This window comes from Urocampus carinirostris, chromosome 7, assembly GCF_059441175.1.
Source record: "Urocampus carinirostris isolate Australia breed hairy pipefish chromosome 7, RoL_Ucar_1.0, whole genome shotgun sequence".
In the NCBI taxonomy this organism is placed as follows: Eukaryota; Metazoa; Chordata; class Actinopteri; order Syngnathiformes; family Syngnathidae; genus Urocampus; species Urocampus carinirostris.
In genome coordinates, this window is record NC_142355.1 from 34,199,191 (window position 1) to 34,260,138 (window position 60,948).

Sequence of the window (60,948 nt, forward strand, 5' to 3'; positions counted from 1 at the left end):
AATAGCGGCCTTGTATTGCAGCCATGTAAGACGCCAACCTGCTTATTGGGGGTATTAGGGGTTCAGTGTCTTACCCAAGGACACTTCGACATGTAACAAGGAGGAGCCGGGATTCAAACTGCGATCTCTTGATCCCAAGACGAGCGCTCTACCTCCTGAGCCACTGCAGAGAAAATTTACTTACATTTGGTTGGACGTGCCTTGAGCTGGTACGGTGGAGTTGCTAGAGAGGAGAAATTAAAACTGAATTTAAAAGTTCTACTTTTAAGAATTATCAAGCCCTTAGAAGAGATTATTGCTTTGACCGCCTCCTTTTTTCTTAAGAATTGAGCTATCATCGATTGTTTACAACCATGCACTTTCGCGAGGGTATCGAGTTGTGTGAATTCTTCAGAATTTCGATATTTTACATATTACCTGTTTTAATCTTGTATTGATGTTCACTATATTTTGTGTATTTTTACCCAATGTAAAATCGATTGTACTCTGGATTACCACTTGTGAGGCCCCTTATCAATGTTTCTTATTTCCCTCATGTTGAGGTTTTGAGTTTTTCCTTGCCCGAAAGAAAGCAAAAGAAAGAAAGAAAAAAAATGAAACACAAAAACAAAGATAAAAAGATAGAAACACAGAGAGAGAGAGATCGAGAGAGAAAAAAGAAAGAAAGAAAGACAGGAAAAATGAAAGACAGAAAGAAAGAAACAAAAATAGAAACATAGAAACACAGAGAGAGAGAAAAAAAAGAAAGAAAGAAAGAAAGAACGAAAGAAAGAAAGAAGAAAGAAAGAAAGAAAGAAACAAAGAAAGAAACAAAGAAACAAAGAAGAGCGTGAAACAGAAGGATGATTTAAGAAACATAGAAAGATGAGAGAGAGATAAAATGAAAAGTAATGAAGAAAGAAAGAGAAAAAAGAAATATAAACGGGAGAGTAAATACTTTAAATGTACCGCTAAGGATCAACCATTTGGAAAATCAATCAAATAAGATGTACATTTATTTGTATACAAATTTTCAAATAGCAATTTCAGCTCAAAGTACTGTGAAAATATATGGCATATATAAGTAGAATGAGTATTCTTACAAAGCAGTTGGCAATAATTATCCAGGATTATTCAAAAATGCAAGCATAAGTAGTTAAATAGAAAGCGAGTGCTTGTTTTGGCCCTTAATGTCCCCTGGGGGTCCCCGGAGCCCCTCGACAGATTATTTTCCGACAGGCTCAGCTGTACTCATCCGTCCGAGAGGTCCCCCGACACTGTAAACCCCCACGGCGCACCCTCGGCACGAAAGGTGAGCCTCCTTGTCCCTGTCACTCCCCTTCACCTGCTGCCATCTTCACACGTCTCCATATCGGTGACTAGAGAAGGAAAACAAGAAGAAAAAACAAGCAGTTGTCTGTACAGTTGGTTATCATGAAACCCAGCCAGTAAAACCAAATGTACCTGAAACGTCAGAAGCTGTTCGGGCTCCTCTAACATGACCAATAGATTGTGTAGCATCCCTGCTACATAATGTTGAAATACTTGTATTAGATATAAATAAACAAAACAAGAAAAGGAGATAATGCGGGATACTGTATTTAGGAATACCAACTGGTTCTAACTGAACAAAACGCTGAAGGGAAGGGAGACGGGAACATACACAAGCGTGGATAGCGCAACTACGTCATTTCCGACACCAACCTGCTCTAACAGAACAAAACATGAAAAGTAAAATGTAATAATTTAGTATCAGCAAGTGTATGGAAGCAGAATTCATTAGAATCTTTGCAATTTAAAGACAGACTCAACTACGCATCTCTGCTGCATTACGTTGCAACTCTCACTCTGTACAAAACATTAAAAGATAAGACACAGGACACGGTGGAATCCCAACTGAACAAAACACAAAGGGAAGAGGAGGCTGGGATAGGACGATTACACAATGTTCCAACCAGCTCTAGCAGAACAGAACATGAAAGGAAGACAAAACAGGAAACCTACCCTCAGATAGACAAAATAATAAATAAATATGCAAACTGATGAGACCATGAAATATAACGCAGGTACGCTGACTAGCTGTAGCTGTACAAAATATGAAAGGAACACATGTTGACTCTAAATCAGGGGTCTCAAACATGCAGCCCTAGGACCAAATGCAGCCCGCAGATTGATAGCTTGAGCCCCCCGCCTTAATATTAAAGTTAAAGGGACAGTGTTTGTTATTTTCCCACTAGATGTCACTGTATCATGTCGTGCCACCGGAAAAGAGTGCTAAAAGAACAATGGAAGATGACAAAATATGGAGACTCAAAGTGACCAAATGCTAGTACTTTTGAAAAGAGGACGAATAAGGAAAGAAAAAAAAGAAAAAAGACATAAAAAAGGACAAAAAAAGAAAAAAAGAAAAGAGAAATGAAAAATAATAGGACAAAAAGTAAAACTTAAGAAAAGGAAAAGAAAAAAAAATAAGAAAGGGAAAAATAAAAAGATAAATAGAAAAATGGGAGAAAATTGCATATTTTTGTGTCTTTTTTTTATTCATTTTCTTTCTTTTTTTCCTTTTCTTCCTTTTTTCCTTTCTTTTCCCCTAACTTTTCCTTTTAGTCCCGTTTTGTTTTTGTTTTACACTTATTTTTTGTACTCCTCTTTCGCCCTCCTTTTGTCTTTTTTAGGTAAAAATGTGAAGAAAAATATTTTAGTCCCCGTACGTTGTAATCTTCTTCGACTCATTTTGGGTTGCACCACACATGACAGCGACATCTAGTGGATAAATATAAAGCACTGACCCTTTCAGAACAGCGGTACTTTTGAACGTCAGCGCTGTTGTGGTGGAAAACCCCAATTGGTCCAACCTCACCCGGACGTAGCAGTTTGAGACCCCTGTTCTAGAGTAACAAAAACATAAAGTAAGAATATACCCAATCATTGATAGAACAATAACAGGAGTTGACCTGACCATGAGACCATAAAATGTCCCTCTTTCTCAGAAGTCCCGCCCACTACTGTGCTAAACAACCCAATCGATTTCAACGCATCGCGTGGGATCAGTAGCTCTTCCTGCACTGCGATTTTCACGCCACCGGTTCGATGTCGGGTGAGGGGAAACGAGAAATGGATTTCCGATTTGTTGAGCAGCTGCCATCATGGCCGGTTCCGCTCCGAGGCTTTCTTTGAATCAATGATGTCGATACTCAACTTGGGGATGAAATCAATACCAAAAACAAACGAAAGAGGGGCTCATCGATTTCCATGCTTGCGGGATTAAAAGGGTGACTACCAAATCTACAGCTGGTTATTGTTTTAGACGTTTGAAAAATACACAAACATAAAAACAGGAAAATAAAAAAACATATATAAGGGGGAAAAGGAGCAAAAAACTCACACAAAACTTTTTGGACCATGGCCAACCCAAAAGCCCAAACACCCAGACAAGTAAAGCACCTCGGTACCCAAGTTGGTCATGCTTTCTTCCCTCCAGAAGAAACGGGACACAAGGCAGCGGCCGTGTCACTCGGGTCAGGGTGACAACACACTTCTGTTCAACAGCAGGGCCCGACAGCTTTCGCTGGTTTACCCCTGCCGCATCATACGGGTGCTCTGCCCATCCCTTAGAACATCCCGCTATCCTTTTACAACACCCCTACCACTCATTCCTATCACCAACAAATATATATATATATATATATATATATATATATATATATATATATATATATATATATATATATATATATATATATATATATATATATATATATATATATATATATATATATATATTTATATATATTGTGCGAAATGATGTCGATAAATATGGTTTTGTTTTGTGCATGAATTACATGCAATGGTCATTGTTTGGCTTAGTTTGACAGTAAACTTGAAGTCTGAAATCCATTCCAGTAGCGTGTGCACAAGGTCACCCCGAGGGATGTTCTTCGCCGTTGGTGGAGCAGCTGTGAACATTTTGTTAGGACCTCACAAGCTGAGCGACACCTCCTATGTCTGGCCTACACTTTGGTGAGAAGGCGCAAAAATCGACAGCTACTTTCATTTTGGCGGTCTGGCCAAAGTGGCGTTCACGGAGCGCCTAAATCAGAGAAGCGCAGAGGAAAAATTGAAGGAGAGTTTGACCGATTGAATTGAATGCTGTTCTTCAATCTTTTAGACGGTTTGGTCTCTTTAGAGAGGGAACACTCTAAAGTAGGGGTGTCAAATAGGCCCGCCAAGCGATTGAATCCGGTCCGCGAGCCAACGCTGAGGGAAGCGCAAGATAAAAACGAGTTGCAGGTTGAAATATGTCCACTAGATGTTGCCAAAGCCAGGTGCCCTTCACAAACGCTGTACTTGTATTTCTTTCTCTCGCTCTCTCTTTCACTCTCTCTGTCTCTCTTTTTCTCTTTCTTTGTTCCATTTTGGCTCTTTCTCTCTCTGTGCTTTTACCTTCTTTTGCCCGCTCCTCCATTTTTACCTTTTCTCTCTCTTTTCTCTTTCTCACTTTCTGCTCCTTTGAGTTATAGCATATTTGAAGGTGTTATCTGTAACTTCGAAATCATTATTTTTTTTTAAATCTTTTTGGGGTTTCAGTTGGCATTTGTAATGTATTTGAAACAGTCCTTTTCTTACTCGCACCATTTTCATCCTGGAATAAAAGAAAGCGTGTGAGACCACCCTCCAATCAATAATCAGGTTTAAACTTTAAAACTATTGAGTGAAAGCAGGTTTAAAGCGTAAACTCAGAGATAAAGCTTTAATCTGGAAGCTTTATTCCAAAACCTACCACAAGAAAATCCAAAAGCATTTGGTGATAGGTAGGAAAGGATTAAAGCTGCTCTAAATCTTGAATTAAGGCTCCTTTAACTCTGGAGTCATTTTTTTTTCATCTTGACTCATTTGACGACTTTTGTATAAATATGTGAAAAATAAGCACATGTTTTTAATATACCTATGGTTACATTTTATGTTACACATTTTTCTTTCACAAAAGTTAAGTACAATAAACATTGTCAAAAAGAGACAAGGCCAAAAATGGTCAGCTTTGTGTAAGTGGAAGTACAGCTGGGGGGCACCAAACAGGATATTGGTCCATATCATTAAAGACCCAGCAGGGGGCTGGAACCCCCCACCAACATCAACACAAAGCCCTTCTCAAATGTTACTCTCTCAGAAATGTCATTTTACTCGCTAACGCTCAACTTGAACTCATTCAGTGCCGTTGACAGCTATGGACAACAACAAACCTTTACTCATTGACTGCCACCGACATCCAGGAACCTCAGCTCTTTCAGTGCCATTGACAACTATAAATGTCGATAAATCTCAACTCGTTCACCGCCATTGACAGCGATGAACGACAAATCTCGACTTGTTCACTACTATTGACGGCAACAGACGTCAATGTACCGTAACTCTTTCAGTGCCATTGACGACTATGGATGTCAATGGACCTTGATTCATTCACTGCAGTTGATGGCCAAAGACATCAATGAATCTTGACTCGTTCACTATAATTGGTGGCTATAAAAGAAAATAAACCCTGACTTGACCTTGGCAGCGATAGCAACAGACATCAAGGTCACCCAACTCGTTCACTGCCATCAAAAGCTCCAGACATCAACGAATCTTGACTTGTTGACTGCCATTGACAGCAACAGTCTTCAAAGAACATTTACTCATTCAGTATCATTGACAGCTACCAAACACAACAAACCTCAAGTCATCACTGCCATTTACGGGTACAAATGTAAACCCTTTCTCTGCCATTGACAGCTGCGGGAGTCAATTAACTTTATATCATTCACTGCCATTGACGGCTATGAACAACAAATCTTGACCTGTTCACTCCTATTGACGGCAACAGACGTCAATAAACCTTAAGTCTTTCAGTGGCATTGACGGCTAAGGATGTCAACAGACCTTAATTCATTCAATAAAATTGATGGCAAGAGACATCAATGAAATGACTATAAAAGAAAATAAACCCTAACGACAGCTTGCCAGTGATGGCAACAGACGTCAAGGACACCTAACTCATTCACTGCCATCAAAGGCTCCAGACAACAACGAATCTTGACTCGTTGACTGCCATTGACAGCAACAGTCTTCACTGAAATTAAATAAAATGATCTGCATTTATATAGTGCTTTAAATTTGCTTCACATTTACCAATAGCGGCCGTGCAGCCATGTAAGGTGCAAACCTGCTTATTGGGGGCATTAAGGGTTCAGTGTCTTACCCAAGGGCACTTCGACATGTAACACGGAGGAGCCGGGATTTGAACTGCGATCTCTTGATCCCAAGACGAGCACTCTACCTCCTGAGCTACTGCCGCCCAAACCTTAATCAAAGAACCTTAACTCACTCAGTGCCATTGACAGCTACCAAGAACAACAAACCTAAACTCATTCATTGCCATTTACAGGTACAAGTGTAAATCCTTTCTCTGCCATTGACAGCTGCGAAGGTCAATGAATCTTAAATCATTCACAGCCATTGACGGCTATGATCGTCAACGAACCATAACTCTTTCAGTGTCATTGAAAAATATACAGGGAGTGCAGAATTATTAGGCAAGTTGTATTTTTGAGGATTAATTTTATTATTGAACAACAACCATGTTCTTAATGAACCCAAAAGTCTCATTAATATCAAAGCTGAATATTTTGGAAGTTGGAGTGGGGCTTTTTTAGTTTTAGCTATTTTAGGAGGATATCTGTGTGTGCAGGTGACTATTACTGTGCATAATTATTAGGCAACTTAACAAAAAACAAATGTATACCCATTTCAATTATTTATTTTCATCAGGGAAACCAATATAACAGCTCAACATTCACAAATATACATTTCTGACATTCAAAAACAAAACAAAAACAAATCAGTGACCAATATAGCCACCTTTCTTTGCAAGGACACTCAAAAGCCTGCCATCCATGGATACCAGCTCAGTAGCCTAGATGGTAAGGCGCCCGCTTTGAGACTGGGAGGTCGGTGGTTCGCGCCCCGGCCGAGTCATTCCTAAGACTTAAAAAGTGGTCGGCGGCGCCCTCTGTTGGCTGCGGCTACATCGGCTCGCTACAACGGGTCAGGTGCAATCGACATTTCGTTCTGTGTACATTGTTACACAGAATGACAATACAAGGAAATTATTATTATTATTATTATTATTATTATTCTGTCAGTGCTTTGATCTGTTCACGATCAACATTGCGTGCAGCAGCAACCACAGCCTCCCAGACACTGTTCAGAGAGGTGTACTGTTTTCCCTCCTTGTAAATCTCACATTTGATGAGGGACCACAGGTTCTCTATGGGGTTCAGATCAGGTGAACAAGGAGGCCATGTCATTAGTTTTTCTTCTTTTAGACCCTTTCTTGCCAGCCACGCTGTGGAGTACTTGGATGCGTGTGATGGAGCGTTGTCCTGCATGAAAATCATGTTTTTCTTGAAGGATGCGGACTTCTTCCTGTACCACTGCTTGAAGAAGGTGTCTTCCAGAAACTGGCAGTAGGACTGGGAGTTGAGCTTGAGTCCATCCTCAACCCGAAAAGGCCCCACAAGCTCATCTTTGATGATACCAGCCCATACCAGTACCCCACCTCCACCTTGCTGGCGTCTGAGGCGGACTGGAGCTCTCTGCCCTTTACCGATCCAGCCACGGGCCCATCCATCTGGCCCATCAAGACTCACTCTCATTTCATCAGTCCATAAAACCTTAGAAAAATCCGTCTTGAGATTTTTCTTGGCCCAGTCTTGACGTTTCAGCTTGTGTGTCTTGTTCAGTGGTGGTCGTTTTTCAGCCTTTCTTACCTTGGCCATGTCTCTGAGTATTGCACACCTTGTGCTTTTGGGCACTCCAGTGATGTTGCAGCTCTGAAATATGGCAAAACTGGTGGCAAGTGGCATCTTGGCAGCTGTACGCTTGACTTTTCTCAGTTCATGGGCAGTTATTTTGCGCCTTGGTTTTTCTACACGCTTCTTGCGAACCTGTTGACTATATTGAATGTAACGCTTCATTGTTCGATGATCACGCTTCAGAAGCTTGGCAATTTTAAGAGTGCTGCATCCCTCTGCAAGATATCTCACTATTTTTGACTTTTCAGAGCCTGTCAAGTCCCTCTTCTGACCCATTTTGCCAAAGGAAAGGAAGTTGCCTAATAATTATGCACACCTGATATAGGGTGTCGATGTCATTAGACCACACCCCTTCTCATTACAGAGATGCACATCACCTGATATGCTTAATTGGTAGTAGGCTTTCGAGCCTATACAGCTTGGAGTAAGACAACATGCATAAAGAGGATGATGTGGTCAAAATACTCATTTGCCTAATAATTCTGCACTCCCTGTAAACGCCAAGGAACCATAACCCGTTCACTTCCACTGAAGACTATGAACAACAAATTTTGACCTGTTCATTACTATTGACGACAACAGACGTCAATGAACCGTAACTCTTTCAGTGCCATTGACAGCTACGAAAGTTCAATTAACTTAAATCATTCACTGCTATTGGCGACTATGAACGCCAATAAACCATAACTCTTTCAGTATAAACCCGAAGGAACCTTAACGCCTTCACTGCCATTGACGGCTATGAACAACTAATCTTGACTTGTTCACTACTACTGTCAGCAACAGACGTCAACAAACCATAAGTCCTATTGGTTCACAATTAACGAATCCCTTAACTGCTAGGATGTAGGGGACCACTTCCTGTGGTGTGTCTTGGGCAAGTACTGCCTGGTGGCCAGATTTTTGGGTAGGAGTGTGCTCCCCTACCTGAAATAGATAGTAGTGGTTTCCATTGTTACCATTAGCAGGAGAAGCCTCCGGATCTGACTCAGCACCTTCACCATTTGGTCGCCGTAGAATTTTAGTGTAAAGTATCATCCCGCTTGTTGAGAGATGAGCTGGACCTCAGCATTGACGGGCATGGGCGTGTGATAATACTGATACCTGGTAAAGTAAAAAACTGCTACACTGTACAAGTGAACTGTAATTGGAATTGATCCACATCAAATATCAGAGTGATATTTACATGTGAAATATGTAAATAAATTATTAGACGGGAAAGATAGTAAGGCCGCTTAAAGCCACGCTTTAATATTCTAAACATACACTACTTCCGGGTATAAAGTGAAGACAAACATTATATTTATGAATCATTTCAATAACAAAGGCAGCATACAAACATATGCAAACATTATATGCTCTCAGTAATATGCAGGGGAACCCATTTATCCTGAATACCTCTTTATTGTAAAATTTCAACGGAATCATTTTCATGAAATAATAAAAAACCTTTTAAATGGAATTTGGGATGTTACTCCAAGCACTGTACTTGCACTTAAAAAAAATCAAAATCTAATCATAATCTTACCCCATTGGTAGAATATTTTGCTTATTTTAAGGGTAATGTTTGCCTTTTAAAGATATTTTTTCAGTCACGATTGCCCATTGCCCCCAATTGGCCCCGCCGGTTTTGCGCCAGCTATGGCTCGTTGACTGATTGGTTTCCCTCCTATTGAAGCTCAGTGCTCTCACTCACCCTTTGTCAGTCCGTCAACGAACCTCTGCATCCGCAAGACGTGTGTTTTGACTCTGTCCGGTACCCTGCTTGTGTATGCTGTCCGGTATCGTTCCCGTCTATCTTGTCCTGTTTGATATGGGACTCCAGTCTCCAGTGTCTGGTATCGATCCCGTCTGTCTCTTCCTGTCCAATACCTTGCTACAATCTCCAGTATTGGGTATCGTCCCCGTCTGTCTCGTCCTCTTTGATATCAATCTCCAGCGTTTGGTTTCGATCCCATCTGTCTCGTCCTGTCTGATATCTGTCTCCAGTCTCCCTTATCTGATATCAATCCTGTCTGTCTGTCCTGTCCTGTCCTGTCCAGTATCGACCCCATCTGTCCAGTATCTGTTCGTGTAACTGGTATCGATCTCGTCGGCCTCTGGCTTTCTGTTGTTCCACGCCTGACTCCTGACTTACTTCTTCTCCCCAACGATCGCCGAATCACTGGCGTTTGTGTTAACGTGCATGACTGCCCCATTCCCGTAAAATAAAGCTTGTGTGAGAAATGTTACGCATCTGGGTACTCCTGCTCTGGTTCTGACATATTGACTTGTTTTCCTCACTAAACAAGACAATTAAAGGTTAAATTTAGCAACTATTTTGTCAACTAGTAGATGATAGATTGTTGTGATCATTTTAGAAATGTTCTTCTCATCTTGTTGGAACATATTTATTTTATACTATTTGCTCAATCTTTTGCTTATTTTAAGGATCCAATTCATCCTAGAAGGGGTAATGCCCTCATGTGCAGTCACGGGACTCAAGGTTTCTTCATTTTCCTCACGTTGAGGTTTTTGAGTTTTTCCTTGCCCTCATGTAGGTTTTAGATCAGTGGGTAGTGTAATGATAGTCCTTGGTTTGCAATAATCTGTGGTCTGTGCAGCCCTTTGAGACTCCTTGTGATTAAGGGCCAAACAAATAAACATGACTCGACCTGACTTGAGGTTTTTGAGTTTTTCCTTGCCCTCATGTAGGTTTTAGATCAGGGGATAATGTAATCATAGTCTCTAGTTTGGAATAACGTGTTGTCTGTGCAGCCCTTTGAGACTCCTTGTGATCAAGGGGGTCGCAAATAAACATGACTTGACCTGACTTGAGTTTTTCCTTGCCCTCGTGTAGGTTTTAGATCAGGGGATGGTGTAATAGTAGTCTGTGGTTTGTAATAATCTGTGGTCTGTGCATGTAAATGAAATGTTCTGATACAATACTCATAGATGCCCCGCCCATTTTCCAGCAAATCGATGACTTTCTGATTGGCTGTTTGGCCAAGCTCCACAAAAAGAAAACACCTGTTTGAACCCTCTTAATCCCCAACAGCAACCCTGCTCACATTTTAGGAGTGGGCCCCTGATCTAATCCACGAGGGGGCCAGTCCAGATTAGACCCCCATTGCCACTCGTATTTCGAGCAGGATTTCAACCGGCCCCTTAATCCTCGGACTCGGGTGGAGGCACACCCTCCTCCCCCTTTCGTCCTAACCGACACGTATTCCTGTTGGCCAATCACGGGCCACATCCTGGCTGACTTCCTGTAGTTCATTTGATATACAATGCACTTAAACTGAATGAGATATTGATTAGAAATTATTTTTAAATCTGTGCATGCTACAATGATATACGATTTCTAAAATACAGTAGACCCCCGGTATATGGCATCATCACCATACATCGTTTTCACTGTGTGTAATTAGACTTTTTGTCCTGCCCTCTTTACAGAATTTTCCCCACTAACACTTGTAAAATTCAAACTTTGAAGTGTAAGTGTGTATAACAAGTTATGTCACTAAAATGCCTGTCTTCTCTTGGCCCATTTATAAAATGCTCGTCTGTAATTGGTTTGGGTAACGGTATCATTAAATTGGCTGAATTACCTCCCACAATGCCTTTCTGCCTTTTCATTCAATTCAGAATCTCACGTCTTTTGCAAAGACAGGTTGAACACACTATATTGTATTGTTTGTACTTTTTTTCCATTAGCTATGCGTCCCAAGGCTTGCAGTGATGCAGAAGGGAGAAGCAAAAACATGATAACCATGGAAACTAAGCTTGTAATTATCAAGAAATACAGAGAGGGTGCACGAATCAATAGCCTCGACATTTAATAAATAATAATAACTTACCATATTTTTTTATAATGAAGGTGTTTTTGGTTGAACGGGTAAAATAATTTTTAAAAAGCACTTGAATGTTCTGATTTTAATTATGATTTTTTTTTGCACAATTAGATTATGTTGTGTGTTATTATTCTACAAAAACAAGTAAAAAATATTATAAAACTTGAAAAACAGGTTAAAGCTAGAGTAATAATAAGCAAAATTATTAATCAAAATGAATAACTTGTACTACTTCCTGAGGCACAGTAAGTACAACGGATATTTGTTGGTATGATACATTTTGAGGAAACTTTAAAAATAAACATCAATTGAGAAATCAAGCAAAAGATTAAACAAAAACTGAGAAGGAGTTTTATAAAGCAAAAACACATTTTGTCACTAAGTCCAGCATTGTCTGTTGTCATCACCATAACCAGAAAAAGTGCTCTGTCGCCATCTAGCGGAAAATCTGTTTACAAGCTTCTTTTAAAAGACAGCCAAAACGGACAATGTTTGAATAAAAAATAATCATGAATTCGTTTTTTTTTAATAATTTGACGATAAGATAAATATTATTGGAAAATTGAAATTCAATATAATTAAATAAAAATAGATAAAATAATGAACACATTAATGAAAATCAATTTAATAGCGATACTGCTACCACAACACTGTTATTTTAAGTACCGTGGAAACAAAAGAAAAAGAAAATGCTATAATTAAACCCACAAATTGCCAAAATGGTGGATTTCATGCGTTAGCTTTAATGGTTGTGTTAAGCTGTGATTACTTGTTTCTTAAATGCTCCGAAAAAAATCAAATTAAGGCACAGTTGTTTAAAGACTGAACAAAAAAATAAAATAAAATAAAATATGATATAACAAAACAAAAAGAAATAAATATGAATTAAATTAAATTAAATCAAATTAAATTAAATTAAATTACATTTAATTACATTAAATTAAATTAAATAACATTAAATCAAAACAAAACATAACAAAATAAAATGAAATAAAACTAATAAATAAATACAATTTAAAAACATGTACTTGCCTATTATTTCAGCCATAACTTTCAGAAGAACATATATATATATATATATATATATATATATATATATATATATATATATATATATATATATATATATATATATATATATATATATATATATATATATATATATATATATATATCTCATCTCATTAGCCGTACCGCTTATCCTCAGTAGGGTCGCGGGGGGGCTGGAGCCCATCCCAGCCATCATCGGGCAGTGGACACCCAGAACTGGTTGCCAGCCAATCGCAGGGCACACAGGGACAGACAACTCATTCGCTCATTCACACCTAGGGACAATTTGGACCGGCCAATTCACCTGAAATGCATGTCTTTGGAATGTGGGAGGAAACCGGAGTGCCCGGAGGAAACCCACGCAAGCACGGGGAGAACATACAAACTCCGCACAGAAAGTCTGGAGCTGGATTTGAACCCACGACAGGTTCCCATGACATGAACTGTGCCGCACAATATATATATATATATATATATATATATATAGGCAGCACGGCGGCACAGTGGTTAGCGCTTGTATATATATATATATATATATATATATATATATATATATATATATATATATATATATATATATATATATATATATATATATATATATATATATATACCATTCCGTCTTTGTATTTGTTGTGAATGTAATCGAACGGTAATGCACGCCGTATACAAATCACTTTTGAGCAGGTAACATGTTTATTTTGCCTTTTTTCTATTCAAATCGCTCGTATTGAAACTGTTATGCACTCTACCATAAAGCTTATTTCTGCATAACAAGCTTTACGGTAGAGTGCATAAAAGAAAAGTGATTTATATATGGTGTGCATTACCGTTTGATTATGTTCACAACAAAAACAAAGACGGAATGGTTTATTTTGTATTACATTCCCAACAAATGCAAGACGAAGTGGATTTGGTTATATGTTCGCCATTACATTCCCTAAAAGTGATATAAAAGTGAGATAAAACAAGGTAAAAGTGGTTGTAGTAGCGAGGGGATGCAAATCTCGGCATAACACTGGGCTGTAGAAATCATAACCGCTCAAGACACAGTCCCGTGAAGATCAAGATTTCAAGCTATGGCACCGAAGAAGCCAATATGTTATTATTTTAATAGTTTTTCATTTTTTTTATTATCTTGTTATGAAATGAAAATACATGTCAAGAAATAAAAATGGATTAAGACGAGGTCACTACCGTGATGGGGATCCATGTTCACCCCTTGACGTTTTGAGCACAACTGACGTGTGCTCGGCAAATCGCGCTGTATATACGCGGAGAAAGGCGTTTGACCGTCACACACGTAACATGCTAATTTCATGTAATAACACCGCGATACAGGCGCAGAACATGCTATGACCGTGCTCCACCCATGATTACCCGCTGAAATTTCGCGTCCTACCCACGTGTAACCACGCCCTGGCCGCGGCCAGAGCACGTCGTTCCGCGTCATTTCCTCATGTGTAAAGTTTTGAATGAAAAGGCAGAAAGGCATTGTGGGAGGTAATTCAGCCAAAGGATACTGTAACGCAAACCAATTACAGACACGTGTGAATTTCCAACCGCGAGTAAAGCACTGCTGTATCTCGTCTGTATGGCGATCTCAAAGCGTCCAACAGCGTCCGCTTCACAGGCAGAAATTTCTGGGCGTGATTCAGCCTCGATACAGACGCAAACGGCCGTGTGACCGGGCCCTAAGCACGGGAAGAACATACAAACTCTGCACAGGAAGTCCGGAGCTGGATTTGAACCCACGCAGGAGGTTCCCATTACTTGAACTGTGCCGCACATGCGCTAACCACTGCGCTGCCGTGCTGCATATCATTTTCTATAAAAACTCATTTTACTATTCACAATTTATTCCTTATGCATTACACACTATAAAGAGGAGAAAACACTGAGTCAGACATGCTTTCAAAGGTTTTTATTCCATTTAGATCACCTGGAAAGGTCAAAGTGCATTTGGAAGCGAACATAAAGACGACCATTTGCTGTTTAATATCATTTTATTTAAAAGAAAAAGGCACTTGGTATCTTTTTGGCAACAATGAGCAGGGAGAGGCTTTACAGAACACTATTTTTGTACTTACAGTACACAAAAAAAGTAATTTCTTCATTTCATAAAAACAACGTTCTTTCATATGATTCATTATCATTCAGGCACTTTCTGATACAATTTCCTGAGTTTTCAAGTGACCACATTCATCTAAATTTCCCAAATCATTAAAGAAAGATGCACAATTCGTGGTAGAAGTAACAGTAAAACATGCTAAATATAATGCAAACATCGTTACATGCAGTCCTTTGTTGAGGATTTTCATCTTTAGAGGCAGAAAGATGATTTTATTTCTTTTTGTTTGGTCGCTGTATTGAAATATGCTACGCTCGGTAGATAAATTGGCAATTTCACTCCGGAATGATTTTGTCACAAGGCAGGAGAGGACTCACACCCACTTTCTTGGCACATTCATTCTAGAAAAAGTAGAAAAAAATACAGATTTAAAAGATTAATACAAAAACCATCATTTCAGAAACCACCAAGACACTCTGATTTAAATACAACGGACCACAAACTAAATGGAATTGAAGTGCATTTTAGATATTAATGAGAAGAAAACAATGTATTATATATCAAATCAAACGAACAATAAGAAAAATCCCACTCATTCTCCCCACCCAACATCCTGGAACGTCAAACACACAAAAACGCACACTAAAATCGGGGAAAACCAACAAACCTATAAATAAATAAATAAATTAATGAATACAAAATGAATTAAAACGTGACAAAACACTACAAAAAATGTAATAGTAATAATTTACTTCCAAGAATAATTGCTAAAAAAAAGTGAAAAAGAGTTTACAAGAAATATAAAAGTGAATGAATTTATATTTTCATGAGAAATTATGCAGTTACCCCTTTCACCCAGCAGGGGTCAACGCTGCCAATTAAAAACGTCTTGAACGATTTTCACGTGTTTGAAGCGATATTTGAATATAGATGAAATACAGTCGAGATATTTCTTATTTTATATGTACAGTATTATTCTTTAAAAACCGATTTGCTTTACAAAATCAACACAAAATCTAATCTCTAAAATATTGTAGTCATGTTATCAAATTAAAGATAACATTTTTACTTTTTTTCACTGTGTATTTGCATTTTCCCGCTATGTAGGACAGACTTTGTCAAAATAAAGTAGTACTGTATGGGCATTCCAGTAATAATAGCCAGAATTGGATGGATGGATAGATAGATAGATAGATAGATAGATAGATAGATAGATAGATAGATAGATAGATAGATAGATAGATAGATAGATAGATAGATAGATAGATAGATAGATAGATAGATAGATAGATATTCATGTAAGGAATACTTTGCTTTTTGTTTTATTATATACTATTTAATTACTAATTCCCCTAATGATGGCAGATGTTTCAGTAGTGGACTGTCTTCTAATCGTTACAACCTGGTAATAACACAATCATAACATAGTAAGAGCCGGATAATTTGTATCTTAGAAATGCATACTCATGCAACCCTCTTGCATTTATCACTAACAAAAAAGTAGCTCCCTGAACCCTGATCCATAACAAAACATGTTCACTTTGGCATGGGACTCCTACCATGTAGTTGACGACGTTGATGTGATAGGGGATGCCGCCCATCTTGGCACACTTTTCGATGTTGGCCCTCTCGGGATCTCCAGCGGCCAGGACGGGATGGTCCGGATCGGCCTGCAAACATGACGATAGCGATTCTGAAGCTCACTTATATCTGTTGCATTTGAAATGTAGAGATTCAAAACTATGATTCGATCTGTGTTTAATTGAGTGAAAATCTCATAGGACTTGGTGCAAAACTCACTGGGTCCAGTCCTCTCTGGATGGCCAGGAGGTCCGCCATGCGGTCGGTGAACCCGGGAGCGAAGTTCTCGGGGTTGATCGCCACGAAACATTGACCCTGTCGAAAGCAACTTTGGTCAAGATTCCAAAAAATCGATGACCTAATATCGAGAGTAAACACAGTCACTGGGTTAAAGCAACACAGCCTAGGTTGAATTTGCTTAACCTTTACATAGTGCTACCCTAGTAAACTGAAAACTTAAGTATACTGTTTATGCCGCCATTCTGCTGCCGTCAGGGGGAAAATGCAGTCTCTATAAGCCAGAACCAGCAGGCTAAAGGACAGTTTCTTCCATCAGGCAGTCAGGACCGTAAACTCTCCCCATGCCCAACCCTCATACTCCCCTACCTTCTGCCAGATAATCCAAAACTGCTCTAATTAGATTAAGGCCATACTTTGCACATATTTTATTCGAAACTTACGTATGTCACAATTGCAATTGGCGCCCAATTGGCCCCGCCCGTGTGGCGCGAGATGCATCCCATTGACGGATTGGCTTTCCGTCTATTTAAGCTCAGTGCTCTCACTCATTCCTTTGACTCGATCCTGTTTCCCGTTGGTATTTCCTGTCCAGTATTGTTCGCATTTATTTTGTCCTATTTAATATCGGTTTCCAGTTTCGTTCCTGTCTAGTTGGTCCTGTTTAATTTCGATATCCTGTTTTGTTATCAATTCTGTCTGTCCCGTCCTGCGCTCAACATCGCTCAGAGAAGCGCAAGAGAAAAACGAGCTGCAGGTTGAACTATATCTACTCGATGTTGCCAAAGCCAGGTGCCTCTCACAAATGCTTCATTTGTATTTGTCTTTCTTTTTCTTCCTCCCCTTTTTAGTTAATCTCTATCCCTCTGTCTCTTTAACTCTCCCTGTCTCTTTTTCTCTTTCTTTGTTCCTCTTTGTCTCTTTCTCTCTGTGTCATTTTATCTACTTCTGCTCTCTTCCTTTTTTCCTTTACTTTTCCTTTTCACTCTTTGTCTCTCTCTTGCTTTCCACTTCTATAGTTCTTCTCTCTCTCTCTCTCTCTCTCTCTCTCTCTCTCTCTCTCTCTCTCTCTCTCTCTCTCTCTCTCTCTCTCTTTCTCTCTCTCTCTCTCTAACTCTCTCTCTCTCTCTCTCTCTCTCTCTCTCTTTCTCTCTCCTTCTCTTACCCTTATCATTTTTTTCTTTTTCCCTAATCTACTACTCCGGCCCCCAAGAGAATGTTGGTTCTATTGTGTGGCCCCCGAGCTAAAATAAGTTTGACACCCCTAGTGTAATAGGACACAAAAGCATGTACTATAATAATCTCGGCTAGCGTTAACAAAATACTGAACTGGATACACCCAGAGTGGCTTAAAAGAGCGAATAGCTGGAATTGGTCAGAGCTGGTGTAAAGTGGCCAACTTTCACAGAAAGCAGGAGAAGCTAGTAAAATTTTTGTACAAAAATTGCAAGTGTGGCTGAAGGAGAGCCATAACCTGCTGTCAAGTTGCATGAGTGGCTAGAGAAGGAAACAGTGGGGAAAAAAAGGTCAAAGATGACAAGGGTTGGACCCCGAATCACAGAAAACAGCAACGTTTGCTAGCATGACCAGACGCGGAAAGCAAGTCACACTGAAGGACATAGCAGAAGCAGTAAACAATAGCAGCTAGCGGGGAGCCATAGCCTGAGGCCATGTTGCTTGCATGGCTGACTGGAGAATGAAACAGTGGATGAAAGTTACATTTGTAAGAATCACAGAACACGTTCATGACGAGCTGCGGAAGGCGAGTGACCCTGAAGAACAAAGTCTGCTAACAATAACAGTAGCGGGTAGTGACGGGCCAGAACCTGCAGCCGAGTGGCTACAGAAAGAAACACTGGGCAAAAACTTCATGAAGCTGTGGATGGAATATTGCTGTTAAGTGCTAAAAGCACCATTGGGTAAGCTAAGTTAGTAAAATGGTCGTTCTGTAGTGATAAAATGGTGGCCTAACACGCCAGTTACTTCAAGTTGTGTATACAATTATAATTTGTTTAATAATATGAGTCAGTTATATGAAATAGTACATGATAATCTGATGCAAAAGTGTATCAATTAAATAAATTAATTATTTTTACACCACTAGGGGTCACTATGTAATACACACTGACATTTAACGTAATAAAATGAAAATTCATTTTTTTAAATGTTTTTCAACTTACCAAGTCCGCAACCCTGTCGGTCACTTTCCATGTGCGGATGTGTTTACTGTATTTAGCACCGGCCAGGATACCGCAGAAGACTTCTACCATCATTCCCAGTCCGTAACCTTTGTACCCTCCTGAAAAACAACACAATAGTACAGCTGAATTTGACGCACACTGGTTTAACACTTCCTCAGGTAAACACAAGTAAAGTCGGATTCAACTGCATATTAATAAGCATATTACACCACTTTTTTATTTCTATATATTTATTCGAACTGATTTGAAACTCTGAGAAAACACGGCTTTGAAACACTGACTCTGAGTCAGACCAGGGATTGCTTTTCGGATCGCCGTCCCTACACACGTATAAGGTTTACCTGTGGCCTCGCTGCCACCGATGGGGACCAAACCTCCCCCGTTGAGAACTTGCTTGGGGTTAGCAGTGATCTTTCCGTTTGCGTCGCAGCCCCAGCCCTCTGGGATGCTGTCGCCACGGCGATCGTGCAGCTCTACCTGTAAAGATTCATAAAAATGATGAATGGATTTTATGGCGGACACATACACGTGCAGGAGTGCGGTGAATTAGGACCACCGTCATTGTTTTAGTTCCCGAAGCTTAAATTGAACTATTGTGTCATATTTTAATACTTTTTGTATTGATAAAAAAGCACATTATTGTCACGATTGCCATGGCGCCCAATTGGCCCTGCCCTTGTGGCGCCAGCTGCATCTCGTTGACATATTGGCTTTCCGTCTAGTTGAGCTCAGCGCTCTCACTCTTCCTTTGTCAGCCCATCAATGAACCTCTGCCCCGCAAGACTTGGGTTCTGACTCGGTCCTGTTTGCTGTTAGTATTTCCTGTCCGGTATTGTTCCCATTTATTTTGTCCTTTTTAATATCGGTTTCCAGTTTCGTTCCCGTCTTATTTTGTCCTGTTTATCATTCTCTCCAGTTTTCGTTCCGGTCTAGTTTGTCCTGTTTAATTTCGATATCCTGTTTTAATTTCAATCCTGTCCGTCCAGTCCTGTCCGGTATCAACCTCATCTGTCCGATATCTGCTCGAGCAATTGGTATCGATCTTGTCGGTCTCTGGCGTCCTGTCTTTCCACGCCAGACCGCTGCCTAATGTGCATGACTCCCCATTTCCCGTACAATAAAAGCTTGTGTGAAAAACTTCACCCATTTGGGTCCTGATCCTGTTCTGTTTCCTGACACAATGTGATGCTGGAAGACCACTGCGATAAAGTGTATGGAACAAAGCAAAAACAAAAAGGGAAAAATAAAGTAAGAAAAAAAAAGAAATATGCTTAATAGGTACAGTATATGATCGATCAAATAGAGGTATAAATACGTTTTAGACAGTAAAAAAGTAAATTCTGCGTAAATTCTGAGAGGAAAACTAAATACAATGTATAACCATTAGTTTTTATCTGCAACTGTCCCAAACTTTATTGGCATTGTTCTATTTTAACAGCATCGGTTATGTGGCAATAGAAACAATGTGGAATGGCGTTTCCTGGCTTTGCGTCTCCAACTTGTGTACTCACTTTCCCCAGGGCGACGGCGGACGTCGCCATGTCCAGGACGAAGCTATCTCCATTTTTGGATGGGGCTGCGACACTAATTGGGTTGGTGCCCAAGGTGCACTTGAACAAACATAAAAACAGTATATACATTTATTGAGAAAATGACTGTAAGTATGTAAGGATGATTTGAGTATCGTGGCTTACCTCCTTTCCACGTGTGGGGACTACCAAAGGAGACGTGTTGGTGAAAGACATCCCCTGTGTTGGGGTTGTGGACCATGAGTTTCGATAAAGCAAGCAAAGCATAGAATAGAATAGAATAGAATAGAACAGAATAGTATAACACAGAACAGTATAAAACAGAACAAAACAGGATAGAATAGAACAGAATAGTATAACACAGAACAGTATAAAACAGAACAAAACAGGATAGAATAGAACAAATAAGAATAGAATAGAACGAAATAGAACAGAATAGAATAGATTAGAATAGAATAGAATAGAACAGGATATAATAGAATGTTGTGACTCATCCATTTGCAGAAACTGTAATAATAAAAACCTCATCATCCAGTCCAGCGTGAATGTGGATCTTTGGTGGGACACGTACACCGCGCGAGGATGTAACTAATTCCACCATTCATTCCTCGCCGGACAACCGACGCTTTGAACTCAGCGCTCACGAGCGGCCACAACGCCGGGAGCTTTTGAAGATCTCGACAAAGACTACAAAGAGTTCAGCTAAGTCAAATGATTCAGCAAAGCTGAAATTTGGTCTGTTAAATATTAGATCGCTTGCTCCAAAAGCTTTACTTGTTGATAACATTATTCGTGATTATAAACTTAACTGTATGGGTCTTTGTGAAACGTGGTTACGCCCGGATGAGCACTTAGCGCTAAATTATGCCTCTCCCCCAGACTACGAGAGTAGTCATATAGCACGCACACTGAAAAGGGGTGGTGGTGTTGCGCTAATCTCTGAAAAATCGCTCAAATTTAATACACGTACCTCTAATAATTACAAAACGTTTGAGGCTCTTGTGATGCGGTCCCCTCAATTGTCAATTGATGTAATAACTATCTATCGTGCACCTGGGCCATACACAACTTTCTTAGACGAATTTGCTGAACTTTTGTCTGAACTAGTAACCTATGCAGACAAAATTATAATTATGGGAGACTTTAACATTCATATGAACTCCCCACACAGTTCACTTACTATTGCGTTTAGTTCTCTAATTGATGCATTTGGTTTTACTCAACTGGTTGACTTGCCAACCCATAAAAATGGGAACACGCTAGACTTGATTCTGACTCGAGGAGTTTTAACCTCAAACATTATGGTGCTACCGTGTACTAATGTTATCTCTGATCATTATTTAGTGACATTTGAGGTGCTAACTAAATGTAGAGTTAATAAAGCTGAGGGATTTAGCGGACGCAATATAAGCACTGGCACAGTTTCTGAGCTCTTTGAACTCCTTCCTGGAGCAGTTGCGTCCTTTCCTAAATACAATGGCTCGATTGACTCACTCATGAATGAGTTCAATACCACCCTGACTAGTCTGCTGGATTCAATAGCGCCCATAAAACTAAAATCACGTCCTAAAAGACGCACACCTTGGTTTACTGATGAAACTAGAACCCTTAAAAAAGAATGCAGGAAATGGGAGAGAAAATGGCGCGCTACCAAGCTTGAGGTTTTCCATCAAACCTGGTGTGACAGCTTGTTAAAGTATAAAGCGGCCCTTGCCTCTGCAAAATCGGCCTACCTTTCGAAGGTGATTGCGTCTCAAAAGAACAACCCCAAAGCCCTTTTTGACACTGTAGCATCGCTTACAAGGCAACAGCCTATCGCAGACAGTTCGACACACTCTGCTCAGGACTTAATGGTCTTCTTCACTAAGAAGATTCAATGCATACAGGAAGAAATTGCAAAAGATATTGTTAGTACCACACGTATTAAAGGACTGAAATTTACAGATGCACGACAGGGTGGCTGCCCTGGGAAAATGGCCGGTTTTAGTGAACTGTCACTTGATGATCTCAAACAAGTGGTGAATGCGGCCAAACCGACAACTTGCCAGTTCGACCCGCTCCCAGGTTCACTTATTAAAAGTCTTTTTAGCGTCCTTGGGCCTTCAGTTCTAAATATTATAAATATATCACTCTCCTCAGGTGTAGTTCCAGCAGCTTTTAAGTCCGCCGTTATTAAACCCACACTGAAACGACCCAACCTTGATCCAGAAATATTAAGTAATTACAGACCTGTGTCAAACCTACCTTTCCTCTCTAAAGTACTCGAAAGAGTAGTGGCACAGCAGCTGAATGCTTTCATATCGGAGAATAACCTTTTTGAATCCATGCAATCAGGATTCAGGGCTAACCACTCTACTGAGACAGCTCTGATCAAGGTAACAAATGATCTCCTAATGTCAATGGATTCTGGCGCTTCATCACTTTTGCTGCTGCTGGATCTTAGTGCTGCTTTTGACACAGTGCGCCACAATATCCTACTAGAACGGTTGGAAAAATGGATTGGTCTCTCAGGAGCTGTCCTCTCGTGGTTCAAATCCTACCTCTCAGATAGGACACACTGTGTTAAATATGGTGAAACGACATCTGAGCCCTTTAATGTTACCTGCGGTGTTCCGCAGGGTTCAGTGCTCGGCCCCCTACTTTTCAACATTTACATGCTTCCGTTAGGTGATATTATTCGCAAGTACAATATCAGCTTCCATTGCTATGCAGACGACACTCAACTATATCTTCCGTTGGAGGAATCTTCCACACTAAACTGTGGAAATTTGGAGGCCTGTCTCACTGAGATAAAAGAGTGGATGTCACTCAACTTCTTGCGTCTTAACTCTGAAAAGACTGAAATGTTAGTCATTGGTCCTTCTAAATGCCCGGACTTATTCTCAAAAACTGCTGTGAACATTGACAAATGTCACATCACACAGAGTGACTCAGTTAAAAATTTAGGTGTCATATTTGACCCTGAACTATCCTTTGAGATGCATGTAAAACAAATTACTAGAACTGCCTTCTTCCATCTTCGCAACATTGCTAAAATCCGTTCAATACTGTCTCAGTCTGATGCGGAAACAATAATTCATGCATTTGTTACCTCCCGTCTCGATTACTGCAATGCACTACTCTCCGGTCTCCCGAAGTCCAGAATCAAGTCTCTTCAGCTAGTACAAAATGCCGCAGCGAGGCTCTTAACCAGGACAAAAAAGTACGATCACATAACACCGATTTTGGCTAACCTGCATTGGCTCCCAGTTAGCCAAAGATGTGACTTCAAAGTTCTCTTAGTATTGTACAAAATCATACATGGACTTGCTCCCTCTTATCTTTCAGATCTGATCTGCCACTATGTCCCGGGCCGAAGCCTACGATCTGAGAGTGCTGGTCTTCTGATGATCCCGAGAGCAAAGAAGTCTTCTGCTGGTTCGAGAGCGTTCTCCATCCGGGCACCGGTGCTGTGGAATGCTCTTCCCCCTGAGATTCGATCTGCAACCTCAGTGGAAATGTTTAAATCTAAACTTAAAACTCACTTCTACTCCATTGCATACGAATAACCTACTCCTCTTGTCGGTTGAAAATAGTTTGTGTAATATAGTGTAACAATCTGTGAAGCCCTTTGAGACTCTACGTGATTTAGGGCTATACAAATAAAAATGACTTGACTTGACTTGAATAGAACCAAACAGAATAGAATACAATACAATAGAACAGAACAGAGGAATAGAATAGAATAGAATACAATAGAAAATAATAGAATAGAATAGAATACAACAGACGAGAATAGAAAATAATAGAAAATAACAGAACAGAATAGAATAGAACAGATGAATAGAATAGAATAGAATAGAATAGAAAATAACAGAACAGAATAGAATAGAACAGATGAATGTAATAGTATAGAATAAGAATAGAATAGAAAATAATAGAATAGAATAGAATACAACAGACGAGAATAGAAAATAATAGAAAATAACAGAACAGAATAGAATAGAACAGATGAATAGAATAGAATAGAATAGAATAGAATAGAAAATAATAGAATAGAATAGAATAGAAAATAACGGGACGGAATAGAATAGAAAAGAAAAGAACAAAAAAGAATAGAACAAATCAGAACAGTATAGTACAGAATAGAATAGAATAGAATAAAATAGAACAGAACAGAACAGAACAGAACAGAACAGAACAGAACAGAACAGAACAGAACAGAACAGAATAGAATAGAATAGAATAGAATAGAGAAGAATAGAAAAGAAAAGAATATAACAAAACAGAACGGTATAGTACAGAATAGAATAGAATGGATTAGAATGGAACAGAACAGGACGGACTAGTTGCAGGTTTTTAGACTTACGATCATGCCGGCCTTCAGAGCTTGCATGGCGTAGTAGCCGGCGATGCCGTAGTGGTTGGAGCCTAGCAGAAACAGCACATTTATTGCATTTCTTTTTTTTTAAAGTCAAAATCAACACAACATTGGATTATAGTGTATCACAGGCGTAGTTTCGGCATGGACAGAGTGGGCACGCCCCCACCAATATCCAGCAATATCATCTTAAAAATGCCAATGTCCCCACCAATGCCAAAACCACATGATCACATGAAAATACTTCATTTGAAACTTTAGAGAAAATTATGTTAAAATGAGAAGACAAAAAATGGCCGACAATGTCATTCAGTATAATATAGAATAACTTTTACACGTTAAAAACTGTTGTGACAGATTCGGGTCAGGATAGTTATAGAAAGAACGGTGGATAATATCAAACTAGGAGAAAGAAAAGGCTAAATATTTTAGTTAAGTGGTTAGGGTTTGGCGCTCTCACTGCCGCGTCATGGGTTCGATCCCCATCTCATGGTCAGTGATATTTTTCGACTGTTCAATTATTTCACAAATAACATACTAGCGTCAAACTTTGAATTATTTTTATAGGTAAAAAAAAACATTTTTCTAGCTATTTGACTGATGGGAACACCGGGGATTAGATTGTCATGATTACCGATTGGAAACACCTGCGCCCGCTCATTTGGCGCCAGCCGCTGCGGGCTATCTGATTGGCTCCCTGTTACTATTTGAACCCAGTCCTGTCTGTCCCCTGTTGTCAGTCCGTCTGCGAAACACTGTTGATACAAGCCAAGCCGTTTGACCCTGACTTCCGCCTGTCCCGTTTTTGTACCCGTTTTCCCACCTGCCCGTTCCTGATATCCCCGTTTGTCTCTGGCTACGACCCGTTTTGGTCCCGACCCCATCTGCTCTCCCGTCCCGACTTACGACTCGATTCCAACCCCGACCACGTCTTGCTACCAAGTCCCAGCTACCGACCAGTTTTCCGCCCCTGATACGAGAGCGACTTGCTTCCCGCGCCTAGCGAATACCAGATCGTGGGCGCAGCCCTTCCTCTTTCCTTTAATAAAACTTGGCCTTTTGTAGTCAGGATGTTTCATCTGGTGATGCCTCTTTATACTATAATCTTTGAAATCAGCCACAGTCTCTTGTTGTTTTGGATTGCAGGGAATATATTACTCCAATTTCCACTTGTCCTGGAAGAGGGGGCCCTCACAGTCAACGCTCCTTTTTTCATTTACCGTCAGAAATGGCGTGGGTTAAAATTCTGACAGAAAGCCAAGGGCAAGGCTGCCAAAGTAGCCATCATCTGGTGAACATGGTGATTTTTATTAGTGCAATTATGTTTTCAACTGGGGTCAATTTTACTGGCGGGCCACGTAGTATTAACTTTATGACAGAGGTAAAAATTTGCAAGGGAAATTATGGTCTTAATGTGCCTTTTATACCATATTCTATCCAATATATACTTTTACATTAAATTTCTATAATGCTTAATAAGTGTGTGATTTTACGATTCCGCAAAAGCCTTAAGGGTCAGGAGAGTAGGTTTCCCAAGCCAAAGGAACTTTGCCTCTACAACCTGTAGACCACTAGTGGGCTCCCTGTCTGTTATAAAACAGGTGCACAGAACTCCATTCGGTTAACTCCTACAACCTAAGGACAGGAGCATGAGCTTCCCAAGCCAAAGGAACTTTGTCTCTACAATATGGATGCCACTGGTAATTTTCCCAAAAATCCTATCTATGTGCAAACAATAAACTGCTTTGATGTATCATTTATTATACTCGCACGCCATCTAGCGACCAACATTCCACACTGCATTTAAATTTGTGATTCCTACCTAAACCAATCAGAATGCGCTTACGTGCACGTGTTTTATTCCATCCACCAATCAAAAATTTATGAAACGGTATAAGAAAGAGACTCACGCTTCAGTCCGTAGGATGATTTCATAGCTATCCAAGAACGCAATTTTGCCTTGTTTCAATATACTTTTCTTTAATAAATAAGTTGGACCGGATTAAAAGGCCCGATGGGCCGCATGTGGCTCACAAGCCGTAGTTTGACCATCCCTGCAATAAACCCACCAAAAGATGAACATTCGACTCACCGTGCGCCACCACCCATCCGATGCCAACTTCCTTGGCCTTCTTGATGGCCAAATTCATGCAGAAGTTTCCCACCACGGGTCCCAGAAGGTTCTTGCCGTCCACCAGGGCCGTGGCCGGACTCTCCTTATCCATTACCGGCTCGCCGTCTTTGGAGCAAATTCCCGACTGGATGTCCTTCACGTACATATCTGTTAGAAAAATCGTCAAAACCGGGCTCTTCCTGCCCACAGGTGAGGGCAAAACCAGAGGGTGTGCTCACCCATCCTGTTGAGTCCGTGGCTGTAGTGCCCCCGGTGGTCGCCCTCCACCAGGACCTGCGCCAGGCTCTGGGCATGATGTTGCTTGGTGCCCACCGCCGTCATGCATCTCTCGATGAAACTTTGCACCTCGTGCTGTTGGATCAAACACCTGGACACAAGTTCAACCACAGATTTTCAAGGAGACAGTGTGTGTTATATAGCGACCCCAAGTGGATTCAAAATACGTCATTGAAATAAAGCTCGACAACAGGGGTAGGGAACCTATGGCTCGGGAGCCATATATGGCTCTTTTCATGAGAACATATGGCTCCGAAATCAAATATAACTATTGCACATCTCTCTGTGGCGTTCCAAAGTCAAGTGATTTCATCCCGATTTTGGTCCATATAAAGCCGAAGCAACTTAATGCAGAAGTTCGATAAGAAACCATTTAAACTGATAAATAAAAACGCTGGCAAAGGACTTTGATTGGGTGAGCAGTACAGGTGGGCGGATCCTTGCACACAACGCAAGGCACTTCCTTCTCTCTCTCTCTCTCGCTCAGTGCAGTCTACACCAAAAGTGAATATGACGATATGCTTATCGTTTGCAGTGATTTGTGACATTTTTACAAAAGCACTTTGCATGCACATGGTTTTGAAACCGTTATTAAGGACACATTTCATGGAAAAAAAATGCCTCGACACTCTTAACTCAAGGTGTAAGACAAATTGTAAATGGCATATTTACATTGATTTGGGACACAGGATTTGGCATTATTATCATTTCATACATTTAATCATCAAATGACACACGGTGAAATAAAATGTGCTGAAGAATTAGCTTTTGTCTAAAGAGCGTGTTTGGCAGTTTTTTTTAAATTTTGTCTGAAAATATATGATGTGGCTCGCTCAATTTCTTTTTAAAACATTTTTTGCTTTTATGGCTCTTTGGATCAAAAAGGTTCCCGACCCCTGCTCTACAGATTCATATAACGTGCATAACAAACGTACTGCCTCTTAAACATTATGTTTTTAAAGACTTGTAGGTTTAGACATCCTGGTGCTAGTCAGCTATGCCCTTTTATACTATAGTTTCCTTCTCTAGCCACTTAGCTGCAGGGTATAGCTTTCAGCTAGCCACCATTATTATTGTTAACTGCTTCTGCTTTCAGTGTCACTCGCCTTACACAGCTGGCCATGCAAGCAAAAGTTGCAGTGTTCTGTGATTCATGCATCTTCTACTTTTATTCCACTGATTCCTTCTTTGGCCACTTGTGTCGCTGGGTTCTGTGATTCAGGGTCCTGAAATTTGCTCTCACATTCTTTTACTGGCTTTGTCCTTCAGTGTCACTCGCCTTCCAAAGGTGTTCATGCAAGTGAACATTGCAGTGTCCCAAAATTCAGGCATTTCCCACTTTTTACCCCTTTATTTCTTTCTCCAGCCACTCATGTTGGCCACTTGGCTTCAAACTATGGCTCATTGCTAACTGGTGTTGTTAGCTGCTCTGTTTAAATAAAGCTTAATTCTTCATTGAATGACACTTGCCTTCAACAGTTGTTCACGCAAGGGAACGTCACTAACTTCAGTAATTCAGACAGCTTCAACTTTTTTCCACTGTTTGCTCCTCTAGCCACTAGGGTTAGCCCCTTGACTGCAGGCTATGAATAGCAGCTATTTTTATTGTCAGCTGCTTTGTGTAGATGAAGCTTGCATCTCTGACTCTTTCTTCTGTTTCCCTCTCTAATCATTTATGTGACGCACTTGGTTGCAGCCCATGGCTCATCGATTTTGTTATTGCTAGCAGCACCGTGTAAAAAAAGCTTGCCTCTTTAACTGTTTCACTATTTCCTTATCTAGACACACTTAGCTGCAGGCTATGGATCGCCATTATTTTATTGTCAGCTGCTTAGTGTATATAAAGCCTACATCTGTGACTTTTTTCCACTCTTTCTTTCTTTAGCCACTTGAATTATGCACTTGGCTGCAGCCCATGGGTCAACGCTAGCTACTATTATTATAGTCAGTTCCCACATGTAAATAAATCTTGCATCCACAGTTTCCTTCTCCAGCCACACATGCTAGGCACTTAGCTACAGGATATTGCTTGCAGCTATCTGCTATTTTTAGCTGCTTCGGGAAAATTAAGTTTGCTTTGTCACTTGCTCATCACAGCTGCTTACGCAAGCGAACTAATCCTGCTTTGCTATTGTCTATACTTAGCCACTTAGGGCCCGGTCACACAGCCGTTTGCGTCTGTATCAGGGGTAAAATTTTGCGATTTTTTTTTTTTGCCCCTGGTTGCCCGCGGTAGAAAATGCGCAAAATTGGCTAACCCGCTGTGCCCGCAAAACAGACGCCGGCGACTGTTCCGCTTCCTCATCGCGTCAGTTCCACGTCCTTTCCGCGTGTGGACCACGGGTACAAAAGCTGCCGAGCCGGGCTGTAGAAATCATAACCGCTCAAGACACAGTCCCGTGAAGATCAAGATTTCAAGCTACGGCACCGAAGAAGCCAATATGTTATTATTGTAATAGTTTTTCATTTTGATTTTATTATCTTGTTATGAAATGAAAAGAAATGTCAAGAAATAAAAATGGATTAAGACGAGGTCACTACGGTGACGGGATCCATGTTCACCCCTTGACGTCTCGAGCACAACTGACGTGTGCTCGGCAAATCGCGCTGTATATTTGCGGAGAAAGGCGTTTGACCGTCACACGCGTAACACGCTAATTTCACGTAATAACACCGCGATACAGGCGCAGAACAAACGTGCTATGACTGTGCTCCACCCGCGATTGCCCGCTAAAATTCCGCGTCCTACCCGCGTGTAACCGCGCCCTGGCCGCGGCCGTAGCACGTCGTTCCGCGTCTGTACCGCGTCATTACCTCGTGTGTACCACGTGTGCCGCCCGCGGTTACCCGTGGTCTAAAGTTTTGAGCAGCGCAAAACTTTTTCGCACGGCCAACCGCGTGTGAATTTCTTGCCGCGTGTAAAGCACGGCTGTATCTCGGCTGTATCTCGTCTGTATCGCGATCTCAAAGCGTCCAACAGCGTCTGCATCATGGGCAGAAATTTCTGGCCGTGATTCAGCCGCGATACGCCCGTGAAAGGCTGTGTGACCGGGCCCTTACACGGGGTCTGGCCAACTCCAGGTATTGGATCTTTCCAGCTGCTCCGGGTGTATCCAGTTCAATTTTTCTTTTGTTGTCACTGGTGGGGATTAACACCTACTTTCATGCTCTGTTACTGGCTGAAATTCTTCCTTGCTCACGAAGAAAATTCGTAATCAAGTTCCTGAATTTCATGAATCGGAGGCGTCTGAAGTAGATCTTCAAATGTACATGCTTCAGCCACATTCTAAGCTTATGCACTGTAACTTTAAAGAAAGTTGGCCATAATGAGATCCACGTCTGAAGGAACACTATGCTCATTGGCGGTTTTACAGCACATTCTTTTGTTCAGTAAAGCTAAAAATTCAAGCCAGAGAGGAAATGCTGGCAGAACATCGTGTATTTGATGCATCGCGTGCATGTGGACACAAAGTCCTCTTTATCTTGCAGTCACAAGGGAGAGGACAGATGATTTGAAGCAGACATCAGAATTTTTTCCTGACTCCAAAACAATATGGCTATCATACATCGACCGTACAGCCACTGGTTCGTGAATCAGAAATTTGTGGAAAATTATATTTTACAATTATTATTTTGTTTGTATAAGAAAATTCCCTTTTTCTCATTTTATATATATTTTTCTTAATTTTTAACTGGACTTTGGTGGAGTGCAGCTTAAAGCATCGCGGAAATTAGAAAAAGATAAGCAGTCTCATTACTTGATACTGTTAGATTATTAAAATGTATCACTGAGTATGTGTCATGATTACCGATGTGAATCACCTGTGCCCGCTCATTTGGCGCTAACTGCCTCGGACTCTGATTGACTCCCTGTTCCTGGCCTAGTCCTGTCAATCCCCTGTTGTCAGTCCGTCTGCGAACTTCTATTTATACAAAGCAAGCCTTTTTCGACCCTGACTCCCGCCTGTCCCGTTTTTGCTCCCGTTAGTCTCCGACTACGACCTGTTTTGACCCTGACCAAGTTTTCTCTCCCGTCCTGGCTTACGACTCATTTTTGTTCCCGACTACGTCTACTCTCCCGTTCTGGCTTACGACTTGTTTCCGACACTGACCACGCCTTGCTCTCCCAGTCTCGGCTAACAACCAGGGAAGATCCACTTCTGTGTTCGGATCGCAATCCGAGTACAAGAACTATAGAGTCTGATCGCCTCTATTTTATTAGCTGCTTAGTGTAATTAAAGCCTATAATCTGTGACTTTTTTCCACTCTTTCCTTCTCTAGCCACTCATATTATGCACTTGGCTGCAGCCAATGGCTCAACGCTCGCTTCCGCTATTATAGTGAGTTTCCACATGTGACTAAAGCTTGCATCTTTGACCTTTTTCCACAGTTTCTTTCTTTAGCCACATATGTTAGGCACTTAGCTACAGGATATTGCTCGCCGCTAACTGCAATTTTTAGGTGCTAAAAGAGCAAAAATAGCTTCCAAACAAAGTAAAATTAGATGCTCACACTTATTTCGTGAACACTTTTTGAACTTGACCTGTCGGCAGGCAGTGTGTGGGTATTTCTGGCGGACAAAAACAGACAAAATACAGTAAATACAGTATACAGTAGACCCCCTCTTTAAGGCATTTCCCGCTCTATACGATATTTACAACAAACTAATATACACAAAAAAGTAAAACTTCAAGGTCTTCGTGACTATAAAGAGTTACAACTCTAGGATGTCTTTCTGCTATTGGTCAACGTCATACAAAATGCTGGTCTGCTATTGGTTTGCGGCACCGCAGCATGATAGTACTGACATGCTATTAGCTGAACTCCTTCCCACAATGGCTTTCCTTTTTTTCAGCATCTGGAATACTTTGTAACAACTTCAGTGATCGAATATTGTATTGTTGTACCGTATTTATTCACTATGGGTCCTGGGGTTAGATAGATAGATAGATAGATAGATAGATAGATAGATAGATAGATAGATAGATAGATAGATAGATAGATAGATAGATAGATAGATAGATAGATAGATAGATAGATAGATAGATAGATAGATAGATAGATAGATAGATAGATAGATAGATAGATAGATAGATAGATAGATAGATAGATAGATAGATAGATAGACAGACAGACAGACAGACAGACAGACAGACAGAAAGACAGACAGACAGACTGATGTTACTCATCAGTAACCCAGTCTTGTCTCTCCTTTGTTGTCAGTCCGCCTGCGAACATTAGTGTATACTAGGCAAGCCTTTTTGGACCCTGACTCCCACCTGTCCCGTTTTTGCTCCCATCTGTCTCCGGCTACGACCCGTTTGTCTGCTCTCCCGTCCCGGCTCACGTCCTCTTTGTGTCCCCGACTAAGTTTACTCTCCCTTTCTGGCTCACGACTCATTTCTGACCCCGACCACGCCTTGCTCTCCCAGTCCCGGCTACCGACCCGTTTTTTTGTCCCTGACACAGCCATCGCTCGCTACAGAAGATCCCCTTCCGTGTTCGGATTACAATCCGATTGCGAGAGCGACTTGCTTCCCACGCCCAGCGAACACCGGATCGTGGGCGCAGTCCTTCATCTTCCCTTCATTAAAACTTGTGAGAAACGTAACGCAATTGGGTCCTGTTTCCGTTATGGTCCTGACATAGATAAATACTTTATTGATCCCTGTGGGGAAATTCACTGCGGTGATGCTAGAGGGAGAAGGAAAAAAATAAGATAAACAATGGAAATGAAGTCCATGATTTTCAGGAAATATACAACCCTGGCTCAATTGCATGCAAAATAAATAGGATATTAAAGCGTGTGGCAATTTCACTTTGCTGTCCCCATATTAGAACTGATTTATGTCATATCCCAGGGTTTTTGGTCTGAAGTCAACATAAAGTTAAGTTTTCTATCGACTGGCCTTTGGCCCACTTCCCCTATATTTTCCTTCACTCAACGTTGGACAAAAACATTCTCGATCCTCTCGGCGAGCTCGTAAAACGTTTTCCTGCCTCCCCGCTTTCACATACTTGACAAATTCCAGTTCTTTGGGTCCCGTTCTAATAATAACACTGGCGAGATAAGAATTTAAAAACAGCAGAAGAGTGCTAATAACCAACAAAAGTGGGTGAAACCCTTCAAGGCGACTCCTCCGTCGTCTTTTTGTGGTATTCCCGTCACTTTTTGTAACGTTCGCAATCGAATCCAGATGCGGAATGCGGCGAAAGTTGGCGAAAACCGGGATCTTGGATACATTTTGTTCCGCTTCGGTTTTGCTGACTTTTCAGTTTTTGGGTTTACTGGTAGTTGCTTTACATTGATTTGTCATTGATTGCACTGAATAGAGTGAGTAAAACTGTTTTCTTTCGGGGTAATTGAGTTCAAGTGGAGTCTTGAACATAGCGAAAGCACACATGTATGTAATATGAGCCTGCAGCAGCATGATAGGTTTTTGGGGGGGAGGGTTTGTTTCACTCGACACAAATATTCTGGCATGTCGATAGTCCCAGTGGCCACTTATGCAATATCTTACGTAAGTCAAGATTTAAATGATGCTATATCATTTAATCCAAATATTTTTTTGTCTTTTTTGGAAAAGTGAAAAAAATCTAAAACTATATAGTATTTTGAAACCACAAAGTTATCCCACCCTAAAACTTCTTTTCAGGACGTTTAAAATACTTCATTTTGAAAGGGACAGTTTGTAATATTTAGTCAAGTCATGTTGATTTGTTTGGCCCTTAATCACAAGGAGTCTCAAAGGGCTGCACAGACTACCAGGGTTGGGAAGGGTTACTTTAACTGGATTACTTTCAATTACTTTTGGATTACTCCAATACAAAATATGCTAATAAAGACAAAAGAAACTAAATATGAATAAAATGACTAAATTTTGTGCAGGCTTGGGGAGTAACGGAATACATGGAAGGGCAAAAATGATGTTGGCAAGCTGTTTGGATTTATTTTCATTTTGTTTCTGTCGCATTTTATGTTAGTTTTGCCAGAGATCAGAGAGATGAAAGCCAGGAGAGAAAGCTTACCACGTGTTGTGAGTCATAATTTTATTCATATTTAGTTTATTTTGTCATTTATTAGCATATTTGGTATTGGAGTAATCCAAAAGTAATTGAAAGTCATCCAGTTAAAGTGACCCTACCCAACCCTGCAGACTACAGACTATTAGAACACCATTCCCTGATCTAGAACCAACAACAGGGCAAGGAAAAACTCAAAAGCCTCATAGAGAAATCTTGAGACGGGACCGCACATGAAGTAATCCCCCTTCCAGGATGACCAGGCTGCAATAGATGTTGGAATAACAAATAATACACAGCTATTTGTCACGACCAGCACACAGGGTGGACCCAATCGCGTAACGTTTTCTCATAATTTTATTTAAAGAAAGAGGAAGGGCTGCAGCCACGATCCAGTATTCGCTGGACGCGGGAAGCAAGTCGCTCTCGCACTCGGATTGTGATCCGAATACGGAAGTTGATCGTCCGTAGTGAGCGATGGCGGTGTCAAGGACGGAAAAACTGGTTGGTCGCCGGGAATGGGAGAGCAAAGCGTGGTCGGGGTAGGAAACGAGTCGTAAGCCAGGACGGGAGAGCAGATGTGGTCGGGCTCAAAACAGGTCGTAGCCGAAGACAAACAGGAGCAAAAACGGGACAGGTGGGAGTCAGGGTTGAAAAAGGCTTGCCTTGTATAAACAGAGGTTTGCAGACGGACCGACAACAGAGGATTGACAGGACTGGATTTAAATAGGGACAGGAGGCCAATCAAATGAGCGGGCACAGGTGATTCCCATCGGTATTCATGACACTATTGTCAACATAAAATACGGGTTATTCATATGCTATGGAATCGAAGTGTGTTTTAAGCTTAGATTTAAACATTTCCACTGATGTTGCAGATCAAATCTCAGGGGGAAGAGCATTCCACAGCACAGGGGCCCGAATGGAGAACGCTCTCGAACCTGCGGATTTCTTCTTGGCTCTTGGGATCACTAGTAGACCAGCATTTTTAGAGTGAAGGCTCTGGACCAAAATATAGTATATAATACCTTTATATAATTTAGTGCCTCCTAGATGTCCAAAAAAAACTTTCATTCAGTAAAAAAACTGCCACTGCCCGAACCAGTCGGGATGGGCTCCAGCAACCCCGCGACCCTACTGAGGATAAATGGTGCAGATAATGGATGGATGGATGGATGGATGGAAAATTCATAGGTCACAGTGTTCTTGGCTCTGGTTTTTGTTCCCATTGTCTAGTGTGAAGCCCTTAATCAGAAGATGTCGGCACAGGTTACAATGACACCATCCCCTGATCTCAAACCAACATGCAGGCAAGGAAAAACTCCTTAGCACAAGGGAGATTAGAAACGGGGCCTCACAAGTGGTAATCCCCCGTTCAAGATGACCAGGGTGCAATAGATTTAGCATCGGGTAACAGTACACAAAACATAGTAAACATCAATAAAAGAAAAAGATTTGCTTCTTATCACTTGAGATAGAGTAAACAAAAGCAGACTGTCTTCTGACTCAATTTGGTCTACATTTGATGAGCAAACACAAGACACTCCATGTTATTTGAAAGACTGGTTCGAAAGGCGTTAAAGAGACTCCAACGTTCCATCCAAAAGTGTATGGTTTAAAACAGGGGTGTCTAACAGCTGGCCCGCGGGCCGGAACAGGCCTGCTAAGGGATTGAATCCGGCCCGCGAGACAACGCGCAGAATAGCGCAAGAGAAAAACGAGCTGCAGGTGCCTCTCACAAAGACGCTGTACTTGTATTTCTCTCTCTCTCTCTCTCTCTCTTTTTTCACTCTCTCGGTCTCTCTTTCTCTGTTCCTCTTTGTCTCTTTCTCTCTGTGTCTTTTTACCTTCTTTTGCTCTCTCTTCCTTTATTCCCTTCCTCCTTTTCTTCTCTTCCTCTCTCACTCTTGCTTTCCCCTTATATCTTTCTCTACCGTTCTTTCCTTCTCACTTTCTCTCTTTTATTTCTCTTTAGATTTCTTTCTTTCTCTGTCTTTCGCTCCCCCCTCTCTCACTGTTTCTCACGTTCTTTAACTCCCGCTCTCTTTCTCCCTTTCTGTCTTTGCTTCTCTTTTTCTCTTTCTCTCTGTGTCGTTTTACCTTCTTTCGCTCTCTCTTCCTTCTTTTCCTTTTTTCTCTTTTCTCTTTTTCTCTCTTGCTTCCCCCTTCTCACCTTCTCTTCTTTTCTCTCCTCTCTTCCTCTCTTTCTATTTCTCTTTGGATTAATCTTTCTCTCTCGTTCTTTCCCCCTCTCTTACTATTTCTCTTTTTATCTCTTTTGTTTCTCACATTCTCTCTCTTTCTTCCTTTCTCTGTCCCACCCTCCCTCCTTTCCCCCCTCTCTTTTTCTTATTTCTTTCTCTTTTTTTCATCCATTCCATTATCTGGACTGCTTATCCTCAGTAGGGTCGCGGGGTCTCTTTTTTCCTTCTCGCTAATCTACTAGTCCAGTCCCCGACAGAATGTTTGTTCTATCGGTTGGCCCCCCGAGTTAAAATGAGTTTGACACCCCTGATTTGGACTAAATCAATGACCAGACCAGATTTAGGCCAAAATCAGCTGTACAAAAAACGTCCAAAAGAAGTAAAGAAGTACTAGGTGGGATCATTTTGTGATTTAAAACTACTTTATTTTGAAGGTAAGAACAGGAAAAACGTGATTTTACTCTTACTATTCAATTATTATTCGTTTAATGCAAAATAATGCAAAACGCTAGTTTTACTAACAATGCTAATTCTGATGAATGAGTGTTTTACCAATTGCTCAATTTATCAATCAACTCAATGTACTTATATAAATACTTGAAAGTACATTTTAATGTCAAGTTTTGGAAGTGTTTGCTTTTTGATATTTTCTTCAAGTATCATGTACTTTTTATTTTATTTTATTTTTCAACTGCAGTTTTTCTCCCATTTTGTTTTCCGTTGCATTTACAGTCTTCAAAAATACATGAATAAATTGATAAATAAATTCTAAAAAATATATTTTAATTTAAGATAAATCAGAAAATGAATACAAGATGACATATGAACGAATACAATTCAAAATAATGAATAAATATATATATATAATAATAATATATTATATATAAACCAAAAAAATGAAACAATTTGAAGTCCAAATTAAAAACGAAAACACTAAAACTTTATTTAAATGGTGTAAATAACAGTCACATTAAAATGATGCTAATGCAACAAAGAATCAAGTTTGGGATTCTCTTCCCAGTAATTTTATAATTGAAATGTCTAATTTTTACAGCAATTTTTTTAATGTCCAAATAATTTTTCCGTTGTTGCGGTAAAAAGCATGAGACTATGAAATTTGTAGATAATAAAAGATAACAAAATAAATATAGATACATAAATAAATTAAATAAATTCATTTAAAAATAATTTTAAAAGAATATATAAATAAATTGAAAAGAGGATTAAATGATAATCAAACAATATCCAAAATTAAAAATAAAACGATATTACAAAAAAAATCCAACGATTTTCTTTTTTAGTCGTTTTGGATTTTTATTTTCATTTCCATTAATTTTGTGATTTAATGTTTTCATTTAACCGTATTTTTTTTTCTAATTTGTATTTTTAATTGCAGTTACATTTTTACAGTAAATGGTAAAAAATATAAAGTTGGTAAAAATATAAATAAAATAAATAAATAAATAACCAAACAAACAATAAAAAACTAAAAAAAAATTAAAAGTAAGAAAAATAATAAAAAAAGAATACATTAATGAATATATTCACAAAGAAAAATTAAAATTAAAATAAGAAAACAGATATAAAAATGATAGAAAATAGATATAATTTAAATAATTATAAATAATTAATAGATAAAATCAAATTGGAATAATAATACATTTTAAAAGGACAAAAAACAAATACACGAAGTGGTGCAAATAATGGATGGATGGATGGATAAACAAATTTTCACAAGTTTCATGAAAAAAATTAAATACAGTAATATTAAAGAGAGTGGGAACATTTTGCACTGACAATATCTGTGTATTGTTTGTTAATGCTACATCCATTGCGACCTCGTCATCCTTTTTATTTTAGTTTTAATTTTTTAATTTTATGTTATTTTTTTATTATTATCCATTGCAGCCTGGTCATCCTGGAAGGAGGATACTTCATGTGTGGTCCCTTCTCAAGATTTCCTCATTTTCCTCATGTTGAGGTTTTGAGTTTTTCCTTGCCCTCATGTAGGTTTTAGATCAGGGGATAGTGGCACAAAAGTCCGTAGTTTGCAACAGTCTGTGGTCTGTGCAGCCCTTTGAGGATCAATTCAATTCCTATATATTCGTGACACCCTTAATCACAAGGAGCCTCAATTTGTCATGTTTTTTAGTTTTTCCTTAATCTCCTTTATGTTTTAGATCAGAAGATGGTGGCATAATAGTTTGTACTTTGCAATAGTCTGTGGTCTATGCAGATTTTTGAGACTTCTTGTGATTAAGGGTGTCACAAATAAACAGGACTTGACTTAATTTGACATGTTTTTGAGTTTTTCCTTGCCCTCATGTAGGTTTTAGATCAGGGGATGGTGTATTAATAGTATGTAGTCTGTACAACCCTTTGAGAGTCCTTGTGATTAAGGGTGTCAGAAATAAACAGGACTTGACTTGACTTAATCATTTATCATTCAGGTTGAACTCAAATTACTCATTCACCACCTCCAAATAAAAACAATATCACGAGGATGTGAAAAAGGAATTTCTTCCTTTTCATGACATTTGCTTTGTTTTTGTGTCGGCTTTGCAAACCCCCCTGTCCTTCTCATGTTTATAAACATGCAACATTCTCCCAGGCGTGTCCATCACGCGCTGTTTTGTGGTGGCAACTTTCCACTCACATGGGTACGACTAACTAACCTTGTCAAGCAAATTTGTCCCGCTGGTACTCAACAAGTACGAGTGTTCCAAGTACTCGCAACGGAAACAAAAGCAGAAGTTACTATCATATTTCCACCATCCAACTCCAAAAAAGCAACAAACTCCAATACCAGGAAGTGAACGTGCACGTAAGAAATGTCACCTTGGCTTGACCTTGAAGGTCAACGGGGCTCTTACCTGCTCATGTTGCCTTTGGTGCTGAGTTACGACGACAGGAGGAAGGAAAAAGTAGAAAAGGAAGATTCGGGTTGTTGCTGTTGCTCATGAGTCGCCCTTCCAGTACTGCGGAGCCAGGCCACGCCCACCCGGTTCATGTATATAGCAGGTATTTGTGTGTTTGGGGTGTGTCTCCCCTCTAGGAGGGTTGCAACCCGTAACACGAGATGGCCTTGTGGTAAGCGAACGTTACGTAACCCGGGGGCCTGCTCTTCATCGATGAAGCGACGCCTTCCTTTTCACTGAAACACATGCAAAGGTCTTTTTGTTTTTAAATGATTAACTCATTCATTGCCAAACGTTTCTCTAACAGGGGAAGTGTGGGTGCCAGCCAAGTTTTGCCATTTTTCCAAGGCCTCATAAAAATGTTTCGTTTTGTGGCTCTATACGCATATGACATACAGCATGTCACCAAAGTGAGTACACCCCTCACATTTCTGCAGAGATTTTATTACAATGTTTAACAGAACAACACTGAAAAAAACGTTTAAGCTTATATAGCAGAGTACATTTATTTTCCCCTTAAAAAAACTCAAAATGAAGCTATCAATAATTAAACCCCTGGAAACAAAATTAAATACACCCCAATTGCACCCCTATAGGTCCAGACAAAACACTGCTTGTGATTTTCCCTCCAAAATACCTGCTCACTGAAACTCCCAATATGGCACACCATGGCAAGCAACTCTCAGGGGACCTTAAAAAATCGTGGGAGTATATAAGGGTGCCCAAGGCTACAAGATGATTGCCAACATCCTGAAGTTGAGCTGCAGTACAGTGGTCAAGATCCTCCAATGTTTTAGAAAAATCAGGGCTTGTGTTGGATGTCCCAAAAAGCTAAGTGAACGTGCACAGCGTCAAACCCAAATGTTATCTAAGGAAGATAGGGGCGGGAGTGCTGTCAGCATTGCTGCAGAGATCAAAGAGGTGTTCGGTCAGTCTGGAAGTACGCAAACCATACACTTCAGGAACTTTCACTTTAGGGTGTACTCACTTTGGTTGCAAAGGGGTTTTGTTATTAACGGTTATATTTTGTGTTTTTTGAGTGTTAAAATAAATTTACAATACTATAATAGCTCAACAGTGTTTTTCTACTAAACATTATAAACAAATATTTGCAGAAATGTGAGGAGTGTACTCACTTTTGTGACATACTGTATCAAGCTTGAAATCTCATCTCTCTTTAGAAAAAAAATGATTTTTTTTTTAGCTTTTAACATTGTCTAGTGAACAACAGTAGGACATTGTTTCTTGAAATAACTCGTTTCCAAGAAAACCTTTTTTTGTGCAATGATGCATTTCTAGAAGAACTTGCACTTTGGTGTTTTTTTCCATTTGTGATACCTCCAATATCTAAACAATTTTTGTCCGTTAACACACGGGCACAAACCATTTTGGTCACTCGGGGACCCCCCCACACTCTCTAAATCGCTGGATAGAGGAAGCAACACGGTGGAGTGGGTGATCCTCGATGTGTGGACAAAGGTCTGGTCAAAGCCATTCATGCCAGGTAGTGGTGATTTATCATATTGAAATAATTCCCAGAGGCTTTATACTTACTTATCAGCAACACCAAAGCTGTTGGATTAGTTTTTTTTTTTTCAAATAGAACAAAAGACAAAAACAGAAATAACACATTTTTACGTTTTGGCACTTGGACAATGCTTTTGAAGACATCTTTACACATTATGGTACTGAATGTGTTAAGAAGAAAGGAAATCTCAAAATACTCTTTTATTTTTGTTGCTTTTTGGAACAAATGTTTTCTTTTTTTCAATTATCATGTTTTTTTTTGACACTGGAGAAATTAAGTCTCATCTCATCTCATCTCATTAGCTCCACCGCTTATCCTCAGTAGGGTCGCGGGGGTGCTGGAGCCCATCCCAGCAATCATTGGGCAATGGGCAGGGGACACCCTGAACTGGTTGCCAGCCAATCGCAGGGCACACAGGGACAGACAACTCGCTCACTCATTCACACCTAGGGACAATTTGGACCGGCCAATCCTCCTGAAATGCATGTCTTTGGAATGTGGGAGGAAACCGGAGTGCCCGGAGGAAACCCACGCAAGCTCGGGGAGAACATACAAACTCCGCACAGTAAGTCCGGTAGATGGATTTGAACTCACACAGGAGGTTCCCAAGACCTTAGAACTGCGCCGCCGTGCTGCCCGAAATTAAGTCGATGTTTGGAAATGTATTTTATAGCACTGACTAGTGGGTATGGCGTGTATTACAAACATTTTGAATGCTTTCCACGACTACCGGTTAATGATGAAAAGATATACTAGTATATGTGTATGTATTATTTTATTTTCTATGTTATGTATATAATTTGTTTGTGTTATTAAAGATAGTACCTTTAAACTTGAATTTTATATATTCTTTTTGATTTTTTCAATTGATTTCATTATATTTTTAAATTTTAATTCATAATTGTAATCCTTTCCTTTTAATTGAAAACGTATTGATTGAATCGTATTTTCAAAAATAATATCTTTAGATTTCTTTTTACATTTTCCATTATCCATTTTGTTATTTCTCATTAAAATAATAAACAATATTTAATACATATTTGTATTTTACTATTTTTTTTTTAATTCTTATTTTTATTTAGTTTTTCAAATTCTATTACAAAATATATTCTTACTTCACTTTAATTTTTAATTTTCAAATATGAATCTTCTAGGATTTATTTTCATTAAAATGGTTGCTCTTTCTTTTGAAATGTTTACACTTTTTCATAAGTACATTTGTTTTTTACATCGAAAAGTACCAAAACCATAACAAAGTTACTTTTTATTGTTTATTTCTATAATCAGTAATTTTATATAAAACGGGGATTTGTGTGTATTGATACTTTGTACGGTATCAGTGCCAATACGAGCTTTATTTAAGTATCCAATGCTACTCTCTGGGGCCCTCTAGTGGCCATTATTGACTAAATATAGAATGAAAATACAATTTTATATTGATGTAATCCGAGTCCTCTTTTTATTGCATTGAGGAACAAGTTTGAAAATGTCGTTTTTGACTCCTACTAATGGACATATTGTATACTACAACCTTTTCATCTTTTCCCAGCCTACCCATTTATTTCATGTCAATACGTTTTTGCCATGTATGAGATTTAAAAACATGCAAAACTCACCTGAAAATGTGGGAAATCGTTTCAACTATGATCATGTTTCACCTTATAACAAAATGATTAACGTATAATGAGGGAGGTAGACAGCTGCAGTGCTTCGGGTCACCAGCAGGAGACGCGCGGCAGTCGTTAACTCTCTCTCTCCACCTCTATATTTCCTCTCTTTGTCTCTCTGCAACGCTCGATGTATTTCTCTTTCTATCCATATCTTGCTATCTATCTCCCCTTCTCCATCCCTCTATCATTATATCTCGTTCTCCCTCCATCCCGCGATCTATTTCTCTCTCACACTCTCTGTATCTCTCTCAGTCTCTGCCTCTCGCTCTCTCGCTCTGATTTCGCTCCCACTTTTTTACTCCATTTATTTTTTTTCTCTATTTCTTTCTTTCTCTCTCTTGCTCTCCCCTCTCTCTAACTCTCTATCCCATTCTCTCTATCTCTCTCCGTTCATATCCATCTTATTTTTCTTCGGATCTTTCCCTCTCTCGCTCTTTATCTTTCTCTTTCTTTCTCTTCATTAATTTATATATTTTGGTTTCTCTCCAACTCTCTAGCTCTCTCTCTCTCTTTCCCCACCTCTTTATTTCTATTTTCCTCTCTGGTTTGATCTAATTCTCCATCATTTATCTCTCTTTGTCTCTCTCTCTCTCTCTCTCTCTCTCTCTCTCTCTCTCTCTCTCTCTCTCTCTCTCTCTCTCTCTCTCTCTCTCTCTCTCTCTCTCTCTCTCTCTCTCTCTCTCTCTCTCTCTCTGCACCACTCTATCTATTTCTCTTTCTATCTATCTCTTGCCATCTACCTCCTTCTCTCCCTCCATTTTGCCTTCTATTTCTCTCTCACGCACTCTTTCTGTCTCTGTCTCTCTCTCACACTTTCTCTCTCTCTCTCTGTCTTCCTCACCCACTTTTTCACTCCATTTATTTTTTCTCTATTTATTTTCTCTCTCTCTCCCCCTCCCTCCCTCCCTCCCTCCCTCTCTTTTCTACTCCATTTGTTTTTCTCTATTTTCTCTCTCTCTCTCTCCCTCTTTTTTACTCCATTTATTTTTTCTCCATTTCTTTCTTTTTCCAAATCTCTATCTTTCTCCATCTCTTTCTCTTTCCATCTCTCTATCTTCATCTCACTCAGCCTACCAGCTCAGTAGCCTAGATGGTAAGGCGCCCGCTTTGAGACTGCGAGGTCGGTGGTTCGCGCCCCGGCCGAGTCATTCCTAAGACTTAAAAAGTGGTCGGCGGCGCCCTCTGTTGACTGCGGCTGCATCGGCTCGCTACAACGGGTCAGGTGCAATGGACATTTCGTTCTGTGTACATTGTTACACAGAATGACAATACAAGGAAATTATTATTATTATTATTATTATCTCTCCATCTGTGTGTCTCTCTGTCTCTCTTCATCTTTCTCTTTTTTCTCTCCATCTTACTCCCTTTCTCCTTCCGTATGTCTAATTTTATCTGTATCAATCGCTCTTTTTCAGTCTCTCCCTTTTCAAGTCTCTCTCTCTTTCTCTCCCCAGCTATCTATTCTTCTCTTTTTATCACTCCATCACTGCCTTTATCAAACTATCTCTATTTCTCTATCACTCTTTTTTGCTACATCTATCAATCTCTCGGTCTCCCTATAATATATATTTCTATCCTGTTTTTTTAACTCCATTTATCGTCCATTTATCTCAGCGTCTATCTCAGTCCGTTTTTCTCTCCAACAAACTCTCTCTATCCATCTCTATTTTTTTTCATCTCTCTATCCAGCATCCATTCCCATTTTTTATTTTGAAGGCCGATAAGAGGAAAAAATACAAGTCGACCATCAGCTACATGGAAGAATGAGAGATACATACAAGCAAAGGTGTTTTTACAATCATTATTTGATTATTATTTTTTGGGGTGGACTGTCTACACAGTCTTGCACTCCCTTAAAACGATTCCTTTTTTTCTTAAATACTAAAAATGGAAAACAGCAGAGTACTTCTCGCCCCAGATGTTAGCAGACCACACCCAGAAGTCGACTGGGAACAGGTTTCTCTCTGCCAGCGGCAAGCCTGTAATAACGTTGGACATCTGCAAGGATTTTTGTGCAGCCGCACCAGGGAAATGTAGAAAATTGGAGGCCCAAGTTGTCATTTGCTCCTATAAATAAAGAGGGAAGCTCCAGGCAGGCGGCTAATATGAGGCTTGGAGGGCAAACCATGTAGCCTTCACTGTCAATGTCTCAGTTATAGTCACAATAGTGATAGAATTAGCATGGATTAAGTGAAACTCACTGGAAAAAGTAGGTTTCTATCTGGAATAACACAGGGAAAATAAATTCAGAGGACATTTTGAGAGTTCCAGATACTAGTTAAAAATGTTGATGAAAAACGGATGAATTTTCAATTGTTTCAGGCAGACAGAAAACAGCATGTTGCTAAAACTACCTAATGTCCAAGTAGTGAGTTTTTACAGAAAAAATGTACATACACTGTAATCCCTCGTTCTTTTCAGTTAATGGGGTCCAGAATGCCCGTAACATTTCAAAATCCACAATGCAGCCACCCCCCCATCTCATTTTTAAAACACGTTCATTCAGCCCCGATTGCAGAAATAGTTGACCAGGGATATTGGATTGCAGCCACACAGGTGCTGTTCATTTTAAGCGGACTGAAGAGGAAATAAAGCCCCTATGCATGACAGGAACGTGCTCATTTTGGCCGTGCCCTCAGCAATAGTCACTGGAGATAATGGATCCGTTCATTTTAGGTGTAAAGAACAGCAAAAAAATAGCCGGCAGACAACTTAAATTTGCTTTCTCGGCCCCCGTTCTCAGCAATAGTCGATGGATCGGGGCTTAAACTGTGCAGTTTATTTCAGGCGAGCCACAATGGCCCGCTTAGGCGACCCGAACTGAAAACTAAAACACGCTCTCCTAGGCTCCACTCTCGACAATAGTCGACCGGAGATAATGGATCGCAGCCAAGACCGTGAATTCTATTTTTTAAGCAAGCAAGAAAAGCAAGCCAATTGATAAAAGTGACCTCTGTCAGTCCCAGCTCACAGCAATGTGGGATTGGGGATAAAGGATCACGGGTACACAAGTGCAGTTCACTCTTTATTGGATAGAACGTCACAAAAGAGCCCTTAGGCTCAACAAAAATGCACTTTGTCGGTCCTCGCTCACGGCAATATGTAATCAGGGATAATGGATCACGGTTGCATTTCACTTTTTGGTGAATGGAATGCAAAAAAGAGCAGCAAGGACTGACAAAGATGCACTCTGCTGGTTCATGCCAACAGCAATATCGACTGAGGGATAATGGGTTACAAACTATTTTTTCTACCCTCGATGCACTGAGGCCAAGAAGAACCAAGTGCTAAGTAGCGAGGGATCACAGCAGACGTGTCAAACTTGTTTTGGCTTGGGGCCACATGGTAGAAAAAAACTCACCGGGGCCAGACAAGGAGATTAAGAAGTGAGGGAAAACAATAGAGAACGAGAGAGCCCTTTGAGACTCTTTGTGATTAAGGGCTATACAAATAAACATGACTTGACTTGAAAGAGAGAAAATATGACAGAGAGAACAAGTGGACATCAGAGAGATAAAAGAGAGAGAGAGAGAGGGAAAGAGACAAAGTAAATGTGAAAGAGAGAACAAGTGGGCATGAGAGAGAAAACAGAGAAAGAGAGAACAGAGAAAGAGAGAACAGAGAGAGGACAAACGGCAGAGAATGAGAGAAAGAGAAGAGAATAAAGTGAGTGCAAGAGAGAGAAAAGATAGAACGAAGAAGGGAGGGACAGAGAAACAGAGAATTGAGAGAGCTGGAGAGAGAGTGAGAGAGTGAGACAGAACAAAATGGAGAGTAAAAGAGGGAGATTTAGAAGAAAATAATTAAAGTGCAAAAGAGAGAGAGAAAAAGACAGAATGAAAGAGAGAGAAAGAAGAGGAGAAATGAGGGAGTGAGAAAGAGTAAGAAAGAGAAGGAGAGAAAAGGAGGATGGAACAATAGCAAAAGAAAGAAAAGAGTGAAAGATAAAGAAAGACAAGAAAGAAAGTGAAAGACAGAGGAAAATAAATTAAGACAGAGAAAGAGAAATACAGAACGAGGAAAAGAAAGATGAATCTGAGAAAGAGTCAGAAAGAGAGAGAGAAAAACTGAAAGAGAGTGTGAAAAAGAGAAAGTAATCTAGCTCCAGTTGCTTTGCGAGTGTTGCCTGGCTTTGTCAACATCAAGCGAAAAGATTTCCAACTGCAGTTGATTTTTCTCTTGTGCTTCTCTGGGTATCGTCTCGCGGGACGAATCAAAAACCTTGGGGAGCTCCAACCGACACCTGTGGATAATGTGGATAACGGTATCGTAGAAAAAAAAGAATATTGTTTACTCATGAAAAAAAAGAAAGTCTTACAGAAAAACTAAAAACAGGGAGGGAGAGAGAGAGAGGAGAAATAAAGCAACCTCCCACGTCCGTCCTGGAGATAAACATAGCCTAGTTTTCCTGTAAGAAGCTAACTCCTACTTATAATCTCCATCTTCTATTTGGAGCCAACTGCCCTTGAAAGTCTAAGACCCGCCCCTGAATTATAACCGAGCGTGGAAAGTTCACTGTCAAAGAAGGGTGCGCAACCTAAAACCGCAAGAACATCGGGTCCGCTCCGGAAACATCAACGAGTACAAAAGTACTACCGAAAAAAAAATCATGCTATTTCCAACACTGAATTTATTTCGAAAGAACAAAAATGATAATAAAATGTATACAAAGTATTTCAAACATTGGACAGAAATTTCAATTTTCATTCTTTCTTTCAAATTCATGTTTCACTTTTGTATTTTAGTTCGAGGAGAAAACAGAAAATCACATTATTCCAACTTTTCCCATTCCGATTCTTCTTTTTGTCGTGAATAATAGTAACCTGTTTTCTGTTGCTTCTTGTCCACACTGCCCTCTAGAGTTCAGATTGAGATACTAGATATATCAGTATGTCATAAAAACATGCATTTTGAAATTAAAAAAAATGGCAAAAGAGAAAATGATTTAATAAAAACCTCTCATCATAGTAATTTATGTTATTCTATGTCTATTTTCTATTGCCCCCGTCCACAGTGCCCCTTGGTGTTCAGATTGAGATACTACCGGTAAATACATCAGTTCTTCCTAAAACCATGAATTTCAAAATAAAGAACTGGCATGGGTAAGAAAAATAATTATTCAATAAAAGCTCGCTTTAGTAGTAACCCTATGTTATTCAATGTTTATTTTCTATTGCCCCAGGTCCACAGTGCCCTCTGGTGTTCAGATTGGGATATTAAATATATCAGTTCTTCAAAACATGAATTTTAAATAAAAGAACTGGCACGTTTAAGAAAAATAATTATTCAATAAACGCTTGCATAATACTAACTTAATGTTCTTCTGTGTCTATTTTCTATTGCCCCCTGTCCACAGTGCCTCTAGTGTTCGGATTAAGATACTACATACATTAGCTATTCCTAGAAAAAAAGTAAATAATGGCCATGAATAAGAAAATAATATTATTCGATAAAAGACCATATAATAGTAACTTGTATATTGTTTTAGGTCTGTTTTCTAGTGTCTCCTATTTATAGTTCCCCCTTGTGTTAATGTTTAGGTATTACATGCATCAGTTTTACCTTGAGAAAAATGTTAGATTAATGAGTTGCCACTACTAAGAAAATAACAATAACAATAAAAGCTCACAAATAGTAACCCTGATCTTGTGTCTGTTTTCTGTTGCCGTCTGTCCACATTGCCCTCTAGTGTTCAGATTGAGATACTAAATATATTGGGTTAAAATTATTACCAAGATTATGAAAAGACAAATCGATTTGGAGTTTTTGCTTGTAATCCAAGATGGTGGCCAGCTAAATATCAAACAACTTTAGCTTAGGGTAGCTTCTTTAGCCCAACAATTGAACAAAAACCAAACATAGTCATAATAGCAAACGAGACCTTCAAAACCGAACCTTCCTCCGATAAATTAAAACTGACGGTTGCAAATTGATTCGTTGTTCTCCTTTTTGTCTACCAGCTGAAGAGTTTGAGGAAATTCTGGAGGCCGTCTTCTCCCAGGAAGTCGAAGGATCCCTCAGAAGATCCCAGGTGGACCAGCAGGAGGACCAGCAGGACTACAGCCAAGAGCGGGATCAGAAGGTTCCATCCAGCCGCCAGGATATTGTACCACTTGGCTTTTTCCGAGCACTCCTGGGCCAGTTGAAGGTTGCCTTGCGTCTTTTGGTCACGGGCCTAAACCGTTAGAAAAGGGGTACAAAGCACTAAGGATGGGGATTTTGTACAGTCCACAATCATACTATTAGCATCAGAAGTCAGGGTCAGTGAAACCGGCATTAGCATACTCACAAACACTTCCGTATTAGACGTTAAACTACCGCTGTTCTACCCTTAAAGACCCCTCAGAGTTCACGGATCCCTTAACCGCATTGGTCGTCAGGCACCAATGAGGAGGCAACTCTGGACAGCCTTCTCCCCTGTTGACGGTCCCTGGCCTGTTAATTGGTCCTGGCAAAGTCGGCACCAGTCCATTCCAGAGTGTTGTGGTCCCTGTTCTTCTTCTGCCCCCTTGGACTATGTCCTGTAGAATTGTCTTGGTCAGTCTTGATGACCTTGTGGCAGAACCATACCACTGAAGTTTCCTTCTGTGCACAATTGACAACAGTTCTCCGTAGGGTCCATTGTGCCCTCTAAAGGTTTTGCCACCTGTTTCGTTTGTCACATGGGCTAAGAAGTTTCCCGTAGCATCGCATCTCCAAGGCCTGGATTTTCTATTCCAGTTTTGCCGTGAGAGTCCATGTCTCACAAGTGTAGAGAAGATGGAAGTAACCAGCGCTTACATGAGTCTGATCTTCACTGCTATGTTCTTGTCCCTCCAGATGGGTTTGAGTCTCGTAAGTGGGGCTCCGGTTTGAGCCATCTTGGCCAGAATTTCTGGTTCAGACCTCTCTTCTGATATGACAGCTCAAAGATAGTTGAATTTGCTGACCGGTTCAAGCTCTTGGTGATCGATGGTGATGTTTTTGGCAATACCTCGGGATTGTTGGTCATTACTTTTGTTTTTTCTGTGTTTATTTCCATCCCATACTGGGTTGATGCCTTGTCCAGACGATTGACCAGTTCTCTGCGTTTCGGTTCTTCTCCACTATCATCAGCCAAACGGAGCTTATGAACGTTATGTCCCCCAATACAGACTGTACCTTGCTCCAGAGCTTCGGACATGATCCTCTCCAGGTAGATGTTGGAGATAGAATGCATTTTTGCCTACCCCCCTTTTTTTTCCAAATCAACCGCTTTTAGACCACAAAAAAAAAAAAACCTTGACTTGAGACTAGTTTTTTTTCCGGTTTGAACAAATTTATTGACACTAATAGCAGCAAACAAACAATGTGAGGTTTGAACAACCCTTCTCGACAATCTTAACAGCAATCAAGCATATTCACAATTTCGTTATATAACATCTTTGTTAGTGTCAATATATCCGTCCAGGCCAAAGTCGATTTTTTTTGGTCTGAACAAATCCACCGACACCAACAGCAGCAGCAAAACAAACACGACAATCTCAACAGCAAACATTGAGTCAATAGTTGCTTTATTTTTAAGCAATCAAAGTCTTTCTGAGTGAATGAACTGCTCAAATGTTTGTTTCAGATGTACGTTTTGGTAAAAGTTTGCCACTTACACTTCTTATTTTTAATATTCAGGAGCCGGATTATGTTTCCTGAGTAAAAATAGCCTGTGCAATGACATTTTCTGCCTTGAATGTAAAAATGTTGTCAGATATGCATGCATTAGCTGTTATTTAGCATTGACTGCTAAGGTGATACTATTGGCTAATGCGGCTAACAAGTGCATTTTTTAAAATATGTGCTAAAGTCAGGCTAGGGACTTCTGGAAAAGAATAAGTGAAGATCTTAATTTAAGTTATGGTTAAAGTTAGAAAAAAAACCGATAAAAATCAATAAAATAACGGCATAGAAAAAACATATTAAGCATATACATTAGCATTAGCAGCTAGTCTCTGTGTCCCAAAGGCTTTTATTAGTATTAGTCCTTAAAGCATGTGAAATCGGCATTAGCTGATAAATTATTTAGTAATCATTGCTATTGTGATGCTGGAGAAGCTAAACCACCAAAGGGATGTTATTCTTTAATGCAGCTAGCGGCTGCATTAGCAAAGATATGTGTTAGGGATTGCCGGAAAAGAATGGAGTAGAATCTCCGTTTGTTAGAAAATCAATAAATAAAGCACAAATGCAATAAAATTATGACAATAAAAATAAAGGGAAATAACACGCACAATGAAGTAAAGTGAAGAAAAAAAAGAAATTAGCATCTGTGTCCACAATGCTATTATTAGCATTTGTGGGGTTAAGGTCTGTGAAACTGGCACTTCTTGTGGCTGGAGTAGCAAAAATGTGCGCTAAATTCTGGTTTACTTAAAGTCAAATTTATATAATACACACATACACACATATATATATATATATATATATATATATATATATATACACACACACATGCATATGTGTGTATATATTTATATATATATATATATATATATATATACACATTTACATACATACATATACACATTTACACACATACATACAAACAGTCGGACCTCGGTTATCAGGGTTAATGGGGACCAAAACCACCCGCGATAAGTGAAAATCCGCGAAGTAGCGGCGCACCATTAAAAAAAAAAAAATATATATATATTTTATTTTTTTAATAATTTTATCCTATTATTATTTTTTTAAACCTGCGAACGTGGAACCACGGAGTAGCGACGCCCCTTCAAAAATGCTTAAAATTATTTTATTTTTTTTAAATTATTTTATTTTATTATTATTATTTTTTAAGGCCCGCGAAGCTCTGAATCCGCGAACGTCGAAGCGCGAAGTAGCGAGGTCCCACTGTATACACACACACACACACGCACTCGCACACGCGCAAATATATATTACAGTAAAGAAAATAAGTATTTGAACATTCTGCTATTTCTCCCATTTAGAAATCATGGAGGGGTCTGAAATGTTCATCGTAGGTGCATGTCCACTGTGAGAGAGATAAACTAGAAAGAAAAATCCAGAAATCACAATGCATGATTTTTCAACAATTTATTTGTGTGATATAGCCGCAAATAAGTATTTGAACACCTGAGAAAATGAATGTTAATATTTGGTACCGTAGCCTTTGTTTGCTAATACAGAGGTCAAACGATTCCTGTAGTCTTTCACCAGGTTTGCACACGCTGCAGGAGGGATCTTGGCCCACTTCTCCACACAGATCTTCTCTAGATCAGTTAGGTTTCTGGACTGTCGCTGAGAAACAGAGTTTGAGCTCCCTCCACGATTTTCAATTGGGTTCAGGTCTGGAGACTGGCTAGGCCATGATACCTTAATATGCTTCTTACAAAGCCACTCCTTTGTTTTCCTGGCTGTGTGCTTCGGGTCATTGTCATGTTGGAAGACCCAGCCACGACCCATCTTCAATGCTCTGACTGAGGGAAGGAGGTTGTTCCCAAAAATCTCACAAAATCCGATTGAGATTGAGACCGTGTTTAGCTTCTTCCATTTTCTAATGATTACTCCAACAGTGGACCTTTTTTCACCAAACTGCTTGGCCGTTGCTCCGTAGTCCTTTCCAGCCTTGTACAATTTTGTCTCGGGTGTCTTTGGACAGCTCTTTGGTCTTCGCCATGTTACAAGTTAAAATCTTACTGTTTGTATGGAGTGGACAGGTCTTTATTCAGCTAATGACCTCAAACAGGTACATCTGATTCAGGATGATACATGGAGTGCAGGTGGACTTCTAACGGGTGGACTAACAGGTCTTTCATGGTCAGAATTCTAGATGCTACACAGGTGTTCAAATATCTTTTCGCAGCTGTATCACACAAACAAATTGTTAAAAAAATCATGCATTGTGAATTCTGGATTTTTATTTTTAGTTGATCTATCTCACAGTGGACATGCACCTACGAGGTTTCAGACCCCTCCATGATTTCTAAGTGGGAGAAATAGAAAAATAGCAGGGTGTTCAAATACTTTTCTTCACTGTATCTCAAAAAACATGGTTACCACCCTACTCCCTTTTCCAATTGTATGTGTCCAGTTTCCTCTTGTTCGTTTTCTTTTCCAACCTCTCCACCAACTCAGCCTTTGTGGCGTTTAGAAGCTAGCAAGTGTGTCCGTCATGCTATCATTAGCATTAATAGTCAATGTAACTGAAACTGGTATTAGCTTCTAAATTATTTCCCATTACCTGCTAAAGTGATACAATCAAAGCTAATACTGTATTAGCAAAGATATGAGCTTAACCCGGGACGAATTAAATGAAAATAAATATTTTTTTAAAATTCATTAAAACCAGTCAGCTGCCCTCTCAATTTTTTTTCCTGCGTCCAGTTTTATTTTGGAGCAACCCAAAAGGACTTTTTCTCCTTTTTCTTTTCTTCCCTCTCTAATTTCATGTTGAGCGCTCGCCCACCGCCAAGATGGCAATTACGCCCTTTTTAACCACCGCGCTGCCCCTTTAATTAGCGACTCATGCCGGTTTGTGAAAACGTTTTTTGTGTCTTGGTTCGCCTTCTTGGAGCAGGTTTATGTTATTTGCCAGCAAGCTGACATGAAGACGCTCATCAGACCGCAAACTGGGAAACTTAAAAGACAGGAAATGTTTAAAGTTGGACCAGCGTTAGCCGTTCAATTGTTGTCGCTTTTTTTAAATCCTGATGACCAGTGAACTGGATATTTGGATATCAGCCGAAGAAGGGTAGGGGGTCCTTATTTTATTTTTTTTACATTAAAAATAAGTAAACAGAAAAAATGAATGATTTGTTCTGGCACCCTTTCCTTATGCTTATAACATCTAGTTCAGAGGTCTCCAACAAGATGCCCGTGGGCACCAGGGTGCCCCCGAAGGACAGTTGAGGTGCCTGCCGACCTGTTTTGAAAAAAGCTCAGCAATAATGAGTCAGTGATTTTCTAGTTAAATGATTTTTTTTAATTGATTGAGTTCATTTAACTTCACTTTTTATAATTACCTGGTAATAACATAGTAATAACAGAATAGTTGTTTTAGCAATTAAAATTAATTTCAGCAAATCGGGCTTCATAGACAGAAATATTTTCAAGTATTTCTAAATATTTTTAAGCAATTAATTCAGAGGACCGAATGAGAATCTACTCATGTGTTAAACAGATATATTTATTCATACGTTAATAGATTTATTTTACAGGAAAAACAACAAACTTAATTCCAATTTTTGTTTGTTTTTTAAAGCAAATAAGTGAAGAAAATGCTGTTTTTAAGCTAGCTATCTGGCTACCTTTTAAGCTTTTGAGATAGCTATCTTTTCCACCTTTTTAGCCATTTTCCCTGCTATATAGCTAGCTTTTCACACGTTCTCGTATGTTATCTAGCTAAAACTTTAAATGTTTTGCTAATTATCAAGCTAAATTTTGGCCTCCTTTCAAGCTAGCTATCATTAACTTGTTATCTGGCCAGTTAATTGGCTTTTCACGCTTTTAACTAGCCATTTAGCTTCCCTTTAGTTCTATTTTTACCCGTTTACCTTTCTAGCTGACTTTCAAGCGACAATTTTAGCTATTTCTCAAGTTGCTATCTTCAAAAAAATGGTCAGATACCCCTGATCTAGTTAAGAGCGAATGTTAGTTTATAGAGTAGCTAACATGCTAACAGGAAATGAGCATCTGCTTTAAATATTTGTTTTTCAAAAGAAGAAGAGAAAAAACACAAACGTGAACCTTCTGTAGTGTTTTTTTTCTCCTGTAAGTATATGTTATTCTATTTTCAAGTTTTGTAATTTAGTTCTTTTAAAGTCGAATTGGTGAAAAGAAAAACACCATTTTTTTAGATTTCAACAGTAGCTTCCTATTTTATTTAAAGTGTGTATATCATGCTAGTTTGGAAACACACCACCCCTAGAGGTCAAAACGCACAATAACAGCCTGCAGTTGTTTTTCTCCTGCAAGTATACTGTATTTGATTTCAACTTTTTAAAATTTTGTTTTCTGTCTTCCAGGTAGATTTGTGAAAAAAGACGCACCAATTTATTATGATATTAGAATTGTAACTTGTTTTCAGCTTAAGCATGCTAGCTTGGCACCACACTGCCCCTAGAGGCCAAAATGTGCAACAACCGTTAGTTGTTTTCTCCTATAGGTTTTTTGTATTTTATTTCTAGTTTTCATGAAGTATATCGAGTTTTTTTGTGTGGTATTGGTGATTTCTTAGAATAGTGTCTTCTATTTTTTTCATTTTAATCATGTACCTCATGCTAGTATGGCGCCAAAACAGTCCGTCCTTGTCTTTTTCCCTATAGGTACTGTATATTGTATTTTATTTAGACTTTTATTTTGTAATCACTGAGATTTTTTAAGTTCTATATGTCGATAAGATACAAATTCAAGATGCTCTAAATCAAAAGGAATAAATTATCCAGAATTGGGGACAAATCGCACCAACTCATTGGATTTCAATAGTAGCTTTCTTCTGTTTTCAATTTAAGCATATCATGCTAGTATGGCACCATGCTGCCCCCAGAGGCCAAAATGTAACAGTCCTTAACAGTGGAATTACAATTAGTATTGAATGAATTGATAATGAAACATTGTATGTGATAAGATTAGACGTGGCACTCCAGGGTAAAATATGAAATGTAATATAGAATTGGAAGAGAAAAGGGATAACAGACCATCTGGGAGAATAGACTCCCAAAAAATTATAATTACAACATTAGTGCTAAGAAAAACTGAGTATTAATAATAATGCAATGAAAAAGATAAGTGGATTCTATGAAGTTTAGCAGAAGCAAATTAAAAATCAAATGATAAAAGACAATAGAAGCAAAATAATAGTAATAATAAAAACAATAATGGACAATAAAATAATCAACTTCCTTGAACTTCCTTGTTCATTCGATATATGATCTCACCTTGATGGAATAGAGCAGCGCCATGAATCCCAGGCAGCAGAAGTTGACGTACAAGGTGTTGCAGAGGGACCAGAAGATGTAGTCCCTCGGGGGGTCCTTTTCGGCTCCCACCTCGACGGCGGTGAAGCCGTTGGGCTTGCGGGCCGACTTGCAGTTGGTGAGCGGGGTGCAGTCGGACGAAGGGGGGTACCCGTACGAGTAACTGTACGAGTGGTTGTCCATCTTTATTGCGTTTTGGGCCTTAAAGACCAGCCAGGAGCTTCTGAGGATTGGGGGGCCACCCCGGAGCCGAGGGTTTATAAGGGGGCCGGGGAAAAGGGAGGCGACGTTTGGGAACAGTTCTTTCATTTGAGGGAGCTCTGTTATTATGTGGGTAGGCTCAAGGAGCTTAAAATAAAACGGTCAGGGAGAAGATGGATATTTCATGCTTTTTACCTGCTTAAAGTGCAGGGGGTGTGGTGGAGGGCAAATACGAGGAATAACTAAAGAAAAAAACAATGAGAAAATGGGAAATTGTTTAGAAAACATTTTAACCAGTGCTGAGCAATGGGCAAGGCTGTGAAACTGTGATTTTCCTGTTTTTAACATGTTTAACATGCAGGTGGGGGTTAAGGGGAGGAACGATTAAGAAAGGCGATCTGAAAATCGGAGAAGGTTTTTGCTCTGTGGTCAGTTTTTAACACGGCGTCAATGGGTAAGGCTATAAAACTATAACTTTTTGGGTTTTTATTTTACATGTTTAAAGTAAAGGGAGGGGGAAAGGGAGGAAAGATTAAGTAAAACTATAGAGAGATCGGATACATGTTTTGAAACTAGCGTCAGCCGATGAAAGGAAGCAACAGTTAAGGAATGAGCAATGCTATTAAACTGAAACTTTCAGGTTTTTAATACAGCTTACATGCAGGTGGGGTTAAGGGGAGGAACGATTAAGAAAGACGATCAGAAAGTCTGAGAATGTTTTGGCTCTATGGTCAGTCACAAAGGTTTTATCTGCTTCAAAGGGCAAGGCTATAGAACTAGAACTTTTTGGGATTTTACATGTTTAAAGTAAAGGTATGGGGGAAAAGGAAGGAAAGATTAAGTAAAACTATCGGAAATCGGATACATGTTTTGAAACTAGGGTCAGCATTAAAGGAAGCGAAGGGTAAGGAATAAGCAAGGCTATTAAACCGGAACTTTCATGGTTTGTATGCCTTCAACATGCAGGTGGGACAAAGGTGAGGAACGATTAAGAAAACTGAACAAAAGATGGAAAAATGTTTTGGCATGATGGTCAATCGCAAAGTTTTTAACACTGATTCAAAAGGTAAGGAATGACCAAGGCTATATAACTAGAACAGTTTTGATTTATACATCTTTAAGGTAAAGGTGGGGGGAGGAAAGATTAAGAACAAGTTTTGGAAAATCTGATAAATATTTTGAAACCTGGGTCAGTCTATGAAAGGACGCTAAGGGTAAGGAATGAGCAAGGCTATTAAAGTCATTTCATGTTTTTATGTATTTAACATGAAAGTAGGAGGCAAAGGTGAGGAACCATTAATAAAAAAATTGAATTTCTTGGGCTTGATGGTCAATCACAAAGTTTCTAAAGCTGCTTCAAATGGTGTGGAATGAGCTAGACTATAAAATATAAACTTTCATGGTTTCTTTGCATTTAACATGTAGATGCGGGCAAAGGGGAGGAATGAATAAGAAAAATTATTGGAAAATCAGATAAATGTTTTGAATGTAGGGTCAGTCAATGAAAGAAGGCTAAGGGTAAGGAATAAGCAAATCTATTAAACCATAACTTTCATGTTTTTTATGCATTTAAGATGCAGGTAGTGACAGAGGTGAGGAATGATTAAGAAAAATGATCAAAAAATCAAAACCTTTTTTGGTCCCAATTATCAGTCATGAAAACATTGTAAATAGTAAGCAATGAACAAGGCTCAAAAACGGCATCTTTCATTTTTTTATGTGTTTAGCGTGCATGGATGGTAAAAGGGGGAGGAACGATAATAAAACAAGAAAATCGGAGGATAGGTTTCTATGGTGAGTCAATGAAAATGTCACAAACTTTCCAACACTGCTTCTAATGGTAAGGAATGAGCATGAAATTATTTTTTGCGGTTTTACTTGTTTAACATACAGGTGGGGGGCTAATGTGGTCATAAATATTCTAAGGTATTCGAGACATTTTGTGGAAATGTTTTTATAGAGTGGAAATTGTTTTTGTTTTTTTTCAATAATCATGAGGTTAAACTACTGCAATATTTTGCCCAAATGTGGTCATAAATCTTAAATATGGTAAAATGTTGTTGGAAGTATGGTAAATTTTAAATTAAACTTTGAAAATGAGAAGGAAAAGTGTGAATAAACAACATTTTTATTCAAATCATGTTGAGATTATTTTGATATTTTGCCAAAAAGTGGTCATGAATCTTAAAATATGGTCAGATTTTGTTGAAATCATTTAGAAGATTATATAGGACTATTAATGTGCCACTGCTTCAATATTCTGCAAAAAATATGGTCATCAATATTAAAATGTGACCAAAATGTTGATGAAATTGAGTAAGATTGGAAAAGCATTTTTAACCATGAAAATGAAAAGGCAAATGTCTATTCTGATTTGCCATTTTCATTCGACTAATGATGTGATAACTGTTACAAAATAGTGCCAAAATGTGGTCATAAATCTTTAATAGGGCCAAATCTTGTTAAAATTGTTTCTACATGGGTGTGATAAAAGGATGGGGCCTATATTGGACATTAGAAATTAATACATCTATGCGAGTAATGTCAGAATTAAAAAAAAATATTCTGTTGGAAATGAGGGGGGAGGATCATGAATCTTAAAACATGGCAATATTTTGTTGGGCCTATTTGAGACATTATTAATAAATAGATCCATGCGAGCAATCTCAAAAAGGAAAAGATACCGAGATCGAAAGAGGGGTGGCCAAATTGTGTTACTACGGGCGTTTAATGAAGGGGTGGAGGAGGGGTCATAAACTATGTCTAGGGGCTTTAAAAGCCGCCAGGCGGCTAGACTTGGATGACCTAGGGGTTGTGCGCAAAGGATTGGGGTAATTTATCATTTTCGCTTTGCACAAACCTTTTGACCACGGCTGTATAGGTGGCGATGAAAACGACCAGGCCGATGACGAAAAGGATGGCCACGGCGATGTTAAGATTTTTGGCCCTAGAGGCGTGATTTCTGGCCCCCTCAAGGTCCCCTGCCCACCTTCGGTCTCTGGCCTAAAGAAAAGAAACATTCATGCTCACATTAAAACGGTTATAAATAGGGCAGTAGGAAAATAAAATATAAAAATATTAAAAAATAAATGTATTACATTTAATATAAAATAGTAAAAACAAAATCCAATAAATACATCTATGTACTTATAACGGAACATACAGACAAGTACAATAATGTTAATGACTTCTCACATTGTCTTAATGGAAAATTTTGACAGAACCGTTATGGTCCATTGAGAAACGTCGATTCCACCATAGAGCACATTAAAAAAAACAGTTACTTACGATGACATAAATAACGTCTCACGGAAAATTTTGATGGCGTTGTTATTATTAGATAAACGTTGCCGATCTCACCTTTACAGAGTAGACGACAAAAGGTTTATGACCATCATGGAGCACATTATGTACACTAACTTTATAACACATTAGATATAGTACAATAATATTAACTTCTCAAATTGTCTTAATGGAAAACTTGGGGAGGCTATTGTTAATTGTCCAATTATCGTCATTGATCTCACGTTGCCAAAATAGACGACAAAAGGTTTATGACACATGATGTACATTACTGTATACAAGACATTATGACTATAATATCAATGGCCTTACTAGTGTTAATGTAAACTTGGAGTATCGTTATTGTCCGATACGGCTGTTGAGCTCACCTTGACGGACGAGACTACAAAAGATTCATGACCATCGTGGACCACATTATGTATAACACATTACGCACACTAATAAAACCACTTCTCACATTGTTTTAATGGAAAATTTCGATGAAATTGTATTGCTCGATAAGTCTTCAAACTCACATTGACGGTATAGACGACAAAAGGTTTATGACCATCATGGAGCACATTATGTACTTTTAAACAACAAATTAGACACAATCATATTATCAACTTCAGAATTGTCTTAATGGTAATCTTGGAGACTATTGCTATTGTTCTATTATCGTCGTTGATCGCACCTTGACGGAATAGACGACAAAAAGGTTTATGACCATCATGGAGCACATTATGTACATTACATAAGACATTACGTAGTATAATATCAATGGCCTTACTAGTGTTAATGGCAAACTTGTAGAGTATCGTTATTGTCCCATAACCGTCGTCAATCTCACCTTGACGGATTATATGAGAAAAGGTTTATGACCATCATGGAGAACATTATGTTTATTGTATGACAAACTACGCACAATAATATTAACCACTTCTCCCATTGTCTTAATGGAAATGTAATGGTATCGTATTGTTTGATACACGTCGTCAAACTCACCTTGATGGAATACAAGACAAATGGTTTATGACCAGCATGGAGCAAATTATGTGCTTTATATAACACATTAGATTTCATAATATCAATGGCTTTACTAATTGTGTTAATGGAAAACTTGAAAAGTATTGTTATTGTTCGATAACCGTCGTCAAGCTTACTTTGAAGGATTACACAAGAAAAGGTTTATGGCCATCACGGAGAACATTATGTTTATTGTATAACACATTACGCACGATAATATTAACCACTTCTACCATTGTCGTAATGGAAATTTGATGGTATCGTATTGTTCGATACACGTCCTCAAACTCACCTTGATGGAATAAAAGGTTTATGACCATCATGGAGCACATTATGTACATTACATACAATAATATCAACGACTCTAATTGTGTTAATGAAAAAATTGGAGGGTATGGTCATTGTCCGATAATTATCAATCTCACCTTGACTGAGTATATGAGGGCGGCCAGCCCCAAGCAGAAGGGATTCCCCAAGTAGATGAAGGACATCATGGAGTTGACGATGTAATCTCGAGGCGGATCTTCGGGAATGTTGATTGTTGACATGTTGGAGTTATTTTGCGCCATTGTGGGAAAGGACGCTTGGTTGACGGGAGGGTACATCCGATTTGCGTACATCTCAGGACGCTAATTCTACTGATTTGTTGACGAAAGGGCGGTTGCCGGGGGTGGCGAATGCTTTTATTGCTCCGCCCCTAATTTGATGACACGGGCCAATAGGAGATGCCCAACGACGCTTTGGGTGAGTTGTGTTTTTTGTTTTTTGGAGCTAAGGAAGACTCAAGTTTTAATAAAATGTATATTTATTAAACGTGTGTCCTTTTTAACTATATTTGCAAAACATTGAACATTTTGATCAAATAATGAAATATTTGTTGACAAAGGGGGCAGTTGCCAGGGCGGCAATGCATTTATAGCTCCACCCTTTGTCAACATTGGCCAATAGGAAATGAAATAGGCGGGGCCAATGATGTTTTTGGTGAGTCGTTTTTTTTTGTTTTTTGAGCCAAGGAAGACTTTTTGAATAAAAAACTACTATAGTTATTTTT

The 60,948-nt window shown here is 39.3% G+C and overlaps 3 protein-coding genes across 3 annotated transcripts; all 3 read right to left on the minus strand.

Moving 5' to 3' along the window:
• Positions 1-14,699: 14,699 nt before the first annotated feature.
• On the minus strand, positions 14,700-39,368 carry LOC148363119 (uncharacterized). The gene is made up of 11 exons (XM_088340663.1): positions 39,202-39,368; positions 27,044-27,192; positions 26,784-26,972; positions 24,680-24,741; positions 20,497-20,550; positions 20,314-20,412; positions 19,144-19,279; positions 18,782-18,900; positions 16,584-16,679; positions 16,343-16,453; positions 14,700-15,184 (listed from the first exon to the last, which is right to left on the minus strand). Exons 1-11 carry the CDS (start codon positions 39,207-39,209, stop codon positions 15,119-15,121), a joined length of 1,089 nt encoding a protein of 362 aa, XP_088196789.1. The 5' UTR covers positions 39,210-39,368; the 3' UTR covers positions 14,700-15,118.
• Positions 39,369-47,057: 7,689 nt separating this feature from the next.
• ifitm5 (interferon induced transmembrane protein 5) lies at positions 47,058-58,285 on the minus strand. Its single transcript, XM_088340664.1, has 2 exons — positions 55,350-58,285; positions 47,058-48,619 (listed from the first exon to the last, which is right to left on the minus strand). The coding sequence occupies exons 1-2, from the start codon at positions 55,695-55,697 to the stop codon at positions 48,398-48,400; spliced, it is 570 nt and encodes a 189-aa protein (XP_088196790.1). The 5' UTR covers positions 55,698-58,285; the 3' UTR covers positions 47,058-48,397.
• A 10-nt stretch (positions 58,286-58,295) lies between these two features.
• Positions 58,296-60,531, minus strand: LOC148363121 (dispanin subfamily A member 2b-like). Its single transcript, XM_088340665.1, has 2 exons — positions 60,323-60,531; positions 58,296-58,592 (listed from the first exon to the last, which is right to left on the minus strand). The coding sequence occupies exons 1-2, from the start codon at positions 60,515-60,517 to the stop codon at positions 58,395-58,397; spliced, it is 393 nt and encodes a 130-aa protein (XP_088196791.1). The 5' UTR covers positions 60,518-60,531; the 3' UTR covers positions 58,296-58,394.
• Between the last annotated feature and the right edge of the window lie 417 nt (positions 60,532-60,948).

Excerpts from the sequence above, each read along its gene's own strand:
- LOC148363119 (XM_088340663.1), bottom strand. Across the intron at positions 26,973-27,043 it reads CCACGGACTCAACAGGATGG|ATATGTACGTGAAGGACATC; the intron begins GTGAGCACACCC and ends TTTTTCTAACAG. Across the intron at positions 18,901-19,143 it reads CGGTGGCAGCGAGGCCACAG|GAGGGTACAAAGGTTACGGA; the intron begins GTAAACCTTATA and ends GTTGTTTTTCAG.
- LOC148363121 (XM_088340665.1), bottom strand. The coding sequence starts at position 60,517 with ATGTACGCAAATCGGATGTACCCTCCCGTCAACCAAGCGTCCTTTCCC. Across the intron at positions 58,593-60,322 it reads CCCTCATATACTCAGTCAAG|GCCAGAGACCGAAGGTGGGC; the intron begins GTGAGATTGATA and ends TCTTTTCTTTAG.
- ifitm5 (XM_088340664.1), bottom strand. The coding sequence starts at position 55,697 with ATGAAAGAACTGTTCCCAAACGTCGCCTCCCTTTTCCCCGGCCCCCTT. Across the intron at positions 48,620-55,349 it reads CGCTGCTCTATTCCATCAAG|GCCCGTGACCAAAAGACGCA; the intron begins GTGAGATCATAT and ends CTAACGGTTTAG.